The sequence below is a fragment of the Elaeis guineensis genome, chromosome 1, assembly GCF_000442705.2.
Source record: "Elaeis guineensis isolate ETL-2024a chromosome 1, EG11, whole genome shotgun sequence".
Taxonomy (NCBI): domain Eukaryota; kingdom Viridiplantae; phylum Streptophyta; class Magnoliopsida; order Arecales; family Arecaceae; genus Elaeis; species Elaeis guineensis.
The window spans coordinates 111750032-111822120 of NC_025993.2; the positions used below are offsets into that span (position 1 = coordinate 111750032).

The 72089-nt window shown below is 37.8% G+C and overlaps 1 protein-coding gene and 3 pseudogenes across 1 annotated transcript; all 4 read right to left on the reverse strand.

The window, feature by feature from the left end:
• Positions 1–1753: 1753 nt before the first annotated feature.
• LOC105038699 (putative 12-oxophytodienoate reductase 11) lies at positions 1754–24921 on the reverse strand (annotated as a pseudogene).
• An 18169-nt stretch (positions 24922–43090) lies between these two features.
• On the reverse strand, positions 43091–46177 carry LOC140850897 (putative 12-oxophytodienoate reductase 11). Its single transcript, XM_073259915.1, has 5 exons — positions 46002–46177; positions 44649–44789; positions 44355–44485; positions 43937–44110; positions 43091–43789 (listed from the first exon to the last, which is right to left on the reverse strand). The coding sequence occupies exons 1-5, from the start codon at positions 46058–46060 to the stop codon at positions 43197–43199; spliced, it is 1098 nt and encodes a 365-aa protein (XP_073116016.1). The 5' UTR covers positions 46061–46177; the 3' UTR covers positions 43091–43196.
• Positions 46178–51437: 5260 nt separating this feature from the next.
• LOC140858634 (putative 12-oxophytodienoate reductase 11) lies at positions 51438–57324 on the reverse strand (annotated as a pseudogene).
• Positions 57325–67757: 10433 nt separating this feature from the next.
• Positions 67758–72089, reverse strand: part of LOC105038561 (putative 12-oxophytodienoate reductase 5) — a 10224-nt pseudogene continuing 5892 nt past the window's right edge.

Sequence of the window (72089 nt, forward strand, 5' to 3'; positions counted from 1 at the left end):
CTGTGTCCTCGATGGGAAGGAGGAAACCACATTGTTTGGCAAGTCTGGATATATCTCCATCCGTCACAGAGTTGATGAAGAGTGGATCATTGACCGAAAGAGAAGAGTCTTTAATACCCAAGGATTTTAGCTTCTTCGAATGGATGCGGGCGCTACGCTTGTTGCTTGTCGGGTTAGAGGGGTGTAGTTTGACATTGGGGATGCCCTTGAGAATGGATGCAAAAGCTTGGAAAATGGGGATAGTATGCTGGAGAGGCAAATAGGAGGATTTCAGATCTACAGAGGGCAGGGGTCCGTCAGTACTCAGAAATCATCAGTCAGATCGTATGGTGTAGGATGATCGTTGGGAGTCGTAACCTCCTGACTTATAGACTCAATCATAAGTAAATTTGAATTTGAACCTCGAGCTATGTGAGAGGGCACAGTTCTCAGGAGGGACAAAGCAGGCTTGAGCAGAAACAAAGAAGGCACAACAATCGGGACAGGGAACTTTAAACTAAGAATAGGTTTCAACATGTAAAGTTATTGTAATGATTCCATGCATCATATATTTAATATGTTTAGTTATAGTTTTCGAATATACATTTCTCTTATTTTTCTTTTCAAGAAGAAACAATTACGGGCCTATTTGGTATTATTGTTGTTTTTGTGATTTTATCTACAAATTGTGATATCCTAGATGGACATCATTTCGAACATAGCATTTGCATAAAATTTCTACAACCCTTTACTTTTTTTTTTATTTTTTTTGAAAGCAATAAATTTTTGATACCAAAAGCTCTAGAGATTTTATATGTAATTTAAAAAACAAAAAAAATTCTTCATACATTGTACAATCTAGTCCTTTTTCTTTTTCCTTGGGTTTTTAAAATTAAAGCAGTCGGGACCTAAATTATGTGGATTTTTTTTTTTAAAAAAAAATTTCCTAATTCTTGATGTTATGCACAAAATGAGAATACTTTACAGTTAAGTCCTAGCAAGAACAAGCAGTGGACAAGGAAAATTTTATATCCCATTGTTGAACTCTAGAACTAAAGAAAATGAGTGTTTTAAGATCCATTCAGCTCGCTGATTGGATTCTCGAAAAACATTCACATTTTAAAAAAAAATTCTTGAAAAGCATGAAGTATACACAAAATCAAACTCCTTAATGAGCGAAGCAACCTTTGAATCTCCTTCGGTCCAAACCCTCCCTTATTATGGCAAATTCGTAGCAGGTTTGATTTCTTCCCAAACTGCTCTTATTGCAGCATCATTTAATAGCAGAGGAAGTAGCCAATAAAGAAGCATCCACCTTTAAGATCAGTCCTTGTGAATTTCTTAAGATATCTAGCACCACCTCATTGGTTAATGGTAAGAGAAGGCCCCATAATGATTTTAAACCTTCTTGCAACCCCACAATGTTATACTCCTTCTTGGACAAAATTCCAAAATAGTCATAGCAGAATATGAAGGAATGGTAGAGGCATGTAGGGGAATCAGATACGTTTCCATGATCCTTCTAGTCAAGTATTTAATCCAAGATAGAGTCTCTAGTATGGTGGTGAGTTGGGTGAGGAAGCACAGTTGTTCTGTCCGTCTGCTAGTGATGGACATTTGGAGGATCATCGAAAGTAGTGACTCATGTTTTTAGAGAGACAAATGGTGCTGTGGATTTCAGTTTAAATATAATTTCTTTATGGCATAAGTTTCAAGATTCTATGTATGAAAAAAAATACAAAGTGCCCAACATTATTTTTTCTCTATAAGAAGTTTAATTTGAGCATTCCAAGAATGGATGGTCAGTGTATCCAAGAATGGATCTGGTGTGGAGAAAGTAGACCTATTGTACTTGTTGAGAGGGGCATTGAGCTTAAATCTTTTAGGCAAGTCAGGATTAACCAAAAACAAGCGACTATATGCCACTAAATCAGTGTAACTTTCCGCCACAACTTTGTTCCCTTTCTCTCTATCATATCCTCCAGCAGCAATGTAAGTTCTCTTAAAAGCCCTCCTCATTGAAAGTAGCCTGTGAGGTATTTGGCACCTCCCATCCATAAAAACCGTTCTAGGCTCAATCATATGACAATATGCAATGCCATACTTATTCAGTGCCTCCATCATATAAAGCCCAAGTGCTTCTGGATCTGAGTCCCAATATTCATTGTAGTCAGTGAATGGCGAGAGATGCATTCCAACTCTCTTAGCTCCGATATCTTAAACGATCACTTCAACTATTTCTAAAGCAAAGTGGCATCGATTCTTTGGGCTCCCACCATATTCATCTGTCCGATCATTGACTCCGTCTTTCATGAATTGTTCCATAAGGTAGTCATGTGCTTCATGAATTTCAACTCCATAAAAGCCTGTAATCATAAGAAAATGTACATCAAATGTTTGTTACGTTAGTCATGACCATATATGCATGCAACATACTTAAGTTTTTTCTTTTTCTTTTCTCTTTCTTATTATAGAACTACATAAAGAAACACGGGCACCAGAGAGTATGTAAATTACCAGCTTCAATGGCATTCCTTGTAGCAAGTCTGAAATCATCGACAATGCAAGAGATTTCCTCAGTTTTTAATCTCAGAGGAGGAGAGTGCTCTTCGACAGAGCCATCATGATGGGTTACCAGTTCGATCCCCTTGTCTATGCTAGAAATTGGTGCTCGTCCATTAGATTGGTAACCTATGTAAGATACAAATACATTAGAAGCATATCTGATTAGCATTTTTTTCCTTTTCTTTTATGCAGACACTATTATATCATAATGATGTGCGGCGATTTGTGTGCTTGAATCTTAAGGAATCCCATATGTTGCTATAGGCATAAGACTTAACCCATTTGATTGGATTTTTTTTTTTCGCCTCCTTTTTCTAAACAGTGCAAAGAATAGCAGTAGATACATGTCAATGTGATACTACAGTACAGAACAATACCATAACTAGAAGTCCTTCCCACATGCCAAAGTTGGCAGAAGAACACCCCTCCCTTGACTTCCAAGCTTCCACCTGTTCCTTTGTCCATATCCTAGGGGTGTCCGGATATCTAACAAAAAATTGACAAAAAAAAAAAGTATTCAATAAGACTAAGAGAGTTTTGCCTTCAAACCTGGTGGACTAAGTGAAGAATTGACCATTTGAAGGATCTCACAAAGTCACTGCTTTGTAATAGACATGATCGAATGGTTTAGAGCTTCTAGTAGTTATATCCTTGGGCTGTATCCGAGACTCCAGTGGCTTCGGTTATGAGAAGGCCTCCCTTGGTGGTCCTCTGAGAGTAGTACAAGATAGAATGTGATTGCGGAACATTACCATAAAATCTTGATCTTGTCAATGTGTTCAATGAAAACCAAAGTATTGCTTTATGTTGGGGTAAACCGACCAACCCCCAACTTTGATCATCACGACTCCAACTGCTCATCGGCTGAACATGCGGTTCTGACTCTTCATCGATCGACTGAGCGAATCGCATCGACTTATTGTCGGCTGACCGGCTAATGATTCGACTACTACCGATCGACAATAGATGACTTAAGCCATCGATATAACAAAACTACTAGCCAACGGTCGCTCATAGATTCTACCGATATATAATCGATTCTACCGACATATGGCCAGCTAATCCGCTCAACATACCATAACCGTCATAAACGGTTATCAACTACGTGTCACAGCTATTAAGGAGAATTAACGTCCCACTAATTTCATATTTATGATCCGATAATTTAGCACCATAAAAAGTAAGACCGCTGCTCGACGGTTATACCAGATCATCTATAAAAAGGAAGTGAGCAGTACTGATAAGCGATCTTGGAGCCAGAACTCTGCTACTTTCTACATTCAAAAATTACTGTTCACCAACTTCTTTCTCTGACTTAAGCATCAGAGAGTTTCCATTGGACACCAATCCGGTCTGTGTGGATGCTGTCTTGTAGGTGCTCATTACCGACGACAGGCGACGGAGAGTTGGCGGCAACAGATTGGCGCACCAGGTAGGGAGAAGATCATATACACCATGTGAAGATCAGAGCCCAACACTCTACTGCGATCGGATTAGCGAGGCACTCTTCCCACCAGGAAGAAGTTCCTCCCCCTCCTCTAGTAGCATAGCCTAGTTTCTCACATCCCGTGATCACCACGGACGTCTATATCATTATGCTTATGCAGAAAATGAATGTTCTCATGGAGGCAGTCAAAAGCCTCTAACAACAGCAAACCCAGCAGCAGCCACTGGTGGAGCAACTGGTGGCACAGTCGGTGCCGTCCAGGCACAGCCACCGTCATCTGCGGCGATCACCTTCTCCTTCTCTGGAGCGACCATCTCGGCTCTCCTGTCAAGACGAACAGCAGCATTCTCGGCACTCTCGTCGTGCCATCCACCACTCACGGCATTCCTCTCCTTCTCATCTCGATCGCATTAGGAAGGAGAAATGACCGCAGACACCTTCTGCTTCTCCTTCTAGCTCGACAGGAGGTTCTACCTCCGGAGTTTTCTAGCAACGGTGGTTTGACGACTACGAACGTAAGTTTTAGAAAATCAACCATCGACTCGTCAAACTTCAGGTGGAAAATCGGAAGTCCTCTAACGACTACGACTTTCACGCCGTCCAGTCTCTCTCGACACATCTTGGACGAGCCAATCCCATCTTGATTCAAGATACCGCAAGTGGAGCCATATGATGGCTTCACCAACTCGATCGATCACCTTGAGAGCTACAAGGCTCTCATGATGATTCAGGGGGTGACCGATGTCCTCTTGTGCATCGGCTTTTCGATGACTCTTCAAAAAGCTGCTCGAGCCTGGTACTCTGAGCTTCAATCGAAAAGTATATACTCCTTCGGACAGCTCGAATGCTCTTTCGTGGCTCACTTCAGCACCAGTCGAAGACCATCACGAACCTCTGATAGTCTCTTCTCAATCAAGTAGGGAGAGACTGAGACACTTTGAGATTTTGTGATCCATTTTAATGTGGCTACGCTTGAGGTCAAGGACCTCAATGAAGACAGCCATATCGATCATGAAAAGAGATTTGAGGGGATCTCAATTCACATATTCTTTGGACAAGACTCTCTTTCAGACTTATGCTGAACTTCTGAAGCATGCATACAAGTATATGCGTACGAATGAAGGAGCTTCTAACTGACGTCAGACAGAAGGCAAAGGTCAGAAGAAAAAGAAACAGAAGAAGGGAAGAGCTCTGGCCGAATCAAATCGGCCACCTTTCAATAAGTGAGTTTCATCTCGACGATGGAGTCTAAGGCTGAGTTATGGTAGGTATGACTCCTACACTTCTTTTTCTGCTCTCCGTGCGTAGATCCTCATGAAGATCGAAGAAGCAAAATACCTACGATACGCTCCACCGATGAAAGCATCATTGAGGAACCACGATCGAAGAAAGTATTGTTGGTTCTATCATGATCACGGTCACGATACCGAATAATGCATTCAACTCAGGGATGAAATAAAAGTCCTGATTCGATGAGACTACCTCAAAAAATACTGAAGAGATCCACTGACTCAACTTTTTATCGATCGACGATCTCAGCTGACTGAGAAAGCTGTAAATAATCAGCCGACTGTAGGGGTGATCAACATGATCTCCAGATGACTGGACTGGGGGGCAACTTTCAAAGAAGAGTCAGTGAAACGGTGACGACTCGACAATATAATAATTTTTTTGAAAGAGGATGTTCGGAGAATTCAGAGAATTCAGACTTTCCATAATGATGCTGTTATTGTCTCGACAATAATAGTAAATTATGATATAAAAAGAATTCTTATAGATAATGAAAGTTCAACTGATGTCCTATTTTATTCGACTTTCTTTCGAATGTGATTACCGACTGACCGACTCAGGAGAGTCTCGACGCCATTAGTCGACTTCACAGGAGATGCTGTCACAATAGAAAAAAAATCTTCCTTCCCTTAACTGTTGGAACCAAACCATAATAGAGAACCATCTTCATAACGTTCATGATAGTTTGAGTACCTTCGGCTTATAATGCTATACTCAGACAACCTGGACTCAACGCTCTGAAAGCAGTGGTTTCGACATACAATTTATTAGTTCGATTTTTGATGAGAAATGGAGTCAGAGAGATGCGTGAAGATTAGCAACTTACTCGACACTGCTTCTTTGTCTCTACCCAAAATAATAAACCTGAAGACTCTCTGTCTGTCGACAAATTAGATCAAAGAGAGAATCAAGAAAGGGGTGAACCAGCTAAACAACCGATTTCTATCCTGTTGAAAGAAGATCTCGAAAAAATAATCCAAATTGGATCGTAACTGCCCGACTCAGAGCGGCAATAATTAATAAAATTACTCAGAGCCAACATCGATATTTTTGCTTGATCGGCCACCGACATGCCTGAGATTCCTTCAGAAGTAATAACTCATCGACTTAATATCAATCCGAATGTTAAGTCAGTGAGACAAAAGAAGCGACCTTTCGCCTCTGAAAGATAAAAGGTCATTGATGAAGAAGTCGACAAGCTCCTCACAGCAGGCTTCATCAGAGAAGCTACATATTATGATTGGCTCATCAATGTGGTAATTGTGAGAAAAGTCAATGAAAAGTGGAGAATCTGCATCGACTATATAAATTTGAATGAAGCTTGTTCGAAGGATAGCTTTCCATTATCGAAGATCGATCAACTGGTTGATGTGACATCAGATCATCGACTTCTGAGTTTTATGGATACCTTCATCGGGTATAATCAAATCTGAATGGCAACAGAAGATGAGGAGTATACAGCTTTTGTAACCGATAAAGGTATATATTGCTACAAAGTAATACCTTTCGATTTGAAAAACATAGGAATTACTTATAAACGACTCGTCAATAAGATCTTCAAGGCTCAGATTGGATGAAATATAGAAATATATGTGGACGATATGCTGGTGAAGAGTCTTCAAACTTCAGATTATATTCAGGACTTGGAGGAAGCCTTTGGCATGCTTCGACGATATCGGATGAAGTTAAACCCGATCAAGTGTGCATTTGAGGTAACCTCCGAGAAATTCTTCGAATTTTTTATTTCACAATGAGAAATTGATGCTAATCCCGAAAAGATAAAGACCATCATCAACATGAAGTATCCGAGCTCAAAGAAAGAGATACAGCAACTCAATGGAAGGATTGTCGCACTCAGTCAATTCATTTCTAGATCGATCAAGAGATGCTTGCCATTCTTTAAAATTTTATGGCAGACAAAAGACTTCTTATGGTCGGATGAATGCTGACAGTCCTTCGAAGACTTGAAAAAAATACTTGACTTCTTCACTTTTGCTTACAAAACCGAAGGTCGGAGAGACATTGTATCTCTACTTGGTGACTTCAATAGAAGTGGTTAGTTCGGTGCTCGTCCAGGAGGATAAAAATTGAATCCATTGATCGATCTACTACACCAGTAAAGTACTTCATAATGCCAAAGTCTGATACTCAAGAGCAAAAAAAATGATCTACGCTCTAATCATATCGGCACAATGACTTCGTCCGTACTTTCAAGTACATCTAATTATGGTCTTGACAGATTAGCCGTTGAAGATGATCTTACATCGATTTGATACGTTAGGTCGGATGGCAAATTGGGTAGTGAAGCTTGGCGAGTTTGACATACAATATCGCCCACGACCATCCATGAAGGTGCAAGTTCTGGCCGACTTCATCGCAGAATGTACAATATTCGACAATAAGCCAGAAGATACAGATGATAATGCAATAAAGTAGGTTACGACTCTCAAACCCGACCTAAGATCGACCTAGATGCTGCACATCGATGGAGCATCTAATACACAAGGTAGTGGAGCTGGCCTTATACTCACAAATTCTGAAGGGGTAGTCACTGAATACGTCCTTCGGTTCAACTTTAAAGCCTCAAATAATCAAACTGAATATGAAGCACTCTTAGCTGGCTTGAAGATAGCCAAAGTGCTTGAGATTGACAGTTTGAAGATCTTCATCGACTTACAACTGATTGCTGGATAGGTTAAAGATGAAGTTGAAGCCTGAGATTCCACTATGATAAAGTACCTTCAGAAGGTGAAAGATATTACAGCGAGCTTAAAATATTTTGAGATCTTTCATATTTTCAGAATAAAAAATACTCAGACCGACATACTTTCATGATTGGCTACTACCACTTTCAATCGCTGGGTCGGATATTTGTTGAATGCCTCGAATAGTCGAGTATCAACAAAGTCGCGGAAGTATTGCAGTTCACTATCGAACCAAGCTGGATAGATCCGATCGTCCAATATTTGACCGATGAGATTCTTTCTGTAGATCCTTCAGAAGCCAAACGACTCTGATGGATGGCCTCTCAATATGTAATAATGAATGGTCATCTTTACAAAAGGTCATTCTCACTTCCCTTGCTAAAATATTTGAAACTTGCAGATGCCGACTATGCACTTAGAGAAGTACACGAAGAGATTTGTGAAAATCACTTGGAGGGCAAATCTCTAGCTTATAAAGTCCTGCGACAAGGATACCATTGGTCCACCATGAAGAAAGATGTAGCTAAACTTGTCCGGAGGTGTGAACCATGTCAAAGGCATGCAAATATACAATATCAACCGGCTAGTCAGTTGACATCGATTATAGCACCATGATCCTTCGTATAATGGAGAATCGATATACTTAGTCTTTTTCTCTCGACATATGATCAGAGAAAATTCATAGTGATTGCTATCGACTACTTCACCAAATGGGTAGAAGCCGAATCTTTGGCCCAAATCATTGAAAACAAGATGGAAGACTTTATTTAGAAATTCATCATTTACAGATTCGGTTTACTACACACTATCATCATCGACAATGGTCAACAATTCTATAATCAAAATTTTAGAGAGTTTTGTGTGAAGTTTCATATCACATACAAACTCACGTCAGTCGGCCATCCACAGTCAAATAGAGAGGTGGAGGTAACCAACCGAACAATCTTGCACGAGCTCAAGACCCAACTGAATGAAGTCAAAGACCTCTGAGTGAAAGAATTATATCCAATTTTATAGACGTACCAAACAACTCTCTGCATATCGACTGGAGAATTCTCCTTTAATTTGGCTTATGAAACAGAAGCAATAATCCCGCTCAAGATTGCATTGCCATCAATAAGGGTGGAACAATATAGTGAGTCGAGCAATTTCGAATGTTAGAGAGCCGACTTAGATCTCCTTCCAGAACTCCGACAGCAAGCTCAAATTTGGATGGCTGCATATCGGCAAAGAATAGTCCGGTATTATAATGCAAAAGTTAAGCCAAAGATCTTTCGATCAGAAGATTTGGTCTTAAGAAAAGCAAAAATCTCAAAATCTTTAGATAAAAAAAAAACTGTCTCCAAATTGGGAAGGACCTTACAGAATATCCGAAACTCTTAGACTAGACGCATATCGGTTAGAAACCCTTGAAGGATTGGCAATACCCCGAACATGGAATACCAACAGTGTGAAAATATATCACCCATAAAGTTGTTGATATATACATTATTTGAAATACAATACAGAAATTTTAGAATTACAAGCCTTGGTCAAGTTCTATCAACGATTGACTATATGTCAGTTTTCATTGTAAAAGCCGAACTATCGACTATACTTCGACATGGAGTTTATTTCAGCTTTCACTGTAAAAGCCAGAGAATCAACTACTTTGGTGTCGACTGTATTTTGATTCTCTTACAAAAATCGGCATACCGATTGCAATCTCAAACCGACATCAAATATACATGCTTTCACTACAAAAGCCGCAGTGTCGATTATATCTCGATTTTCGATGTCGGCTTTTCACTGTAAAAGCTGACTATAGTCAAAAGACTAATATGCCGACTTAGTCCTAACTAAGTGGAATAAAATACCAATACGATCAAGGTCAGATTGAAATTATACCGATATGGCTACGGCTAGTCGAAGGATATTCGACTTACCATCGATTATCAAATGATCTGATGTATAAATCTGACCAAATATCGGGTACAAGATATTCAACTTACCATTGTTATCCTAACTTTTATTAAGTATGTCAAAGACTATGTGACTAACGGATATTCTACAAGTTCTACCGAATGTTCGGATCATCGATTAATGTTCGATAGCTACTTTATATTGCAGACATTGCAGACTTAATATTTCAGGCAAACAGTTCAAACTTAGAAAAAAAATGCTTTCATTCATTGTCAAAAAGAAGTTACAAAATTGGACTGAAGTTCGATTACAGATATCTGATTACACAAAAAAGAAAGCAAAATACACCGACTAAGCTTAGTCGTCGTTCCTATTCCTTTGCTCTATTGTAGTGTTGGCGACTTGAACAATTTCAGGCACGGTCGGTGCTTCATCTTGAGTTAGCACGATTTCTTCTTCAGCAACCCCATCTTTCGATCTTGGAGGGATGATGCTGCTCAAGTCGAGGTTCGAGTATAATATTTTGACCGTATCTCGACCGTCTTCATATCCGACGTAGTACGAGGCGAAGCCACCTTCGAGGATCTCTTCTTTGAATTTTTTCGAACGTCGAAAATCTTCGATTGCCTGACTCAGTGCCTCCCTTGCCAACTCCGCTTCCACCTTCGCTAAATCAGCATCGGCTCGAGCAGAGGATGACTCTTCTTCGACCAGTGTCAACCTTTCCAGACTGGCCCGATGACGTCCATGTTTGGCTTCAAGTTCTTTGATGCATCCATCTCGCTCCTGTCGAAGCCAGTGGATAAAGTGCTTTTTGCTCTTGACCTGCGACTCAAGAGTTGAAATAGCCTCACGAGCTGACTTAAGTTCGGCCCCCGAGGATGTTAAGTCATCAGTTAGTCAAAAAATCTCCTCCTGAAGCTTGACTTCCTGCTCCGTTGCCGACTTAAGTTGTTCAAGTGTGGCCACTTTCTTAGCATCGACGGTCGCCACCTTATTCATCCATGACCTACGAAAATTATCGACTTTCACATAGCCGATTTTTAGGTCGAATATGTCATGGATCAACTGCAGACAGAAGATAAGTTGGGTTAAAAAAAAAAGAAGAAAAAAAGAAACTTATCCCGATTATCATCAGGTAAAAGGATGAAGACATCTCGACCATCATCCGTTTCTTTCGATGCTCCCGATCAACCGAAAGAAGAGCGGCTTGGCACCGTCGCTTGGCCAATATCGGATTGGCCAAGACTGATTCATCATCAGGCACTTGAAGGTCGAAGTGAACCATCTGGCCCTCTAATGCTGCATCTTCCATCGAAGTCACCGGAGTTTTCCCCCGATCCCTTGTCGATAGCCCCATGTTCGAAAGCGAGGGGAAGCTTGAACTCGATTGCGCCCCAGCTGAAGGAGCAACTGGCACAGTCACAGATTGTTCGGGTTCTCCTGCCTCGACCCGAACCTCCTCAGTTGATAGAACTACCAACGGTTCTTCTTGCTGCCCTTTCTTCGGATGACGCAGTAGGGAGCACTGTCGGGGCTGACCATGCTAGGATCGGCTCAGGAATCGATGCAGATAGAGCATCAGATTCCTTAATCGACGTTGAAGTGATGACTAGAGCTGGTGTCGCTGGAACTTGCATCGAAGTTTGATGCCTCTTCGATGATCAAGAAGGTCCAGCCTCGAATGCTGCCCTCTTCCTGACAGCATGCTGGCGAATATCGATGCTCGATACTCGCACCCTCGGCTGCATGGCTGCAATTACAATAGAAGTCAGTACAACTCAACAAGTAAAAAAAAAGTGAAATCTGAAATAATCGACCGACTATACTATACCTAGACGGGCGATTGAACTAAGGCTGACGTCATAAAGGGCCTGTTTGGTCACAAGCTCCTTCTGCGTCGGAACCGCCATGTCTTTTAGCTGATGGAAGTTCTCCCAATCGCCGACCTCTACTCAGTTGTTGTCATTGGGACCGGTTCATAGATCGCCGCAACGGAAAGAAAAACCCCAAAGAAGAGTAGAGAAAGCGAAGAAGAATTGATTCTTCCATCCATGAATGGACGATGGTAGATCGGTAATAAAGGAAAGATCTTTTCAGGGGTTGAAGAATTACCACCCTCAGACCTTCGGATGAGGTCGGAGGATGAAGAATGCTCGAAAAAGAGAAGGACTGAGGTTCAGTCGGTAGCAACCGACACAACACGACAAAACTAATTATCAGTTGGATCAAATTCGGTGCCAATTGAGCCGAACAAAGTTCGTAGTAATCCAAAATATTACGGATAAATTTTGAAATCAAAAATCGAAGATCCACTCGAAAATCTTCGACATAGAAGGCCACCTGGCCTGAAGGAGGGGTATTCACCCGACCATCGATCCAAGGGGCAAAAAGCTGAAATTGCTCCGGGATATAATACTGTTCTCGAAGCCGCTCGATATTCGATCCCGAAAGTGAAGAAACTTCCACCTCCAAACCCGACTAAGATTTATCAGTCAGATTCTTCGATCGACCGTCTCGAGAAGGAAAAGTCCAAGCCATAAGAGATGGACTCTAAAGAAAGCAGAGATTCTAAAAGAAAAGGGACTCAAGGAAAGACAGGAACTTGATCTGAAAAAGATGAGAATAACAACCTCAGATGCTGGGGTGATTGTCCGGTAGAGTTTCAGCATTAAGAAAGATAAAATGAAAAATAGAAGTTTTGTTGAGAGCGACCCTATGTATATAGGATCCCTCAATGATCGAGATGAAGGTGATCGAATCAAAGATTTATTAGATGATGACATGTGGCAACATCTGGACCAACCATTGATCGGACGGTTCGATGCACCTACTCCAGATCGAGCCACATCACCCTAATCCGCATGAATAGATCTGACCCAATAACATTCGAACATGTGGCACAAATCTACTTGTTAGAATCATATCATCCAACGTTGAATCGACTTTTTGAAATGACGTCTAACACTGATAACTGATATCAAATCTCTAATTAGTGTGATAGTTTAAAGATGATTGTACCCATCAAAAAGACAAAACAGCCGATCACCCATATCTCAGAGAAAGCAGCATCAAAATCGAGGTTCGATGTGACAGAAATAACTCCCTTCATCCAATGTGACGAACCATGTGACAATATACACGTCAGTTCACCTTGAACTTGAGAGTGGGGGGCAACTGTTGGGGTAAACCGATCGACCCTCGACTTTGGTCACCACGGCTCCGACTGCTCATCGACTGAACATATGGTTTTGACTCTTTATTGATTGACTGAGCAAACCGTATCGACCCACTGTCAGCTGACCGACTAATGTCGACTAACGGATTAATGATTCGACTACTCCCAATCGATAGTAGATAACTTAGACCATCGGTATAACAGAACTACTAGCCGATGGTCGCTCATAGATTCTACCGATATATAGTCGATTTTACCGACATATGGCTAGTTAATCCGCTCAACATACCATAATTGTCACAAATAGTTATGAACTATGTGTCATGGCTATTAAAGAGAATTAATGTCCCACTAATTTCATATTTATGGCCCGATAATTTAACGTCATAAAAAGTGAGACCACATGCTCGATGGTTATACCAGAATCATCTATAAAAAGGAGGTAAGTGAGCAGTATCGATAAGCGATCTCGGGACCAGAACTCTGCTACTTTCTACATTCAAAAACTACTGTTCACCAACTTTCTTCTCTGACTTAAGCATCGGAGGGTCTCCCTCGAACACCAATCCGGTCTGTATGGATGCTATCTTGCAGGTGCTCATTACCGGTGACAGGCGATGAGGAGTTGGCCGCAACACTATATTAAAAAGTTCAGATAAGGCTAAAAAAATGATAAGGATTTTGTGGTAGACATAAATATTCAACATAACTTTATTTCTTTAAGTGGGACTAGTTTAAAAAATTTTCGCCCTATGCTGGTTTTGAGTAAGGTCATAAATTCCTTGCTTAGAAAATACTTCCTCTCCAGTCCACCAGAGGGAACAAGTTTTATTCTTTTTCTTCAAATCCATTTTGTCCAACAATGCAGAAATATATACCTTCCAATTATTGGTAGAGGCAAAGTAAAGTTTGATCAAAAATAAAATGGGCAAACATATTCCACTAATTTAACTCAAAAAAATTATTAGTAAAACAGATGGCATGGGTGGTATCATGTTGGGAAAGTGGTGCTATATAAAAGTCTTCTGAGCAAAATGTTGCTATACAAAGTTGCCGACCTTATAAAATAGTGATACATGTATATTAGATCCATGAGTGTAGAAGAGAAATAGCGGCTTTGAGTACATGAATAGCATTTTTTTGGTATTGGTTTTGTTTTTTTTGGTAAGATGGTTAATTTAAATAAATTTTATATAAATAAACTCAAGAGAATCAGAAAATAAAATATTTCGAAGCTGCTTCGGGATAACCCCCATCGCAGTCCAGAGGGTCTCTCCCATGTGCTCTGCTACAAAAGACGTTATCCAATCAGTAGCCGAATTTGCCTCACATAAGATATGCTGGATAATCAGCGAATGCATTCTTGTAGTAGTCTCACAGCATCATGCAAAAAGGGGTAAGAGCCTCCAGTAGGAGTACATCTCTGGATCCAAACAACCACTATGGCTAAATCATCTTTCACCACGAGATGGGTCGCCCTTAGAAATCATCTGGCATAAATGAACCCTACCCAAGCAGCATGGAGCTCCACCTCAGACACTGAGAGCTCCCGAAGATGGTGTCCTCCTGCCTCCACAAAAGCAGAGTCAGGCCCTCAAACGACAAAACCAGCCCCACTATGCCTGCCTCATGGAAGAAAGAATAGAATTGTTAAATTTTCCTTGCTAACTATGGAATATTGGCATATTTTGTTTCTTTTCTCTTTGATTTGGTATCATCAACTTGCAGCCACAAGAATCTGGGGCTCTTAAATAGCCATGCAAATTAAGAATCACTGCCAATTTAAAAATAATTTCAATGTGCTTCAAATCTTCTTGAAACCGTATAGTGAGGTGAAATTTCCTATATTGGGTTCCAAGTACCTTTCTTTTTTATGACAGTTCAGCTCTAATGTTACTACCCTTGCTTAGGATTCCAACAGCAGCAGCTGTAAGAGTGGGAACTAAAATAATAAGCCTCCCAACATGGATTCCTCGCCATTAATTTCTTCAGTGATGAACAGCTAAGGGCAAGTGGATCAAACCAAAGTATTCAGGATGCACAATTAGAAACCACTTGGAAAGCTTTGCCAGATATATATGAAAGTGGAGTTGAGAGGATATTTATTGTTCACCACAAATATGCAGTCAAAACAGAAAGAATGAATTACTTAAAGCCTGGAGTACTGAGATTAGACATACCACATCTAAAGAGAAACCAATTCTCCTTAAGATGATTCAGGACTTGGATAGATCGGAGGAATTGGGATGTCTCTCTCCCATAGACTTTCAACTGTGTTTGATCTGCAAGCAGAAACTGCTTCAAATCTATAAAAATGAGGAGATCTATTGGAAGCAACGAGCTAAAATTATGTGGCTCAAGGAGGGTGACAACAATACCCAATTTTTTCATAGGATTGCTAATCATCATAAAAAGAATAATTGGATTACCCACATCTCCTGGAATGGCCAATCTTTTCATGACCATGATCAAATGATGAAAGATTTTTCAAACTACTTTAAAGATTTGTTTCGCAAATCAACTGAATCTAGTCTTGTGATACCAAAAAAAAAAAAAAAAAAAAAAACTGAATCTAGTTTTGATGTGGATTGGAATGATCTCTACTCTTCTTCCATAAATCTTGAATCTCTTGATTATCCTTTCACTATGGATGACATCAAATATGCTATATTCAGTTTTGATGTTGATAGAAGTTCAGGCCCTGATGGCTTCCCTTTCGGCTTCTTTCAGCAATTTTGGGACATCGTTTGTCAGGATTTCTTTGATTTATTCCAGCAGCCGTATGATTTTTGTAATCTAAATTTATCTCGATTAAACTATGCTTTCCTGGCACTTATACCAAAAAAAGAATCTGCTTCATCTCTTGCCGACTATCACCCAATTAGTTTCATGTATTGTTGCATTGAGGTGATCTCTAAAGTACTGGCCGAAAGATTGAAACCTTTCGTAAATGCTCTTGTTGATATAGCACAGACTGCTTATATAAAAAGAAGATCCATATTAGACAATATTTTCTGTGCCAATGAAATCATTCATCTTTCCAAAAAGAATCCTAAGCCAGGACTCATCTGCAAATTGGATTTCTCAAAAGCTTTTGATAAAATTGATCTAAATTATCTGATAAAGATGATACACTGTAGAGGTTTTCCACCAAAATGGTGTGGATGGGTGGAAAATATCCTCTTCTCTTCTAAAGTAGCAGTCCTTTTCAATGGTGATCATGGTTCATGGATCTTTTGCAGAAGAGGGATCCATCAAGGTGACCCATTATCCCCTTATCTCTTCATATTGGTTGCTGATCTTTTAAGTAAGCTTTTAACCAAGACTGTAATTAACAAGATTTTTGAGGGCCTCGGAGATCCGCACATAATTGGAGGATCCAAAATTCCACAATATGCTGACGACACATTGATCTTTGCTAAAGCTAAAAGAGAAAATATATCTTTTCTGAAAATCATTCTCTACTATTTTGAGCTTATTACCGGTCTTGCCATTAATTTTCAAAAAAGTTCTGTGGTTGCCATTGCTTCCAATGAAAACTCTAATATTGATCTTGCTTCTTGGCTTAATTGTGGCCAATCTCCTTCGCCATTTAAATATTTGGGGTTGCCTTTAAAAGGAGGGCACCTTAATAAATCCGATTGGCTACTGCTCATTCAAAGGTTTAACACTAAACTAGGTTCATGAAAAAATAAATTTCTCTATCGAAGGGAAGGGAGACTCACATTGATTAATGCTATATTATCCTCTCTTCTGGTGTACTTTATGTCTCTTTACAAATTGTCTACATGGGTTATCAAGAAGCTAGATAAAATCTAAAGAGTTTTTCTTTGGAAAGGCTCTGAATCTATCAATGCCATCTCTTGTAAGATCTCTTGGTCCAAGGTCTGTCTCCCTAAAGAAGAAGGTGGACTTGGTATCAAAGATCTTCGCTCTTTCAATCAATCCCTACTGGCAAAATGGGGTTAGAGATTCATTAAAGAAGACTCTGACCAGTAGAGAAAATTTATCTCTGGAGCCTATTTAAGAGAGTTAAGCTCACTGATAAATGGAGGCCTAACATATATTCTTCTAGACTATGGCAAGATGTTGTAAACACCTTGCCACCAGTTTGGAATAGAGTTAAATTTGAAGCTAGAAATGGCTTGAAAATATCTTTTTGGCATGACAGCTAGATTGGTTTTGTCCCTCTAAAAATTCTATTTCCCAATCTCTATGCCTGCTACTATGGAAAAAATGAATCGGTGGCCTCCTTTTTCAATAATAGATGAGGAACTTGGGACATTCAAACTATCACTCTGACTCTAATTGTTAGGTAGGAAAAATCCAACCTACTTTCCATACTTTCTACTGTGCAACTGAATTCAAATCAAGATAAAATTATTTGACAGTTGAACCTTCAAGCAACTTTTCTTCATGTTCCTTGTATAACTTCCTTATCTTTGGAGGTGTAAAGTGGTCTATGGCCAAGTTGATCTGAAAGAGTAAACTACCATTAAAAATCAAATGTTTGATATGGCTAGCACTTTCAAATAAACTGAATATCAGAGAGCTTCTAAGAAAAAAAATTGGGTAAAAATGTTGGTGGTTGTGTTTTGTGTGCTGGTTATGTTGAATCTTTGGATCATCTATTTATTAATTGCATCTTTTCTTCCAAAATTTGGTATTGGGTCTATAATAGGCTGAATGTTCCTCCTGTGCCTTCCTCTTTATCTCAAGTTTGCTCCATCATGGTGTAAACATCATTTCAATTTTTTCAATCCTATCTTCATGCTAGTGGCAGCTATTGTTTTTAGCCATTGGGAGGAAAGAAATTCAAGAATATTTCTAAAAAAGAGCTCGAGTGAAAAGGATGTATTCAGAAAAGTGATGTATCGATTTCAAGAATGGGCCATTCTCTATAAACTATCTGAGCTACCTGCTGCAGCTTTTCTAATCACAAATTTATTAAAAAAGGGATCTCCTGATGCTAACCTTTGTAGTTAATGATTTGCAAGCTCTTTCTTATTTATTTTATATTGCCCTTCTTACTTCTTTCTCAGAATCAGTTAATGCTAGTTAAGAAAGCTTGCTCTTGGTCTGAATTTTCTGCAATTTGGATGGATCTTTTTCTATTGGGTTATATCACTCAATTTTTGGTTACACAGCTAAACCTATTACCTCCTCTAAATGCATCTGTTGGGATGGGAGACAATGATGGAACTCTGCTCTGCGGCCTGGTGTTTTCCAGAGCACCCATTGCTATAATTGTTGGAACAGTTACTACTCTCTGAGTCTCCTCTTTTGGATTTCTTGCTTTTCTTACTTCCCGATAGATTCAACTAAGTCTCTTCCTTTTCTCATTTTGGGTCTTTTATTTCTGAACAGCTTTATTGTTTCTACATTTTGTAATGAGTTAGGATATATTACTTGTAATCTCTCTTTGTAAATTCCTAAATTTTTTTACTTTGAATAAAATTGATGAGTAGTTGGGTTCTCCCACTGTTTTCCACACCTCTCAAAAAAAAAAAAAAATGAATTACTTGGTTTTAAGAACAATTAATTGTTAGGTGGATGTCTGGCCAGGACACCACCTCTCAAGATTTTTTCGGTACTGCGTGATGCAGTAGGAAGAAAGAAAAAAAAATAAAAAATAATCAAATACGTGGATCAGTCAAAAATGGCTCGCCTCCATGGGACATACAAATTTCACTATGAGAAAAAAAATTTTACAAGAGGAGATCTCACCCTCAACCCTCGTACACCCAATTTTTCCCTCACAAAAAGTTCTCCTTTACAAAAGCTCTCTCTCTTGGAAGATCCCCCGAACTCCTGAAGCGACCGCTGTCCGTTGTTTAGGAGCCCTGCTCTTTCTCTCCTCAACGTCGTGTGCCTCTCTCTTTTTCTCCACGGGTTCGGTCTTTGCTGAAGCTCGTGCATGTCCATGAGATCACTAGCCACCACACATCCCCTGTTCCACTGATCAGGCCTTTTAAAGGCCTTAAATAAGACTTAGATTAGGATTAGGAATCTTAATCAAGCCCAAACAAAGCCCAAAAACCTCTCAAACCGTTGGATCGAGATCGGGAACTACCCACACCATTGGATCATGCTCCGACCCACAGAATAGTATCGTGGACCGTGAAAAACGTATGAAAAATGCCCGTGCGGTCCATGGAGCCTGCTGTACACCGCCTGGTCCATGGTGGACCGAGCAATCAGGCCTCAGAGCGGGGTGTTGGGCCTGGGCCGCACCCTGCGTGCACGCCTGGGCCTGAGCCGCACCCCACGCGCCTGGGCCTGGGCCGGCCCACGTGCCCGTGCACCCAGGCATGGGTCGGGCCCACCCACTGGGCCGCACCTTGCATGCGCCCAGCCCACGTGCTGGCCGTGCCTGGGCCGCGCACTGTCGTGCGCGGTAGCACCGCTGCCGTTTCGGCGGCCTGTTGCCAGCCGCCGCCTCGGGTTCCGTTTCGACTTCTCTTGCACGTATCTTGGCCATCCGAACTCCATTTGAGGTGATCTTGATCTTGTTGGACTCCATTTTTCATCACGGACCTCGTTGTGAGCTCAATATAGACCGAATCTTGAGGTATCAAATCCTAACAATCTCCGTTTCAACTCGATATTCGGCCTCTTCCTGACTCTGAGAGCTTCTGGATTTTCTCATCTCTATGCCTTGGGGCAATCGCCTGCTGATCATAGATATACAAACATAGGAGTCGAGCTAGGCCACTCGATCTCATCTCTGTCGTATGCTGTGCTACTCCTGACCTGAGACCTGCTCAGGATATCATTCTGCGGGAACAGGAATCTCACCTTGCGACGTCACCTCTCATCCTCCCAAGTCTCCTGTCTCGTGCTCGATCCACCTCCACCTGGAGCTCCATCTCACTCTGGGCTCCTCCTAGCTCCTGAAGCTCCACCTCCCACGGGGCTCCTTGTCAGGTAATAATTTTCTCTCCTCTCCTTCTTCCTCTCCAGTACAATCCTATCGTCGCGTAGCACCTTCAGGATTCTTCCACCAGCTACCGTTCTGTAGCTTCTCGAATCAAATTTACTCAGTGAGATAAGATTTTGTCTGAAATTGGATGTCTCGGACCTCCCCCAATCTCCTCATTGCACCATCATATGTCCTCCAGTTGATCGTCCTGATGTCTCTGATCGCACAACTCGATTTATCTGACAGATAAACAGTGCCCTCACCATTCTCTCGAGAGTCAAACTGCTCCTCTCTGCAACATACATGATGGGTACGTACAGAATCTAATATCCACTGCTGGAAAGAAGTTGATACCTCGTTAGATATTTTCAAGACATCTCCTTCTGAATCGCTACTGGCCGTCGCCACAGCAGCCATCATCCGATTTTTGAGTTAAAAGCAATTTCTGGCTAGATGCCCCAACTCATCAAATCGGTAACACCTGATCTTGCGCAAGTCCCTCTTAGACTTGGACCATCCTCGTCATGATCTCCTGTTGCTCCATCTACCGCTTCCTGCTCCTCCAAAAGCCACGAAAGCTGAGCTACCGTCACTTGAACTCGAAGCCGGGTTCTTCCTCCTGAAAATCTCATTCTAGAGTATCACTGCGGTGACATCGTCCATCTTGATAGTGCTTTTCTCCACTAGAAGAGCAGTCATCAAGGACTCATACGAAGGAGAAAGCGATGCTAGCAAAACCAGCGTCCTGGTCTTCTCCTCAACATTCTCACCAATGCTGAGGAGGTCGGTGAGGATCTTCTGAAAGTGACTTAAATGCTCTTGCACGCTCTGTCCCTCAGCCATCCGCAACTGGTAAAACTGCCTCCAGAGAAAAAGAGTGTTGGTGAGAGATTTTGTTATGTATAATTTCTTGAGCTTCGATCATGGCATCGTTAGGGAAGTCTCGCTAAGCATATGGATCACCACCTCATCTGCTAGGTACATGCGGATGAAACTTACCACCTGCATCTGTAGCCATTTCCAATCCTGCACCTCTATGGTGGTTGGCTTCTCCTCGCACAAGAAAGTATTAATCAACCCTTGCTGGATGAGCACATCCTTCACCCTTGCCTGCCACAAGGAGAAATTGTCCTTTCCATTGAACTTGTTGATTTCCATCTTGATTGATCCTGACTTCTCCATCTTCAGTCTTGCTCACCACTGTTGCAATCTGCATTCTTGTACGGCCTCGCTCTGATACCACTTGTTGGGTGGATATCTGGCCAGGACACTACCTCTCAAGATCTTTTCGGTACTGCACGATGTAACAGAAAGAAAGAAGAAATAAAACAAAAAATAATCAAATACATGGATCAGTCAAAAATGGCTCGCCTCCACGGGGCATGCAAACTTCACTATGAGAAAAAAAAATTTATAAGAAGAGATCTCACCCTCAACTCTCGTACACCCAATTTCTCCCTTACAAGAAGTTCTTCTTCACAAAAGCTCTCTCTCTTGGAAGACCCCCCGAACCCCTGAAGCGATCGCTGTCCGTTGTTTAGGAGCCCTGCTCTTTCTCTCCTCAATGTCATGTGCCTCTTTATTTTTCTCCATGGGTTTGGTCTTTGCTGAAGCTTGTGCATGTCCACGAGATCACTAGTTACCACACATCCCCTGTTCCACTGATCAGGCCTTTTAAAGGCCTTAAATAAGACTTAGATTAGGATTAGGAATCCTAATCAAGTCCAAACAAAACCCAAAAACTTCTCAAACCGTTGGATCGAGATCGAAAACTACCCACACCATTGGATCATGCTCCGATCTATGGAATAGTATCGTGGACCGTGAGAAATGCATGAAAAATGCCCGTGCGGTCCACGGAGCCTGCTGTACACCGCCTGGTCCATGGTGGACCGAGCAATTGGGCCTCAGAGCGGGGCGTTGGGCCTGGGCCGCACCCCATGTGCCCGGGCCTGGGCCAGCCCACGTGCCCATGCGCCCGGGCATGGGTCGGGCCCACCCACTAGGCCGTGCCCTGCACGCGCTCGGCCCACGCGCCTGGGCCGCGCACTATTGAGCACGGCAGCACCGCTGCCGTTTCGCCGGCCCGCTGCCAGCCACTGCCTCGGATTCCGTTCTGACTTCTCTTGCACGTATCTTGGCCATCCGAACTCCATTTGAGGTAATCTTGATCTCGTTGGACTCCATTTTTTATCGCGGACCTCGTTGTGGGCTCAATATAGATCGAATTTTGAGGTATCAAATCATAACAATCTCCATCTCAACTCGATATTCGGCCTCTTTCTGACTCCGAAAGCTTCTGGATTTCCTCGTCTCCATGCCTTGGGGCAATTGCCTGCTGAACATGAATAGACAAACATGAGACTCGAGCCAGGCCGTTCGATCCCATCTCTGTCGTATGCTGTGCTCCTCCTAACCTGAGACCTGCTCAGGGTATCATCCTGCGGCAATAGGAATCTCACCTTGCGACGTCATCTCTCATCCTCCCGAGTCTCTTGTCTCATGCCCGATCCACCTCCATTTAGAGCTCCACCTCACTTTGAGCTCTTCCTGGCTCCTGAAGCTCTACCTCCCACTGGACTCTCTATCAGGTAATAATGTCCTCTCCTCTCCTTCTTCCTATCTAGTACAATCCTATTGCCGCATAGCACCTTCAGGATTCCTCCATCAGCTACCATTCTGTAGCCTCTCGAATCCAATCTACTCAGTGAGATAAGATTTTATCTGAAATTGGATATCTCAGACCTCCCCCAATCTCCTCATTGCACCATCATATGTCCTCCAGTTGACCGTCCCGATGCCTCTGATCGCATAACTCGATTTATCCGATAGATAAACAGTACCCTCACCATTCTCCAGGGAGTCAAACTGCTCCTCTCTGCAACATACATGATGGGTACGTACAGAATCTAATATCCACTGCTGGAAAGAAATAGATACCTCATTAGATATCTCCAGGATATCTCCTTCTGAATCGCTACTAGCCGTCGTCACAGCAGCCATCATCCGATTTTTGAGTTAAGAGCAATCTCTGGCTAGATGCCCCAACTCATCACACCGGTAACACCTGGTCTTGCTCAAGTCCCTTTTAGACTTGGATCATCCTCGTCGCAATCTCCTGTTGCTCCATCTACCGCTTCCTGCCCCTCCAAAAGCCACCAAAGCTGAGCTACCGCCACTTGAACTCGAAGTCGGGTTCTTCCTCCTGAGAATCTCATTCTGGAGTATCACTGCGGTGACCTCATCCATCTTGATAGTACTTTTTTTTCATTAGAAGAGCAGTCATCAATGACTCATACGAAGGAGAAAGCGATGCTAACAAAACCAGCGCCCTGGTCTTCTCCTCAATATTCTCACCAATGCTGAGGAGGTCGGTGAGAATCTTCTGAAAGTGACTTAGATGCTCCTGCACGCTCTGTCCCTTAGCCATCCGCAGCTGGTAAAACTACCTCCAGAGAAAAAGAGTATTGGTGAGAGATTTTGCCATGTATAATTTCTCGAGCTTCGACCATAGCACCGTTAGGGAAGTCTTGCTAAGTACATGGATCACCACCTCATCTGCTAGGTATATGTGGATGGAACTCACCGCCTGCAACTGTAGCCATTTCTAATCCCGCACCTCTATGGTGGTTGGCTTCTCCTCACAGAAGAGAGCATCAATCAACTCTTGCTGGATGAGCACATCCTTCACCCTTGCCTGCCACAAGAAGAAATTGTCCTTTCCATCGAACTTGTTGATTTTCATCTTGATTGATCCTGTCTTCTCCATCTTTAATCTTGCTCACCACCATTGCAATCTGTGTCCTTGTACTGTCTCGCTCTGATACCACTTGTTGGGTGGATATCTGGCCAGGACACCACCTCATAAGATTTTTTCGGTATTGTGCGATGCAGCAGGAAGAAAGAAGAAATAAAATAGAAAACAATCAAATACATGGATCAATCAAAAAGAGCTCGTCTCCACGGGGCATCCAAACTTCACTATGAGAAAAAAAATTTTATAAGAGGAGATCTCACCCTCAATCCTTGTACACCCAATTTTTTTCTCATAGAAAGTTCTTCCTCACAAAAGTTCTCTCTTTTGAAAGACTTCCCTGAACTCCTAAAACGACCGCTGTCTGTTGTCTAGGAGCCCTTCTTCTTCTCTCCTCAACGCCGCATGTCTCTCTCTTTTTCACCACGGGTTCGATCTCCGCTAAAGCCTGTGCACGTCTACGAGATCACCATCCACCACACATCTCTTGTTCTACTGATCAGGCCTTTTAAAGGCCTTAAATAAAGCCCAGGAACCTCCCAAATCATTGGATCGAGACCAAAAACTACCCTCGCCGTTGGATCATGCTCCGATCTATTGAATAGTGCCGTGGACCGTGAAAAATGCGTGAGAAATACCCGTGTGGTCCACGGAGCCTGCTGTGCATCGTCCGGTCCATGGTGGATCAGGCAATGGGGCCTCAGAGCGGGGCGTTGGGCCTGGGCCACGCTCGCCTGGGCCTGAGCGGCACCCCGTGCGCGCGCCCAGGCTTGTGCCGCGCCCCATGCGCCCGGGCCTGGACCGGGCCCGCCCGTTGGGCCGAGCCTTGCACGCGCCCAGCCCACGCGCTGGCCACGCCTGGGCTGCACACGGTCGCTCCGCTGCTGCTCCGCCGGCCCGCTGCCGGCCGTCGGCAGTTTTCTGTCGCCTTGGATTCTGTGCAGACTTCTCTCATACGTATCTTGATCATCCGAATTTTATTTGAGGTGATCTTGATCTTGTTGGACTCTATTTTTTATCACGAATCTTGCTATGGATTCGATATGGATCGAATCTCGAGATATCAAATCTTAACACTATTTGTGATCGTTGGAAAAACAAATAAAAAGAAGGAACTGACGTATGAGAAAGATCAAATTTGCCCATCTTGTGTGGAGTCAGAAGAGGGATGGCTGCCATCTCAAGGAAAAATAATGTAGATCAGACTGATCAGACTACTCTCTAGAGAGCTGCTTGATAGGTTGGTGGAATCTCCGTTCGTTTGCTTTCCTCGTCCCCTCCCTTTTTTTGTGAGCTTCCTTGGATTGTTATGTGGTATTTACATAGGGGCGGGATAGATGCTCGAGAGAAGAAAAGAGGGTTTCTTTGCCTCTCAAACAACTACAGTCGCATTTACCAAAAAAAAAAAAAAAATCTACAGCCGCATGGCCTTGGTCCGTGTCAATGTGCAGCAGAATGGCTGGTCCCCATGCGGCACAGTACGTCAACCGAGATGGTAACGGTCGAATTATGTCCCCAGGCGGTTAATGAAAATATATTTCCTAAATTGCCCTCCAAGATTTATCCACAAAGGACGGCACCCGGTTAACGTTCGCCGTTGGTCTCTCTTTGGCCGTTGGGCGTGACGTGGTTACGAGTTTAACCTTCCCGTGCAACTGTTCCTTAGCGGTTGTTATTTTATAGGTAAATATTATAAAAAAATTAATCAATTTTTTATTAAATAATTTATTCATATTTTTATATTTTTTAAAATAAATAAATTATTTTATCATGAACAATATTTATCCATAAAATGAGAAAAAAATTTATCCATCTAGAAAGTGGCTAAATAAATTTTTCATCAATTAGTAAAGTAGGTATTTAATGCTGTACCTAAAATATTCATTTTTATTTTTAATGTTTCCATCGTTCAATGCTTAATAACTTAATCAAATCTAAAAAATATAAGGGATATCATAAAAAATATAGATAAATTTTATCAACTTATCCAAAAAAATAGTAATGTAAAAGAATATAGATAACAAATTTTGAAATCACTTTCTTATGTATAAAAAAATATAGATAAATTATTTTTTTATTTAAATATTATCTTAAAAATATTTATTTAGGACAGTATGGATTCTCAAACAAATCTTTTACCTGCAAAAATTGGATCCTAAGGAGAACTCAAAGGTGGGCCGCCATCAATTATTTCGAGCCTTTCTCAGACATCACGTTGACGTCATGGCAAAGAGGTAAAATGCTATGTAACAAAAAAAAAAAAAAACTAAAAATCATCCGTAATATAATCCCTGAATACATCCTAATTTCAAGCCTTGCATTGTTACATATCAAGTTTTTCCTAATGCAAGCTAAGGGGATAGTTAGAATTTACATTTAGAGAGTCATAGTTTTGTCATCTGAAAGAAAGGAACAATCCTGGTTCAGCTTCCTAATAGGTTGAGCTAGTTTCTTTCACAGTTATTCTTACCCGATGGATTTTTAAATCTGCTCGAGCTAAATTTGGAGTTTAGCTCATTTTCTACCCGATAAAATCTCAAATCATCATATTTCTACAATCATCTTTAAAATCTTGCTTCGTTATGGTCCGTATGCCAGATTTATTTTTTATTTACTAAAAAAATTATATTTTTTTTTATAATATAATTTTTTATAATATTCGTCACACCAAACCAACCATTTGAGTTGGGCACATGACTCAATCGCATATCTCCTAGATACCATGAAATATGTGATGATAGCTCACATTCCAAAACACAACAAAATATATTTCCACTAATAACAAAGTTGTTCAATTATAAAGTTTAGATACATCAGGTACCGGATATAGTCTAACAATTCCTTCTCACCCAAGTGAGCCCCAGATATAATCCAGTAGCCTCGTGTGGCTTTAAAAGGAGATATACGAAGGTTGCATGACCCAACAACCCAATAAGAATCTCCATGTGCATATAAACAAACATATATAAATAGTTAATGATAAATATTAGCAAATATTTCATATCATTTGTAGATGTTACATATAATTAAAAGAGTATAGTTATCAAGACTTCATATGCCAGCAAATTAGTGTTTAACTTTTTGCTATTCAACAAATCCAATGTATGGATCACATAACATCAAAATACCAATTCCAACACATATATCACATATTATAAAAACAGTAGTTCCATTCAACAATAGTTTTAAATAAATTATTTGATCCAAGAGGATCACTTGACTCCATGTTCACCACTTTGGCCATTGTAGGTAAGGTTAGATAGGATCCATGAGCAAGATCTATCGTTCGGGAAGCCGAATCATATACCAAAATTTTAAAGACCAAAAATTGATTATATGATATTTGATTGAGATGATCTTTTTTTGATTAAAAAATTAGATAATCTTTCAAGATCAATGTCATGGCGCTACTCTTTTAAAGATATGGTATAGCTGCAAATTAGATCCAAATTCTATTATTTAGATCTCAAAATAGGTTGGTCAGATCGAAAAATTTCTTTTTAATAAAGATTTTGATAGGACATATCTTCCTATCCAAAAAATTAAGCAGAGTGATCGAAGGTAAAGTGGATGTAGAAATCGAAATCTACCTCTTATGAAATTTTATTTTTTTAATATTTATTTTTATTATTTTTGTCTATTTTGAAAAAGCTAGTTCTATCCGAATCTAGAGATGAATCCGACATGAATTATGCAAAAATGGATTTCATTGTTAATAATAGAGACTATGGATATTAATGGTAGAGACTATGTATTTAAATTTTTTTAGAGGATCAATGAAAAAATGGATCATAAACTCTATTTTTGTTGATTTTTTTATTTTTTTAATTTTTTTTGAAAGATTTGAGTTGAATGGACGGAGAAAATTATTTTTTTTCTTCAATTGGATCACATGCCGACATGACCAAAGGGGAGGGGGGGCTTGCATGGATGGCTGCCTTCCTCTGTTTATGCGCTCAAGGAATCCATCCCCAACGACACCTACTCTCTCTCTCCCCCCTCCTTTTGGCCCTCATCTCTCTCTACCAAGACTCCCTTATTGGATTCCATCTCCCAGTTTGCCACGAGGCTAAGCATCCTCACTTATTGGATCTCTTACTTCACCCCATTTTTACCTTACCTTCCACTATAAAAAAATAAAATTTTTATGATAAATTTATTTATGACATAAATAATTTCATCATAAATAATAGTATTAGTAACTGAAAAATATTTTATCGCTAATGATTATTTATTTGCAATGAAATAAATTTTACGTCGCAAATAAGAGAGTATTTGCGATGCAAATTCATTTGCAATGCAAATATTATATTATTTACTATAAAAAATTTTCATCATAAATAATTGATGAGAAATCAAAAATTATTTAAAAAATAATTAGCGGATTATTTACTACGTAAAATTTATGTCGCAAATAATTATTATTTACAATTTAAATAAATTTTTTATCATAAATATTAAATTATTTATGATGTAAAATTTTCATCGTAAATAATCGATGAGAAATCAAAAATTTTGAAAAAAAATACTTAGTAGATTATTTACGATGCAGAACTTGCATCACAAATAATCAGTATTTGTAATGCAACTGAATTTTACATTGTAAATATTGAATTATTTGTAATGCATCATTTTCTTTGCAAATAATCGATGAAAAATTAATTTTTTTAAAAAAATAATTAACAAATTGTTATGATACAAAATTTACAGTGATAATAATTTAATATTGATGACACAAATAAATTTTGAATCACAAATATTAAATTATTTACGACAGAAAATTTTTGTTGCAAATAATCGATAAGAAATCAATTTTTTTTTAAAAAAAATTGATTAGTAGATTATTTAAGACATAAATTTGCATCACAAATAATCAATATTTATGATGCAAAATTAATTTTTGTGTCATAAATATTAAATTATTTATGATATCAAATTTAAATCATAAATATTTGATAAAAAAATAAAATTTTTTTAAAAATAAATAGAAGATTATTTATGACATAAAATTTACATCATAAATAATTAAATATTTGTGACTCAAAATTTATTTTGTATCACAAATACTTATTATTTGTGATGAAAACTTTCTGTTGCAAATAATCGACTAGAAATTAAATTTTTTTAAAAAAATAAATAGTAGATTATTAATAATAAAAAATATTTTATAAATTAAAAAATAATTTAAGTATTTTATGATCAATTTTTTGATCATAAATTTTTTAATATTTGGTAACCAAAAAATCGATCACAAATATATTTTGTAACCAAATATAAATTTTTTATTTTTTTAAATATAATATAATTTTAGAATTTAAAATTTATCTTCATCATTAATTATCTAAATAATTATGATTAGAGTATCGTCACAAAAGATCATCTTGATCCGATAGCTCTAGCCATGTTGATCAATGAAATTTGATTTCGACAGTCACGAACGATCACATGATGATTTGATAAATAGAGACCATTGATGGATCTGAAAACTTACAACGATAATTTTGATGATATTTATAGCACGCTATCAAAATTTTACTTCAATCAGATATCATTATCATGGTCAATTTAGTTTGAGATGATTTGAACCATTAAATAAAAATGAGTGATCAAAAAGTCAAATGGCATCCGATTATAAGATAACTTTTTAGATAAATTATTTTTACTACTACTTTAATCATTTATGTAGTAGTGATCATAAAATCTAAATCACATGTATATGAACCATTCATGTTAAGTAGATCTTACAAAATTATAAGTATAATTACTTAAAGACTTTAAGAATGAGTATCAAGAGACATATAGTTTTGAATGGTTCATATATGCGTGGTTTGGATTTAACGATCACTATCATATAGATGATTAAAGTAGTAGCAAAGATCATTTATCTAAAAAATCACTTTATATTTGGATGCTGTTTGATCTTTTGATCACTCATTTTTTATTTAACGATCTAAATCATTTTGTGCTAAATTGATCATGATCATGATATCCGATGGAAGCAAAATTTTGATAGCATGTTACAAATATTATCAAGATCATCGTTGCAAGTTTTTGAATCCATTGGTCATCTCTATCTATCAGATCATTATGCGATCATTCGTGACCGTCAAAATCAAATTTTATTGATCGACATGGCTCAGACTATCGGATCGAGGTGATCTTTTGCAACGATACTCTAAAGATAATTATTTAGATAATAAATAGTAAAAATAAATTTTAAATTTTAAAATTATATCATATTCAGAGAAAAATAAAAAAAATTATATTTGATTGCAAAATATATTTGCGATCAATTTTTTAGTTACAAAATATTAAAAAACTTAATGACCAAAAAATTGATCATAAAATACTTAAATTATTTTTTTAATTTATAAAATAATTTTATCACAAATAATCTGCTATTTATTTTTTAAATTTTTTTTTGATTTTTTATCGATTATTTGTGATGAAAATTTTTTATCATAAATAATAAGTATTTATGATGTAAAATAAATTTTGCATTATAAATATTTAATTGTTTATGATGCAAATTTTATGTCATAAATAATCTGCTATTTATTTTTTTTCTAAATTTTTTATTTTTTCATTGATTATTTATGATGTAAATTTTATGTCATAAATAATTTAATATTTATGACACAAAATTTATTTTCATCATAAAATAATTTTTTACAGAAATTTTTTTTGGATGAAAAAATTTTTAGAGAAATTTTTTTTTTACGGGAACTATTAATGACATAAATGATATTTTGCATCTTTAATAATGGTTATTAGCGATGAAAATTTGATTTTTGTCACAAAAAATTAGTTTTTTATGGATTTTTTTGGTTAAATTTTTTTGAAGGAAAAAATTTTTAGGGAGAAAAAAATTTGGCAAAAATTATTAGTGATGGAAATTAAATATCCATCGCTAATAATTGCATTGCTAAATATCCTATAAAAATCCTCAGTCACTTCTGTCTACTTCTCATGCTTTCTGCGAAACCCTCTCCTCTCTATCTCTTTCTCCCCCCTCCCATGCTTCCACATGCCGTCGGGCTTCCTCTCTTGGCGTCACCACCACCTTCCTCTCTGGGCGGCGTCACCACCACCTTCCTCTCTGGGCGGCGTCACTACTGCCATCGACTTTAAGGTAACCCCCCCCCACCCCAATTTTTTTTGGCCCCGCAGGGAAGGGAGGAGCAGGGGGGGTCGAGGGTGCGAGTGGAGCAAGCCACGAGGGTGGGGTGAAGGATGTGGGGTGGGGGTGGTGGGGGGTGGGGGGCATGAGTGGAGTGGGCCAGGGGGTGGGGGTTATGCGAGGTGGGGTGGAGGACAGGGGGTGGGGGGTGCGAGAGGATCGGGCCAAGGGGTGGGGGTGACGCAGGGTGGGGCAGAGGATGGGGGTGGGGGCCGCAGGGGGTAGGGGGCGGAGGGGCACCATGGGGGGTGGAGGGCGGTGGTGATGGGTTGGGAAGTGATAGTGGTGGTTAGAGATGGTAAAATCGATCCGATCCGATGGATATGCACCCTATCCAACCTGATCAAATCCGAAAAATAAAGTTTGATCATGTTTGGGTTCGGATTTGGGTAAACCTCAAAAACTGTAGCACAGATATGGATAGGATATGGGTAGTACTGTTTCTATCCAAATCCGAATCTGAACCCGATCCGAACCTATGGGTATGGATAATACTCAACCTATATCTGAATATATATGTTTATAGTTCTATTTTGGTAATTCTGTTTTAGTTGATAATATGCTAAAAATTATTTTGATTATTTATATGTTCTATGTTGAATTGTAATTCTATTTCTATGTTTGATTTTTATAAATTTGGACTCATAAATTATGTTCTATATTGAATTGATAATTTTATTTTGATTGATAATATGTATAAAATTATTTTGGTTGTTTATTTTTTTTGAGTATGAGATAGGCATGGGGCGGGTATGGGTTGTGTATGAAAAAATGAGTTATCCGTAAGTATCTCCGAACCCGTTGGGTATGGGGATGGATATCTTTTTTCTTATCCGATCGGGTATCGGGTAGGATTTGGGTATAGTGTATTAAGTTCGGATTTGAGAATGGATAGTACAATATCCGATCCAAATCCTATCCACTGCCATCCCTAGTGGTGGTAGTGGGGTTGTGGCATGGGGTGAAGAAAGGAAAAAAATAAATGAATTATTTTTTAAAAAATAATAATTTAATAATAATAAAAATAATAATAAGTATTAAAAAATAATAATGATAAATAAAAAAAATATTTAAAAATATTTAAAAATATTTAAAAATAAATTATTTTTTGTAAAGAAAATAGTTATGTTTTTAAAATAATGATAAAATATTATTTTTTAAAAAATAATTTAATGCTTTTGCTTGTTATAATTTAATACTTTTGCTTGTTTATTTCTTGTATTTTATTGTGATTATGATTTAATGTTTTAACTACGATTAGCCGAATCTGGGATCCAGATCGGAATCTAGTTCGGATCTAGTTCGGGATTCGAATCGGGATCCAGGTCAGGATCTGATCTGAAATCCAAATCAGGGTCTGATCTGGATCGACTTGGATCCGATCAGGGATCTAGGTCGGGATCCAATTCGGGATCTGGTCCGAATCTGGGTTGGAATTCGGTCGGGATCTGATCTGAATCTGAGTTGAAATTCGATTCGGATCCAGGTATATCTCTCTATTTTCATAGAGAGATGCATGATAGTGATTTAATGCATGCATTGATGTAACCTTAGACTTTCATTCGAGAGTCGATCCCAAAGTCTCCAAAATGAACTTTGTGAACAGCTCTTAGATGGCTCATTTGAGCAGTTTAGAAATGCATCAATTTTTTATTATTATTATGATATTTTTTGTTCTATTGTGTAAAATTTCATCGTAGTTTTCTTATTTGTTCTTTGGATACATATTAGATGTGGTTAAAATATGATCCATCTATATCGTGTACTTGGAGAACTATATGGAGATGCGGCCGGATTTTTTTCAGATATGAAACAAAGAACAAAGCTGTGGCAACCATAAAAGTGATGCATTTTTTGAAAGGGATAGGACCTATGTTTACCTATTAGTTGGTGCTCGGATGCATTTATTATGTAAGTTATTTTAAATGAAAAAATAATTAGGTAGTAATTGCCTTGTATTTGTATATGCAGAATCTGTAGATAGTGAATCCAAGTCAGGATTTGGTCTGAGATCCAGTTCAAGATTCGGATCGGGATTCAGATCGAGATTCGATTCGAATGAATGCCAAGGATTTTTTTCTTTGTTGTTAACGATTTTCTTTATTGTCAGATAGATATCAACAAAGATTGGATGAATACTAAAGATATTTTTTTGCCTGAATACCAAAAAGATATTCGAAATTTTATTGAGTTTGCACAGCGTAAGACTGACAGTGCCAGTAGGATAAAGTATCCATGCAAGAGATGTGTCAATATAGTATATTATTACATATCACTTGTTGAGAATAATCTGTGACGTTATGGTATGGGCAAGAAGTATACTTGCTGGATATGGCATGGGGAAGGTAATCCAAATGAAGTTATGTGCAACGATGATGATATTGAAGATGATAGTGATACTGCTGAACCTGTCAAACATGATGGTATAGGTTCATATTAGATGATTTACATCGGAGTGTTTGCTCAAATGTACCCATGAGTACTAATGCATTTGAAAGCAGTTTTGATCATGAACACAATATTAATGAGGTAGAAAGGACTTCTGAACAGTTTGCAAAGCTTATAAGAAATGCACGAGAGCCACTTTACCCAAATTGTGTAAAGTTCTTCAGGTTAAAGTTTTTGATCAAATTACTTCATATTAAAATCATGAACCGATAGAATCAAAAGTCATTTGATCGAAATTTGGCATTGATTAAAGTAGCTCTTTCTGATGGAGAGAGACTTCTAAAATCATATTTTGAAGCAAAAACATACATGTGGAAATTGAGACTTGGCTATATTCCTATACATGCCTACAAAAATGACTGTACATTATTTTATAAGGAGAATGAACAAGCAAGTGAATGTCTAAAATGCGGTGAGCCTAGGTATAAAATCAATAATAGAAAAGAAAAAAAATACCTCATAAGATTTTGAGGTATTTTTCATTGATGCCAAAACTTTAAAGGTTGTATATGTCCACAAAGATAACTGAAGAAATGAGATGGCATCTGAGTAGTGGCTTCCAGAGAAGAACATACTTAGCCACCCTACCAACTCTGTAGTGTAAAAAGATTTTGATGCAAAGCATCCACACTTTGCGAGTGACCCACGCAATATCCGGCTTGGTTTAGCGACAGATGGATTTAATTTCTTTGGCAATTTGAGTACTTTCTACGGTATATGGCCTGTGATGCTAATACAATATAATGTGTCACCTTGAAAGTACATGAAAGAACTATTTATTTTTATGTCATTATTGATTTTGGGTCCGAAAGCACCAAGTAATAAAATTGATGTATATTTATGATCCTGAATCGATGATCTAAAGGAGCTATGGGAAGATAGAGTACAGACATATGATTCTGTCAGTCAAAGAAATTTTAAGTTACATGCTTCTATTTTATGAACTATAAATAATTTTTCTGCATATGAAAATTTATCTAGAAAGAGTACCAAAGGATATCTGACATGTCCAATATACAATAAGGATACGTCCTCTTTACATGTAAAGCATAGAAAGAAAATCTGCTTCATAGGTTATCATCAGTTTCTACTTGCTAATCACTCTTAGAGGATCCGTTATAATCAATACTTTGATTGTAAGTCTGACCGACATCCATCACCTAAGGAGTTAAGTAGAGTGGCAGTTTTAGAACTTGAAGCCATTCAAAATGTAAAATTTAAAAAGATATCGGGTGTTCGCAAGTGGAAGCGTACTAAAGTTGCGGTGAATTGGATGAAGCGAAGTATATTTTTTGAACTACTACACTGGAAGCAGCTAGTATTTCATCATAATCTGGATGTAATGCATATTGAGAAGAATATTTATGATAATATCATCAGTACAGCATTGAACATTTCAGAAAAAATAAAAGATAATTTAAAAGCTCATCTCGATTTGTAAGAAATGAGAATCTTATCGGAGTTACATTTAGTTTGTCAAGGTAATAAATTTTTATTGCCACCTGCATGTTATTCGCTATTTAACGAGAAGAAGAAGAGTTTTTGTGGATTGTTCAAAATCATAAAGTTTTTTGATGCTTATGCTTCAAATGTATCACGGTGTGTTGGTAACAACGACGGTAATATCTCTGGCATGAAAAGTTATGACTCCTATGTGATGATCTAGCACTTGCTTCCTGTGGTCATGCATGGCTATCTGAGTGGTGATGTTCAAGCTGCATTGATTGAGTTGGGAGTGTTATTTCAAGAACTATATTATCGAAAATTGAAGATTAACTTATTTGAGAAGTTTGATAAGGATATTGTGCTCATTCTTTATAAGTTAGAAAAAATATTTTCACCATCATTTTTTGATGTTATGGTGCACCTGACTGTTCATCTCCCAAAAGAAGCTCTTTTGGCCAGATCGATATATTATCGGTGGATGTATTCTGTTGAAAGATAAAAAAATTATAATCTCTTTATCATATCAGTTATAATATGTAAATGTATTAGTTAAATTTAAATTTATTTTTATTTGTATATTCTTGTGTACTCTAAAAAGTATGTGTGCAATAAGGCACGATCTGAAGGATCTATAGCGGAAGCATACATAGCTATAGAGTGTGTCACAATCTGATCGATGTATTTTGATGATATCGAAATAAGATTCAATCATGTAGATCATAACATAGACCATGAATGGGTGACAATGAGTCGACACTGTCCATATTCAAACAAACAGTTCGACCTATGGGTGGAAGGAGATATGAGTTTATAGACGTGAATGAGCTATCCAAAGTGTACTTCTATGTTCTAAATAATTGTGAAAAAATTAAAAATTTTATTAAGTACCATCTTAGCATACTTTTTAGTATTCTAACTAATTTTTTCATATTGATATAACATTAAAAATTATGATTTATTGTAGTGAGCACAAGAGGATACTATCCAAGGAGAATAATATAGATGTTGATGATTGATATAAGAAAAAATTTATAAAATGATTTGAAGACTATGTAAGTTCCATTAGTATTACATTATATTTTAATAATTATAAAATTATTTATTTGAACTAACATAATTTTTTATATTATGTTGTAGATGAAATCTAAGTATTTCAATAAAGAAGAGGATGAGACCGATGAGTTGTACAATTTAGCATATGGTCCCGATTGAAGGGTTAACCACTACGCATCCTATATCATTGGAGGAATAAGATTTCATATAAGAAGGTTTGAGATGCAAAGATGGATCCAGAATAGTGGGATTGCTATGATAGGATATGAAGGAGGAGAGGAGATTAAATATCTTGGTGTATTGATAGATATCATAAAACTGAAGTATGGGTCCAATAATTCGGTATTCTTATTTTAGTGTGAAAGATGGGATATTAGCAATAAGAAGATCGGTATTCATATCAATCTATATTTTATCAGCATAAATTTTGTATGAATATGGTACCAGAATAAGTCGTATATATTAGCAACTTAAGCCAAATAAGTAATATATTTGAAAGATCCAAAATATCGAGATGCTTGGCATGTCATACAAAGAATAATATCTAAAGGCATATATGACATACCAACCCAACTAGAGATGGATGAAAATTCAGATCTACATGAAGAGGAAGCTTTTCAAAAGGAAGAACAAACATTGACCCAGCTCTTTATTGATGAAGAACTCATGATAACTCTTTTGAATAGGGCTGATCAGCCGTCCAACGAAGTTGAAGCTGATTTTGTATTTAATCTTGATGATTCAAAGGATGATGATCAGTTCATAAATGATGATGAGATAAAAGACGATACATTAGTCAATTATTGTGATTCGGAGGAGGACCTACAAATCGAAGAGGATACAGATATTGATGAGTAGATCTATATTCTTTATTAAATCTTCTCTTACAATAATGATATGTAATACAATTCTATTCATTATCATTTATGTATTTTTTGCTATTATTGTTAATTATTATGTTTATTTACATATCAAGTTAGTTATATGTATGGTTTAAGCATTGCAGGAATGGCGCCAGGAGGGAGACGACCACGTCTGAGTTCACAGCCTCCCCCTGAGGATGAGCCTTCCCTTATTTCTATTGCCGCACCATCGGAGCTGCTAGAGAATGCTGTAGAGGTAGATCCGAGTGGTATTTTAATATTTTTTATATAATAAAATTTAATTTTAATTGAATCTGTTAGGTTTATAAATAGCTATCATACTAATAATTTCATTATTATTTCAAGCCATTCGATGCAGGTGGTGAGGCGAGGGCGAGGTCCATCGAAGGACCTCACCTTGGAGCATTGAAGATGCGAGCATGAGGGACAGCATCTCCATATCGAGATTCCGTCCGACTTTACCACGCCCATTAGGGAATGATGCGAGCCATGATAAACTGAACTGAGTATCATATGCCGCAGCTATGTCCTTGTGATGCTCTTCGATTAGCGTAATGTTATACCAGCTCAGAGAGAGATCTTCTATAGCCACTTATAGATAAAATAATATTTAATAAAATATTTAATTAGTACTATATTCTTATAATATTTATTATTGGCAGGCTATATTTGATATTGTTGATTTTGAGCACGATTACGTACGGTGAGCTATGGATGATCATCTATGCTCGCATTTCAAGGATTACTACCATCGCATTCATCGCCACTAGTACACTATAGTGCAGGACTGAGGGATGGAGACAGTGCAGCAGCGGCCATATGACAGCATCAATATCGAGGACTGGGTTTTCATATGTCGCAGATATGAAGACTTGGCAAGCAGGTTAAGCATCCAATTTTTTTTTTAGAGTTTAATAATTGAATTATTTATTCTTAAATTCAATTAGTTACTTACTAATTTGACTGTTAACTATACAGGATCGATGAGTTTGAAATACGATCAATCGAGCATCTCGCACTATGGAGGTTCGAGGCTGTTCGCTCGTCATATAGAGCAGATGGTAAGTAATTTTTATTTAACATATTTTAACTCCTTAACTTTATGTAAATTTTTTTAATTATTTTTTCATTAATATTTTGATTTTTAGTGCAAACTTAGAATAACTATAACTTTAATTTTCAAGATTGTATGATAGAGATGAGATCTCAATCTACTCTTGAAGGCTCGATCGCACCCATAGATGAGGAGATCTGTGATTAGGTGTTTGGTATGAGACCCTATTATGTTAGGAAGCTAGGATATGGAATCAGAGCTCCCCTATCCTCACGCTCTTTTAGGATTGACATCCATATTGCCTGCGATGTCCGATTGATGGAGATACAAAGACAGACTGTTGATGATCGATAGTAGGCTGCTGAGGATCGACAGCAAGTTGATAAGTTGGCTACATGCATCGACTCCTACCAGTTATTTCAGATACAGATGATGGAGCGGATGGTGCAGATGAAGCAGATGATGAAACTGATGAGGCAGTAGTAAGTCGGTCCATCGCATTCCATCAATTCTCTTTCTCCAGATACTGATGCTTAATGGCCAGCGGCTTGTTTCTATATTTTTTATTTTTATTTTGGACCTCTTATAATTATTAAATTTATTTTTTTTATAATTATATTTTAATATAATGAAATGATCAAATTTATTTGTAGGTTTATTGTGTAAATAAAAATATATATATTTATAAATTATTTTTAAAAAAAATATTATATTTTAATTAGTGATAGAATTATTTACAATGGAATATCCATCGCAAATAACATCATTTACGATGTATGATTTTTGTTGTAAATAATTTATTTTTTAAATCTAAAAATACTTTTAAAAGTTATTTATGATGAAAAATTTTCATCGTAAATAATATTTATTTGTGATAAAAATATTTATGATGCAAATTTTTTATCATAAAAAATTAATTAATTTTTCTTTAAAATATTAAATTTATTTATTAAATTATTTATGATGAAAATTTTTATCATAAATAATTTTATTTATGATGAAAATAATTTTTATCATAAAATTATTTATTTGTAATAAAAATTTTTTTATCTTAAATAATTTAAAAAATAAAATAAATTTTTTTGATGAAAATTTTACATTGTAAAAAATATATTATTAGCGATAAAAATTTTATTTTCATCATAAAATATTATCTGCGACCTCATTTTTAGCGATGAAATATTAGCGACGAAATTTATATCATAAATTAGTATTTGCGATAGGAATTTAGTATTTGCAATATTTTTTTTGCATCGCAAATATTCTTTTCTGTTGTAGTGTTCCTTGATTTCCCCACCACAGCCTTGATCACACATTTTGTTCGCTTAATGTTGGTTGTTGAGCCTATGCAATTGCGATGGAGTTGCTACTCATCTGAAGTCAAAGTTGAACACTCCTTTGCATATGCTCCCTGCAATGGAGCCCATTATCCTCCACTGCCTCACAAAACTTGGCTGTACTAATAATCAAGCCATTGAGCTCTCATCGCCGCTCTCTCTTTTCCTTTCTACCCCCTCTCTCTTTCTCCCTCATTTGTCAAACCACAAGATGGGTGGCTAGAATCAAACCCCGCTCACTCCCTCTCTTCTCCTCTCTCTTTCACTTCCTCCACCCTCTCTCTTCTCTCTTTACCCCATCCTCCACTAAGCAACCTCCCTTCATCTCTCGATTTCTCATCTCTTTTCCTCCTTCTCCTTGTCCCTTTTCTCTCGATGAGTCATGCTGAACCTAGCTCACTCTCTCTCTTCCACTCTCCATCTCTCTCTCTCTCTCTCTCACGGGAATTGGCCCCAAGCATGGGTCATCCTCACACACACTCTCTCTCACATTTTCTCTCTTCCCGCTCCCTCTGTTACACTTTTGCTCCCTTTCCAACTAACCCCTTAGAAAAAGATTTGCCATGATACTTGATCCACAAATGCTATCCCCTCTCATCATTCTTTGATTCTTTCTAATTTGGGATTGGTCTAATCTTGTGTAGTAGTGGTAAGTAGGCTATAGCATAGACAAGATTAAGAATAGCAAATGCCTATTTCCCTAACTTTTCAATTAAGGTAAAAACATGGCCTTTTTGATACCTAAATTTAAGTTTGAGTAGCTTGAATCATGGTTAAGGAAAAAAAAAACATAGGCTAGGGTTATGATTGAAAACCTTGATTTTTGAATTAAAAAATTTAAAATTAGTGAATGATTAATTTAAGAAAAAATTGCAGAGATATTTTTTAGAATTTGACTGTTTTACACTTAGATCCCTAAAGAAAAAAAATTCAACCATCCACCAAAACTTTAAAAATGTTGCAAAGAGCTTCAGCCACCAGCATTAACAAAAAAGATAAATGACTAAAATACCTTCAGTTCACAGTCTATTTTTTTTATTATTTTCTAAATCATCGGGTGCAATTGGACTGCATGAAATCCCATGATGGATAACACGCCATGTTACCCCTTGTATTTCATCGATTCCTGATTGCGCGCTGATCATCGAGTGCAATTGGATTGTGTGAAATCCCATGGTGGATAACACAACATGTTACCTCTTGTATTTCATCGATTCCTATTTGTGTGCTATCTATTGTGCATATACTCTGAGATTTGCCTTGGTTCACCATTGCCTTCTCCCTCACAGATGCCCACCTCCTCTCGACTCTCCTCACTGTCACCTCCCACTGGCCTTCTTCGCCCTCAGGACACCCTTACCTGTGTTGGCTTTCCCCCTCACGGACCCCATCTCTTGTCGGTCTTTGCCGTCGCCTTTTCTCTCACGGACGCCCTCACCAACGTTGGCCTTGTCCCTCATGGATGTCCACCTCTCATCGATCTCCACCGTCGCCATCCCCCTCGCAGACGCCCACCCCCCACCTATCTCCACCGTCGCCTTCCCCCTCACGGATGCCCTTACCGGCATTGGCTTTCCCCCTTGCAGATGCCCACCTCCCGCCAGTCTTCACCGTCACCTTCCCCCTCATGGATGCCCTCACCAACATCGGCCTTCTCCCTCACGGATGCCGATCTGCCACCGATCTCCACCATTGCCTTCCCCCTCATGGATGCCCTCACCGTTGTTGACCTTCCCCCTTGTGGATGCCCACCTCCTGTTGGTCTCCACCATCACCTTCCCCTTGTGGATGGCCGCCTCCCATCGGTCTTCACCATCGTCTTCCTCCTCACGGATGCCGTCACCAGTATCGGCCTTCCCCTTTTAATATTCCTTTGTGGTTTCCTTCCCACAAATCTCCGATAAAGAGAAAGAAATGAGAAAAAAATAAAAAAAAAATGATCAATCTATGCAGGAAAAAGGAAAAAGTTTTTCCTTTGTCCACCCTTCCTTTAATGTTTTTCCCAATTTTTTTTTTATTTTTCCATTCTTCAGAGTAACTAAAAGAGAAGGACATTTATGGTATTTCATAAAATTTAACCTCTCAGTTACTCTCATCTTATAATGTTGCCTAACAGAGACAGACGATTGGACCTCTGTGCAATATTTTCAAAATTTTGGTGGGTGGTTGAAACTTTTTCCTATGGGGTCTAAGTGTAAAACGGTCAAACTTTAGGGGGTGTCTCTGTAATTTTTTCTTAATTTAATTAGTAAAGTGATTGGGTTGTAAAATTTACAAGATTGTTAATTTCTATAATTATGCTAAATATCAATTTAAAGTTAACCAGATATGTTGGGTGTACTTGTAAACTAGGTTGGCATGCTTAATTAGATTTTGCTACAGTTAGAGATAAGGATCGCCGTGCATATGTTTGCATATATATGGCTTTGATGTTGCATAGCTCATGGTATTATCTATTTTAACTTCATATAAACTATGATATTAATCTATACTTTTATGTGGTGAGCATATCATGTGTAATTAATTTATAAAAGTTGAATCTTGTATAATTGAATGATAAGTGGCAATTGGACTAGTCATATGATGTGGATTGTCAGTCATGTGTTGAAGGATGATATTATAGTTTGTTAGCCATAGACTAAGGCAGAGTATTATTGTTGGTCATGGTTTGAAGCATGAAACTATGGTAATGGAAGGTGGTTGGCGTTAATTACTAGAATCATCAGAAGTAGAAGTAGACATGGGTAATAGCTATCAGAAGTGGGCATTTATTTTGTATTAGTATAAATATTGGATTTTTTTGTACTATATTAAATAACCCTTCAATAATCAATCCAATGTATTTCATTCTATCTTAATCTATCATTGTTTCTATCTTAGGAGTAGGAAGCATCAGCCTTTATGATCAACCCTCACAAATTTCTTAATGGAAAACTAGCACCACCTAGTTGATTGGAGGAAGAGAAAGCCCAATCAAGATCTTAAACTTTTTTGCAATCCCACAGTGTGATTCTCTTAGGACAATATTCGAGTCATTAGACATAGAGATAGTTATATATAGCAGAATGAAGGATTGGCATGTGGTAAGCACATGAAGGGCAATACCTTGAATATGACTGCAGATTGACCAAAAGTTCAGTTTAAATATAATTTTTTTATGGAATAAGCTGCAAGATTCTATATATGAAAATAGACACGAAGTGTCCATCATTATTTTTTCTCCATATATAACAACAAAGTTTAATTTGAGCATTCCATGAATGGGTAGTCTGTGTATCCAATAACAGGATCCGGTGTGTAGAATGTGGACCTATTATACTTGTTAAGAGGGGCATTGAGCTCAAATCTTTTAGGCTAGTCAACATTAGCCAAAACTCAGCGACCATATGCCACCAAATCAGTGTAACCTCTTTCCTATCATATCCATTGGCAGCAATGAAAGTTCCCTTGAAAGCCTTCCTTATTGAAAGCAGCCTGTGAGGTATTTGCTAACTCCCATCCACAATGGCCATCTTAGGCTCAACCATATGGCAATATGCAATGCCATACTTGTTTAGTGCCTCGATCATGTAAAGAATAGCAATGGATAGCTGTATAACAATATCCTTGAAACCAATCGATGACAACCTTTTAATCTTATTCGGTCCATACGTTCTCACATATGATAGATTTCTAGTAGCTTTGATTTCTTTCCAATTATGGCTCTAATTTCGGCCTCAATAAAAGAGGAGGTAGCAAATAAGGAAGCATCAGCAATTATGATTAGTTCTTACGAATTTCATAATAGACGAAAAGCACCACCCTGTTGATTGGTAGAAATGAAATCTCCATTATGATTGTAAACTTTATTGCAATCCCACAATATCATACTCCTTGGACAAAATTCCAGCCATTAGATATAGAGATAGTTACAGTGGGGGCAAAATGCTTGAATATGACAGTATGATTGACCAATAATTCAGTTTAAATATATTTATGGAATAGGTTGTAAGATTCTGTGTATGAAATTAGACACAAAGTATTCATCATCAGTTTTTCTATAACAATGAAATTTAATTTGAGCATTCTAGAAATGGATAGTCAGTGTATCCAATAACAGGATCTTGTGCGTAGAACGTGAACCTATCATACTTGTTAAGAGGAGCATTGAGTTCAAATCTTTTAGGCAAGTCAGGATTAGCCAAAAACCAACGACCATATGCCACCAAATCAGTATAACCTTCCTCCACGACTTTGTTCCCTTCCTCTCTATCATATCCTCCAGCAGCAATAAAAGTTCCTTTGAAAGCCTTCCTCATTGGAAGTAGTCTGTGAGGTATTTGGCGCCGCCCATCCACAATGCTCATCCTAGGCTCAACCATATGGCAATATGCAATACCATACTTGTTCAGTGCCTCGATCATGTAAAGTCCAAGGGCTTCTGGATTTGAGTCCCAGCTCTCCACATAGTCGGCAAAGGGCGAGAGACGCATTCCAACTCTGTCTGCTCCAATCTCCTTGACAATAGCTTCGACTATTTCTATAGCAAAGCGACATCGATTTTCTAAGCTGCCACCATACTCATCGGTTCGATCATTGACGCTGTCTTTCATGAATTGTTCGATAAGGTAGCCATGTGCACCATGAATTTCAACTCCATCAAAGCCTATGAATCACAAGAAAATGTACATGAATTGTTTGTTAGGTTGGCAACATTATGTACATGCAACATGCTTAAATTTTTTCTTCTTTCTTTCCCTTTCTAGATATAGAACTAAATGAAGAAATATTGAGACTAGAGTGTATAAATTACCAGCTTCGATGGCATTCCTTGCAGCAAGTCTGAAATCATTGATGACATGAGGGATTTCCTCTGTTCTTAATCTCCGAGGAGGAGAGTACTCTCCAATGGTGCCATCGTGAAGGGTTACAGGTTTGATCCCTCCATCTGTGCTAGAAATCGGTGCTTGCCCATTAGGTTGGTAACCTGTGTAAGACACAAGTATGTTAGCATTATCTAATTAACATTTTTTTTTCTTTCTTTGTTATGCAGATACTATACTATTTCGAAGATTTGCAGAGATTTGTGTGCATGAATCTCAAGGAATCTCACATGTTGCTATGGGCGTAAGACCTAGCCCCTTTGATCGGAATTTTTTTTTCTTGGACTAAACAGTACAAAGAATAATAGATGATACACAGAGAAGTGGCACTAGAGTAGAGAACAATACCATAATTAGACACCCTCCCCACATGCCAAAGTTGGCAGAAGAACACCCCACCCTTGGCATGGACGGCATCCACAATTGGCTTCCAAGCTTCCACCTGTTCCTTTGTCCATATTCCAGGAGTCTCTGGATATCTAATGAAGAATTGACCCAAAAAAATATAAAGACAATGAGATTAAGAGAGTTCTGCCTCCAAAATGGTAGACTAAGTGAAGAATTGACCATTTGAAGGATCTTATAAAGTGTCTGCTTTAGACTAGACATGATAGAATGGCTTAGAGCTTCTAGTGGTCATACCCTTGGGCCGTATCCGAGACCCCAGTGGCTTCGGCTATGAGTAAGCCTCCCTTAGTGGTCCTCTGAGAGTAGTACAAGATAGCATGTGGTTGTGGAATATTACCATAGGATCTTGATCTTGTCAATGGTGCCAAAACAATCCTGTGTTCAATGAAAACAAAAGTACTACTTTATATTAAAAAAATCAAATAAGGTTAAAAAAAATGAAAAGGATTTTGTGATAGGCATAAATATTCCACATAATTTTATTTCTGTGTGTTTGCCTAGTTTGTAGAAAATACTTCCTCTCCGGTCCACCGGAGGGAACAAGTTTTAGCCTTTTTCCTCAAATCCCTTTTGTCCAGAAATTCAGAAATATATACATTTCAATTATTTGTAGAGGCAAAATTAGATCAAAAACAAAATTAGCAAACATATTCCTCTAACTTCACTCAAAAAAATTATTGGTATAACAGATGCCATGGGTGATATCATGTTGGGAAAGTGGTGCTATATAAAAGTCTTTGCAGCAAAATGTTCGCTGTATGGAGTTGCCGCCCTTATAAAATAGTGATATATATATATATATATATATATATATATATATATATATATATATATATATATATATATATATATATATATATATATATATATATATATATATATATATATATATATATATATATATATATATATATATATATATATATATTAGATCCATGATTGTAGTAAGTGATACTGTTTGGTTTGGAGAGTAGTTGCAAAATGTAATTAATTAGAAGGAAGAAAAGGTGGTTGTCAAATATGCCTTGCTAACTGTGGAATATTGGCATATTTTATTTCTTTTCTCTGTGATTTGATACCATCAACTTGCAGCCACAAGAATCACTGCCAATTTAAAAATAATTTCAATGTGCTTCAAATCTTCTAGAAACCGTATGGTGAGGTAAAATTTCCTACGCTGGGTTCCAACTACCCTTCTTTTTTATTTATGACAGTTCAGCTCTACTACTGTTACTACCCTTGCTTAGGATTCCAACAACAACAACTGTAAGGGTGGGAACTAAAACAATAAGCTACCAACATTGATTCCTTGCCATTAATTTCTCCAGTGATTCACAACTAAGGGAGAATGGATGTCAAACCAAAGTATTCAGGGTGCACAATTAGAAACCACTTGGATAGCTTCACCAGATATATATGTAAATGGACATTGAGGGGAAATGATTCACAATAAATATCCAGCTATGAACAGAAAGAATGAATTGGCAAGATGCAATACTAATTTGTGAAATGATCACTTGATTCTAATTAAGAACAATTGATATATTTGTGACTGTTGGAAAAGCAAGTGAAAAAGAAGGTACTGACCTATGAGAAAGATCAAATTTGCCCATCTTGTGTGGAGTCAGAAGAGGGATGGCTGCCATCTTAAGGGAAAATTATGTAGATCGGACTATTTAGAGGGTTGCTTGATAGGTTGGTGCAATCTCCGTTCTTTTGCTTTCCTGGTACCCTCTCTCTCTCTCTGTTTTTTTTGAGCTTCCCGGGAGTGCTGTGGGGTATTTATAGAGAGGCAGGATGGGTGTTGAGGAAAAGAGAAGGAAGTCTCCATCGCGTTGGTCCGAGTCAAAATATAGCAAAACGGCTGGCCCCCATTTTTTTCAGCGTACGTCAACCGTGACGCGCGGAACGGTCGAGTTGCCTCAAGACGGTAATGAAAAGCTCTTTCCCAAATTGTCCTCCATGATTTATTCACGTGATCAAACCATTTCCGGAAACTCCACCTTCGGGAGCACTCGCACGCTGGCCGCCGTCAACTATTTCGAGTCTTCCGTCATCGCATACGTCATGGCCAAGAGGCTAAGCGAAACCAAGAACCAAACTCAACAAAGCATATCATCCCTCGATGTACCCTAACTTCAAGCCTTGCAGAACTACATATTAAGTTTTGCATGATGCAAACTAAATGTGTAATTAAAATTTACATTTAGGGGGTCATACTTTTGTCATCAAAAAGAAGGAGACAATTCTAGTTCAACTATCTAATAGGTTGAGCTACTTTGTTTCATAGGTTATTGTCACCCAGGATTTTTGTATCTATTTGGGCTAGCTTTGGGGTACAGCTCATTTTCTTTCTTGTAAGATCTCAAATCATTGTATCTTCATAATTTTCTTTGCAATCTTGCTTGGGTCTGTATGCCAGATTTATTTTTTATTTAGAAAAAAATCTTACATTCAAGATGTCGCACTATAGTAAACCTACCATTTGAGTCGAGCATATGACTCAATCACATATCTCCTAGATAAGTCCCTAAAGAGCATGTAAGTTTCATGTATTTGAATCAAGTACTCCATACATGAAATACAAGATGATAGTTCACATTCCAAAACACAACAGATCATTTCTATCAGTAACATAATCTAACAATTCCTTCTTACCCCCGCGATCCCAAAATATAATCGAGCAGCCTTATGTGGCTTGGAAAGGATATATGCAAAGATTACATGAACTAATGGCCTAGTAAGGATCTCCATACGCACATAAACCATCATATATAACTAGTTAATGAGAAATATTAGTAGATATTTCATATCATTTGTAGATACTATATATATATATATAACAAAAAGAGTATGGTTACCAAGAACTCATATGCCACTAATTTAGCATTTAACTTTTTGCTATTCAACAAATCCAATATATGGATCACAAAACATCAAAATACTAATTCCAACATCTATATTACATATTATCAAAATAATAGTTCCATTTAATAGTGGTTTCAAATAAAATATTATTTGATTCAAGAGGATCGCTTGACTCGATGTTTATTATTTTGGCCACTATAGGTAAGATTATATAGAGTCTAGGAGCAAGATCTGTCATATTGGGAAGTCGAATCACATGTCAAATTTTTAAAATCTTAATTATACAATGCTTAATTATTAAGATTATCTTTTCTATTTAAAAAATAGGTAACTTTTCGAGTGGCACTACTCAAAAGATGCGGCATAACTACAAATCAAGCCTAAATTCTATTATTTTGTTCTCAAAATAGCTTGGTTAAATCAAATTTTTTTCAATAAAGATTTTGATCGGATATATCTTTTAATCTAGAAAGAATTAAGTGGAGTGAGTGAAAGTATAATTGATGTAGAAGTCGAGATATGCTTTCTATAAGATTTTTATTTTTTTTATGCTTATTTCTACTTCTTATGTATAGTTTAAAAAAATTAGTTTTGACTGAACTTGGAGATATTTTGAGATGAATTATGTAAAGATGGACTTCATTATTATAAAAGTAGACTATATATTTCATTTTTTTTTGAAGGATCAATGAAAAAAAATAGATTATAAACTCTACTTTTGTCAATTTTTAATCTTTTTTAAAATTTTTTTTGAAAAATTTGAGTTGAGTGGATTGAAAAAATTATTCCTTCTTTCTCATTGGATCACATATCAGCATGGGCAAAAGGGAGGGGGGCATATGTGAATGGTTGTCTTCCCTTTTTTTATCTGCTCGAGGAATCCATCCCGAACCATACCCTCTCTCTTTCTCTCTCTCTCTTCTCTTTGATCGTTATCACTCTCTACCACAACTCTCTTGCTGGACCTCATCTCCTAGTCTATGGTGGAGCTCAGCCTCCATGTATATTGGATCCCTTATTTTAGCCCTATTTTTGCCTCCACCTTCTTTGATTTCTTCACCACAATTCAGGTCGAATTTTGCTAGTTTATTGGCTATCAAGCCTATATAGTTGCACTAGAGCTACTACTTATTCAATGTTGGGGTTGAATCCCTCTTTTCTATCTGCTCTTTGCAATGGAGCCTATCGTTCCCCATTGCCTTATTAGACTTGGCTTCAATAGTAATCAAGCTATGGAGATCTCTTCCTCTCTTTTCCTTTTCCTCTCTCTCCCCCTACCCTCTCTCTTTCTCTCTCATCTACTGAACCATAGGGAGATGGCTAGAATATTGCTCTACTCTCAGTCCCTCTCTTCCCCCCTCTCTCTCTCTTCCTCCCATTCTTTCTCTTCTTTCTCTACCTCCATCCTTTACTAAGCAATCCCCCTTCATCTCTCTCTCTCTCTCTCTCTCATCTCTTTTTCTTCTCCCCCCACTCCCTTTCTCTCTATGGGTTAGGTTGAACCTAGTGCACTCTCTCTCTCTCCCACTTCATGTCTCTTTCTCTCCCTTGGAGAGATTGGCCTCAAGCATGGGTCATCATATATAACACAGTTTCTCTCTTCCCCCTCCCTTGGTCTCACCCTCACTCCCTCTTTAGCCTAACCCATTGGAAAAAGATTTGCCATGAACCTTGACCCACAACATCTATCACTTAGCATCATTTTTTTAATTCGCTCTAATTTGATCTTGATTTAAACTTGGGTAGTAGTGCACGTGGGCCATAGTATGGATAGGAAGAAGGATAGCATAAGGCTTATTTTCCTAACTTTCCAATTAAGATAAGACCATAGCCCTTTTGATTCCTAAATTTAAGTATGGGTAGCCTAAATTACGATAATTAGAAAAAAACCTAGGCTAGAGTTATGGTCAAAAACCTTGATTTTGAATTAGATAATGAAAAATTAGTGAATGATTAATTAGCAAAGTGATTGGTTTCTAGATTTTACAAGGGTGTTAATATATATAATTACTAGCATATTACCCTCGCGATGTGCAAGATACATCTTTTGTTTAAAAGATATACCATATTTTAAATATTATTTCATTAATTATTTAATTTTTAAAACATAATATTAATATTATTTAAAACTAACCATTTTTTAGCAATCAAATTCAAGAAATCTAAATAAAATGCAATCAAAATAACATAAAGAAAAAAGAAAAATAGCAAAAGATCAAGAGGGAATGGTGAGAATTGGACCTATGGAGGTGTGGAAAATGTAGGTGTGGGCCTATAATTGTAATGAGTGATGCCATTGACGTATACCCACACCTTCCCCTCCACCAGTGGTTTGAATACCTCCTACTTCATCATCAAGTTGAACAGCACGATCTCTGATTTCTCCATCACAATCAAAACTCTCATCCTAGAGGAAGAGAATAGAAGACGGTGATTGGATTGACATTCGAGAGAAAGAGGGACTTCTCTCCCTCTGTCCTATGCTCATTCTCACCCAATTGTTTCCCATACTTTCATTAATACTCTTTTATATATAAACTAAAACTTCAAAAAGGGAAAAAAACCTAAAAATGAAAAGATGAACATATTTTAAGGTGGCCATTTGGGCCCGTTGTCTTATAGAAAAAAGCCAGAAAATACTTGTCTTTTCTTAATAATATGCACAGTCAAATTATAACCTACCAATTAAATGCATTTAATTAGCTGCTATCCTCTTAATTAGTTATCCGTTAAGCCTTTTTGTGAATCTTGAAATTTAATAAAATTTATTATAGTCAAATTACTTCCATCCACCCCTTAAGCCTTCCCGCGAATCGTGAAACTTAAGAAAGCCAAATACCAAGACTTGGCGTGGCTATGTATGTATGTATCATATATCAATGGCTTTGATGTTGCATGGATTATGGTATTATCTATTTTAACATTGTATAAACTATGATATTGAACCATACTTTACTGTGGTAATTAAGCATGTCAGGTGTAATTAATTTATAAAAGTTGAATGTTGCGTAATAAAATGATTGGATAAGAGGCAGTTGGTCTAGTCATGTGACATGGATTGCCACTTATGGGTTGAAGCATAATATTATGGTTTATTAGCCATAGACTGAGGCATGGTTCTATTGCCAGTCATGGTCTGAACTATAATAATTATAAAAGATGATTGGCATTAGTCACTAAAATCATCAACACTAAAAGTGGATATAGGTAACGGATATCAAAAGTGGGTAGTTATTTTATCTTAAATATTGAATTTGTATATTATAAAATGATTCCTCGATAATCAATTCAATATATTTTATCTTATTTTAATCTATCATAATATCTATATTTGGAGTAGGAGTAACTTAGATTTTACAATCAATGTTACATCTCTTATCTATCTCCTTCGAATTATAGTATGATAATAGTGAAAGTCCTCAAAAATTCAGACACCAGAGCCATGCCACTCTCTATCCTTCTTTCATTACTTTTTGACTAATTCAATATCAGTGGTATGCTTGCACGCACCAATTCTCAGCATTTGCCAAGTCACCACTTCTCTCTCTACTTTGACAGAACTCCACCAATAGACCCCGATGACATGTACAAATGAAATGGAAAGAATGACAACACGTTGCTGTATAATAATACCCGTGAAACCATTCCATGACAACCTTTTAATCTCAATTGGTCCAAACCCTCCTACATTATAGTAGATATCTGGCAGCTTTGATTTCTTTCCGAGTGCTGCTCTAATTTTAGCCTCAATAGCAGAGGAAGCAGCAAATAAGGAAGCATCAGCTTTTATGATTAGTCCTTGAGAATTTCTTAATAAGACAAACAACACCTTTTTAATTGGCAGAAGGGAAGGCCCTATTATGATTTTAAACTTTATTGTGTTCCGACAATGTGATTCTCTTGGGACAAATTTCTAGTCGTTAGATATAGAGATAGGTATATATAGCAGAATGAAGGACTGGCAAATGCTAAGCACATGAAGGGCAATACCTTGAATATGACGGCATACCAATAATTCAATTTAAATATATATTTTTTACGAAATAAGTCATAAGATTCTATATATGAAAATAGACATAAAGGCATCATCAAAAGAAAATAGACACAAAGTGCTTACCATCATTTTTTTCTCCATATATATATAACAAACAAAGTTTAATTTGAGCATTCCAAGAATGGATAGTCTGTGTATTCAATAACAGAATCTGGTGTATAGAATGTGAACCTATTATACTTGTTAAGAGGAGCATTGAGCTCAAATCTTTTAGGCAAGTCAGGATTAGCCAAAAACCAGCGACTATATGCCATCAAATCAGTATAACCTTCCACCACAACCTCGTTCCCTTCCTCTCTATCATATCCTCCGGTAGCAATGAAAGTTCCCTTGAAAGCCTTTTTCATTAGTAGCAAGTTGCAAGATATTTGACGCCTCCCATCCACAATGCTCATCCTAGGCTCAACCATATATATGGCAATACGCAATGCCATATTTGTTCAGTGCCTCCACCATGTCAAGTCCAAGGGTTTTTGGATTTGAGTCCCAGCTATCCGAGTAGTTGGTAAAGAGCGAGAGACGTATTCCAACTCTGTCTATTCCGATCTCTTGGACGATCACTTCAACTATTTCTAAAGCAAAATGACATCGATTCTCTAAGCTCCCATCATATTCATCGGTCCAATTATTGACACTATCTTTCATGAATTGTTTGATAAGGTAGCCATGTACGCCATGAATTTCAACTCCATCAAAGCCTAAGAATCACAAGAAAATGTACATCAATTGTTTGTTAGGTTGGTTTCATTACATATATGCAGCATGCTTAAGGTTTTTTTTCTTCCTTTTCCTTTGTAGTTGTAGAACTAAATGAAGAAATACTCAGATTAGAACGTATAAATTACCAGCTTCAATGGCATTCTTTGCAGCAAGCTTGAAATCATTGATGATATGAGGGATTTCCTCGGTTCTTAGACTCCGAGGAGGAGAGCACTCTTGAACAGTGTCATCAAGAAGGATTGCAGGTTTGATCCCTCTATTTGTGCTAGAAATCGGTGCTTGTCAATCTGGTTAGTAACCTGTGTAGGATACAAGCATGTTAGTTGTATATCTAGTTAGCATTTTTAATCTTCTTTTTTATGCAGACGGTATACTATCATGATGATGCGCGGAGAATTGGGTGAATGAATCTCAAGGAATGTCATATGTTGGTATAGGCACAAGACCTAACCTCTTTGATCTGATTTTTTTTTTTTTTAAGGACTAAACAATACAAAGAATAGCAGTAGATACAGACAGAAGTGACACTACAGTGGAGAACAATATCATAATTAGACACCCTCCCCACATGCCAAAGTTGGTAGAAGAACACCCCACCCTTGGCATGGACGGCATCCACAATTGGCTTCCAAGCTTCCACCTGTTCCTTTATCCATATTCCAGGAGTGTCCCGATACCTAACAAAAAATTGACCCAACAAAATAAAGTCAATGAGATGAAGAGAGTTTTGCCTTCGAAAATAGTAGATCAAGCGAAGAATTGACCATTTGAAGAATCTTATATAGCCACTACTTAATAGTCATGATAGAATGGATTAGAGCTTCTAGTGGTTATACCCTTGGGCCGTATCTGAGGCCCCAGTGGCTTTGGCTATGAGTAAGCCTCCATTGGTAGTCCTCTGAGAGTAGTACAAGATAGCATGTGGTTGTGGAACATTACCGTAGGATCTTGATCTTGTCAATGGTGCCAAAACAATCCTGTGTACAATGAAAATGAAAATACTTCTTTATCTTAAAGATTCAAATAAAGTTTTTTAAAAAAAAGATAAGGATTTTGACTCGTGTATAAAGTTTTCACACTATGCTGTTTTTTGAGTAAGGCCACAGCTCCTTGCTTAGAAAATACTCTCTCTAATGCACTGGGGGAACAAGTTTTAGCCTTATCCTCAGATCCCTTTTGTCCAGAAATTCAAAAGTATATACATATCGATTATTTGTAGAGGCAAAGTTAGGTTTGATAAAAAACAAACCTACCAAACATATTACTCTCTTTTACTCAAAAAATTATTAGTATAACATATGCCATGGGTGGTATCATGTTGGGAAAGTGGTGCTACCGCAACTCTCAAAGATGTAATTTCTTGGAGTAGTGATGACCACCTATGCATTATAAGTTGGATTACAACAAAATGGATGCACCCTTCCTCCATTTGGGTGGTGCATTTGTATTCCAATCTTATTAGTGTTCGTTAAGTATTCTACACCAGGAAATTATAGTTAGTGATCATGCTTCCTCTAGAGTCTCTTCCCAATGAAGTAGCCTTGTTGTCTTGGTTTAGGTGTTTTAAGAGTTTTGCTACGGTGCTCCAAAAGATAGTTTAGTTTTTTTATGATTGATTTATTTCTGATCGTCAGATTAAAGATAGATGGTTGAATTTCTCCATCATCAATCAATTGTAGCACCATGTATGCATCGCTGGTGCAGTAAATACCCCAAAGATTAAGGTTAAATTGAATGTCTTTTTTTTTCTCTTTAAAACCTTTCTCATTAGGCAGCACAAGCACAATGGGTGGCGGCCTGGAAAGGGGGGGCGAGGTTGGGGGGGGGGGGTGTGGGGGCGGCCTACAGCGAAGAAGAAGTGGAGGGGAGACGGCCTACGGTGGAGCAGAAGAAGGGGTGGGGGGAGGCAGCATGGTCACCAAAGGTGGGGAGGGGGATGGTCTGCGGCGGAGAAGAAGAAAGAAGAGGCGGCCTGCAGTGGAGAAGAAGAGAGGGGGCAGCTTGCGACGAAGAAGAAGAGGGGGAGGGAGGTGGCATGGTGGAGAAGAGGGGGGGAGGCGGCATGGTGGAGAAGGGGGGGCTATCTACAGTGGAGAAGAAAAATGGGGGTTCTGCAGCAGAGAAAAAAAAGACGGGGGGGCACTACTACAAAATAGATTATGGTAGTGGTTGAAAATCGCTACCGTAGCCTAAACAACCACTGTCATAACCTACGGCAACAGTTATGCCAACCGCTATCACTGTGACCGTCGCCGTAGGCTATGGTAGCAATTTTTTGAGATATGATAACGGTTTTGAAACTGCTGCTACAGCAACCATTACCATAAAGATATGATAGCGGTTTATAAATCGTTCCCTAGTTAAATCTATGGCAGTGGTTATGCCAACCACTGCCGTAGTCTTTGACCTGTCAAAATGGCCGATCAATAAAGGATGGTGGTCGGTCGATCGGAGGGGCGGCAGCAGCGGCTGGCAGCCCACTGCGACGGGTGGGCGGGTGGTGGGCCCATGGCGGTGGTGCGCGGTGCAGGTCAGCAGCGCCACGTAGTGGCGGCAGATGGGTGGGCAGCGATGACGGAGCCTGAGTAGAGAGAGATCGCGAAATGCTTAAGCCCTTAAGTCATTATATAAAAGTCACTCATTTCTTCCACAACTGATGTAGGACTATCACAAACCATATTTTAGATCTATCGCAGCGGTTATAGATAACCGCTGCTATAGATCGTCTATGGCAATGATTATCGGTAATCGCTGCCGTAGGTCAATCTATGGCAGCGGTTCGTGATAACTGCTGTCATAGACTTATAGCAATCGTTATTGCACAACCACTGCTATAGAGGCATAATATAATTTTTTTTTATTTTTCTCTGAATATGGTATAATTTTAAAATTTAAAATTTATCTTCACCATTCATTATCTAAATAATTATCGTTAGAGTATCTTCACAAAAGACTGTCTTGATCCGGCAGCCCTAGGTATGTTGATCATTAAAATTTGATTTCGACGGCTATGAACGAACACATGAGGATCTGATAGATAGAGATCACTGATGGGTCTGAAAATTTACGATAATGATCTTGATTATATTTGTAGCATACTATCAAAATTTTATTTTAATCAGATATCATATTATGATCAATTGAGCACAGAATGATTTCGATTGTTAAATGAAAAATGATTGATCAAAAGGTGAAATGACATCCAATTAAGGTAATTTTTTAGATAAATGATCTTTGCTACTACTTTAATTATTTATATGGTGATGATCATCAAATTCAAACCATGCGTATATGAACAATCTAAAACTATATGTCACTTGCTACTCATTCTTAAATTCCTTAAATAATTATACTTGTGCCTTTATAAGATGTGCTCAAGTAGATTTCAACATATATGTATGATTTGAATTTTATGATAACCACCATATAAATGATTAAAGTACTAACAAGAATCATTTATCTAAAAGATCACCTCAATCGGATGTTGATTGGCCATGTGATCACTCATTTTTCATTTAACGATGAAAATCATCCTGTGCTAAATTGATCATGCTAATGATGTCTGATTGAAATGAAGTTTTGATAGTGTGCTATAAATATCATCGAAATCATCATTGTAAATTTTTGTATCCATCGGTAGTCTCTATCTATCAGATCTTCGTGCAGTCGTTCGTGACCGTCAAAATCAAATTTTAATGATCGATAAAGCTAGGGCTATCAGATCGAGGTATTCTTTTGTGAGGATACTCTAACAATAATTATTTAGATAATGAATGGTGAAGATGTGCTTGAAATTTTATTTCACTATTACAGGTTCACATAATCATCCAAAATTATTTGTAAGTATCGATTAAATTTTTTAAAACTCCAATTTGAGAAGATAAAATGATGTCTTTTTTGCAAAATCATCATTGCAGTCACGTAAATCTTGAAAAATTATATGAAATAAAAAAAAATTCATTGAAATCTGATTTCTGGATCAAAAGTTATGAAACGATAAAATTTTTACCTACCGCAGTGGTTACAAATAACCGCTGCGGTAGGTCCAACCTACCGCAGCGGTTACATACGCAGCGGTTATATGTAATCACTGCGGTAGGTTGGACCTACTGCAGTGATTCGTAATAACCACTGCGGTAGGTTAGACCTACGGCAGCGGTTATTTGTAACCGCTGCGGTAGGTAAAACTTATGATAGCGGTTACGATAACTGCTGCGGTACATCACTTGCGGTAGCGGTTATTACGAACCGCTGTAGTAGATTTGACCTATCACAGTGCTTATAAATAACAGCTGCTGGAGGTTCTATGGCAGCGATTTTCGAAGCTACTGCCATAGCCCCCTTTCTGTGGGGGCGGCATGAGGATCCGGAGTAGTGGGCACGAGCATCGGTGGGGGAGGGGTGGTGTCGAAGAGATGGGAGGGAAGAGCGGGGTGGGGCAGCATGAGCGCCGGGGGGAGGGAAGAACGCTGGTACGCAGGCGGCGGCAAGAAAAAATGAAGAAGATGGAGGATAAAAATAATAAAATATTATTTTTTAAAAAAATAATAAAATATAAAAATAGTAGTATAATATCTTAAATATTTTTTATAATAAAAAATATTAAAAAAATATCATAGCAAAACCCGTGTTTTAACGTGACAAGTTAAATTTGGTGACTAGTTGAGGAGATTCAAAGCTGTCATTTTTTTTGGGAAAAAGAAGGCATGCCAATGCTTGCATTCAAAACTGGCATCAGCAATCTTCCGGCACATCTATGGTAAATCTCCAACTTTGGTTGCATACAACAGCCTTTTTTTTTTTCCTTTTTTTTTCTTTTTCTTTCATTTTGATAACAATTCACCTCTACCATTACCACCCTTGCCTAGGATTCCTACAACAACAACTATATAAAAGAGTGGGAATTGAAAGAATAAGCCACCGAACATTGCTTCCTCGCCCTTAATTTCTTCAGTACTTAACAACCAAGGGTGAATAGATCAAACCAAAGTATTCAGGGTGCACGACTAGCTAGCGATCACTTGGAGAGCTCTACCATCTACATGTAAATTGACTTGAGAGCATATAATTCACAATAAAATATCCAGCTATGAACAGAACTAATGAATGAAATCCAGCTTTGAACAGAATGAATGAAATGATTACTTGGTTCCAAGAACCATTAATGTATTTGTGACTGTTAGAAAAGCCATTGAAAAAAGGTATTGACCTATGAGAAAGATAAAATTTGCCCATCTTGTGTGGAGTCAGAAGAGGGATGGCAGCCATCTTAAGGAAAAACTAAAATATGTAGGTCATGGAGTCTCTTTTCTTTTGCTTTCCTAGTTCTCTCTTTGTTTGGCCGCCTGGGAGCATTGGTATGGTATTTATAGAGGTGGAGAATTTTTTTGTATATCATCTGCAGTGTAAAAAATTCGATGTTGAGCGCACTATTTTATCTTATTGGGCCATGTAGCTATCACTTTTCAATGCACATTTAATGTCCATAGTTCTATCTTTTCATTTGAAATTTTAAATGACAAAAATGTCTATTCTCTTCTGAAAAAAATTATGATATTCTGTGCAGATATTGTGACATATGATTTTCTGCAAAGAGTGTCATAATTTTTCATAGGATGTCATAAAGAGGGAAGGGCATTTTCGTCGTTGAAAAAATTATGAAAATTTTTCAATGACGAAAATGCCCTTTCCTCTCTATGATATTCTGTGAAAAAATTATGATATTCGATGCAAAAAGTTATAATTTCAATGCAGGATGGCCTAATATCAGCACAGGATGTCATATTTTTTTAAAAAGGAAGAGATATTTTCGTCATCTAAAATTTTAAATGAAAAAATAAAACTACAGACATTAAATACACGTTGGGAAGTGATGGCTATGTGATCCAATTGGATGAGGCAATATGCTCTACGTCGGATTTTCTACACCGCAGGTGGTGTACAAAAAATTTCTCTATGAAGAGGTGGATGGTTGTTGAGGGGTATTTGACGAACAAAAAAAAAAAAAAAAAAATCTTTACCTCTCAAACATCTACCACAGTCCTCATTGGAGAAATTATTGCATGGTGCAGGTCCAAGTAGACCAGAGGGAATCTCGAAGCACATGCACGGTATATAACGTGCAATTGGGAATTGATGCAATACAAAGGGTTAATGTGGCGTGTTATCCACCATGGGATTTGGCGTGGTCCTTCGGACCCGGTCCAAATAATAATTTGACTCGTCCACTGCGCTTGTCCAAGTTAAACGAATCTGATATATGATACATCGAATGTGGCCGCGTTCTGATCCGGACAGCAGAGAAAAGCAATTTCCCAAACTGCCCTCCATGACGTTTTCACGTGATGGTCAACGCTGAATTAGGCGCCGTTCATCGCCAGGCTTCGAGTCGTGGGTCATCGCATGCGTCATGGCAAAAGGCAAAGCTAAGAGAAAGGAAACTAACTCAACGAGGAACATGCTAAAAACCAAAACCATCCGCCCATCGCTTAGCATACCCTAATTTCAAGCGTTGTAGATTGAATATTAATATTTTCCCTAATGAAAACAAAATGTGTAATTAGAATTTACATCTAGAGAGCCATAATTCTGTCATAAAAAAGGAGGACAACCCCGGTTCAACTACCTAATTGGCTAAACTACTTTGTTTCATGGGTTAATGGAGTTTATGTCTGTTTAAGCTAAATTTGGATCGTTGCACCTTTCATAAAATCTCAAACTGTCTTATTATAAAAATAATGGTTCCATTCAATAGTGGTTTTAGGAAAATTATTTGATCTAAGATGATCACCTAACTTCATATCTACATCTTTGGTCATAATAGGAAGCGCCAAATAGCCAAATCACATGCTCAATTTTCGTAGGCTATAATTTATTTCTGTGATGCTCCATTGAGATGGACACTTCTTTCAAATCAAATAATCTTTTGAGATCTATCATATGGCCATACCTCTTAAAAGATGGGGTGTAGTCAGCTATCGGGCCCAAATTTTATTATTTAGATCTCAAAAGTAATTGATCAAGCTAAAAATTTTTATTTTAAAAAATTTTTGACTCACTTAATTTCACAATCCAAAAAATATTAAGTACAGTGACTGAAGACAAAGTTGATACCCAAGTTAAGATTTACTTTCTATAAAATTTTGATTTTTTATATTTTTTTTTATTAGTTATATCTTTTTGGAAAAGCTAGTTTTGTTTGAACTTAAAGAGAAATTGATATGAATTGGATAAAAATAAATTTTATTATTATAAATAGAGATTATATAATTTTTTTTTTTGAAGGATCAATAAAAAAAAATAATATAAACTTTATTTTTGCCGATTTTTACATCATTTTTAAATTTTTTCAACAGACTCGAGTTGAGCTTGTATAGAATTTTTTTTTTGTCAGACCGGATCATATAATAATATAATAATATGAGCAAATGGGAGGTGGTGTGTATAAATGGCTACCGTCTATTTATCCGCCGAAGGAACCATCCCAAACCATCCCTACTCACTTTTTCCGCTCTTCGGCCCGTATCTTTCTCTCTGCCACTATTCGATCTAACAGTCTGTAGAAGAGCTAAGCCAGCCACCTCTTGGATCCCCTAATTCCTCCTCATTTCTGTCTCCCCCATTTTCCAGACGTTAGGGCGTCGATGGCTAGAATTAACACCCTCTCACTGCCTCTCTGTTCCTCCCCTTTCTTCCTCTCTAGGATCTCTCTTCCTCCTTCCTCTCCTAAGCAACCCCACTTTGCATACATCTCTCCCTCTGCCCCCTTTCTCTCTATGAGTCGGGTTGAACCTAGTTTATTCCCTCTCTGCCCCACTTCTAATGTCTTTTTCTCTCTCTCAAAGGGACTGACCCCGAGCATGAGTCATCCTCACGCATTTTCTCTCTTCCCTTTCTCTTGGTTTCACCCTTACTCCCTCTCAAGCCTAGCACACTAGAAAAAGATTCACCACGATACTTAACCCACAAACACTATTGCCTCTCATCAGTTTTCTGATTCCGTCTAATTTGGGATTGGTTTAGTCTGGTGTAGTGGTGTACGTGGGCCACAGCATGGACCAAGAAGCATAGCATAAGGTCTATTTCCCTAAATTTTCCATTAAGGTAAAATCATAACCTTTTTTTTATTCCTAAAGTTAAGTATGGGTAGCTCAAATTATGGTTGAGGAAAAAAAAAAAAAGAAATTTAGGATAGAGTTATTGCCGAAAATCTTGATTTTGAATTAGAAAATTAAAAATTAGTGAATAAATAATTTAATTAGCAAAGTGATTGGTTTCTATATTTTATAAGTGTGTTAATTCTATAATTCTGCTAAATATTGATTCTAAGTTAACTCGATATATTAGGTATTCCTGTAGAATGGGTTGGCATGTCCGGTTAGATTTTGCTATAGAGTAAACATGTCAATGGGCTGGGCCGGCACATGAGCCGGCATAGCCCATAACCTTTTCGGCACGATACGGTTATTATGCACATTGGGCCCGGCATGGCCCAATAATACTGTGCATGACGTACTGGGCTAAAATTTTCAGACCCACGATACAGCATGGCACAGCATGATGGCTCGTGGGCCAAAATGGTATGGCACGGTATGAAAATTCAAATTTTTTTTTGACCAGCCTAAAAAAATTCTCCAACTTAGAGCCTATAAAAAATTCTCCAACTTGTAATATATATTTCTTTCTAAGTATTTATCAATAAAATTTTATGTTATATTCTTAATTCATTTATATAATTAAATTTTTTAATTATAATAACTTCAAACTTGAAATATAATGTCAACTAATTTAATATAATGAATTTCTAACTTACTAAATATTATAAATTTTTTAACTTACAATTATAAATTTTATAGCTTACTAAATATTCGAAGCAACTACTTAAAAAAAAAATTATAAAAATTTAAGTCTTAACTTAAAAAAAAAAACAGACTACTGCACCAGGCATGTGGGCCAGCACGACATGACAGTATAGCATGGGAAGGCATGCGGCCCATCGTGCCATGGGCCGTGCTGGGCCAAGATATTTGAAAAATGGCACAGCATGGCACACATAGTAAAATTTGGCATGGCATGGTGTGGGCTTGAAATTTTTTCTATGCCGAGCCGTAGGCCAACCCGGCATGGCCCATTGATAACTCTACTTTAGAAAGAGTAAGAGGGAGGTAAGGATCTCCGTGCGCGCGCGCACACATATATATCAATGACTCTGACGTTTCATGGATTATAGTGTTATCTATTTTAACTTCATATAGATTATGATATTAAACTATACTTTAATGTGGTAAGCATGTCAGGTGTAATTAATTTATAATAGTTGAATGTTGCATAATTGAATGATTAGATAAGAGGCAGTTGGTCCAGTCATGTGATGTGAATTGCCCGTCATGGCTTAAGTGTAATAGCCACAAATGAAGGCATGGTACTACCGTTAGTCATGGTATGAGGTGTTGAACTATAATAATTATAGAAGATAATTGGTGATAGTTGTTAGATTCGCAAGGATTGGAAGTAGACAGAGATAACAAATATAAAAAATGCACAATTATTTTACCTTAATACAAGTATTGAATTTGTACTCTATAAAATGATTTCTCGATAATCGATCTAATATATTTTATCTTATTTTAATCTATTACAGTTTCTATCTTAGGAGCAATAGAATTTAGATTTTACTATCATAGCCTAATATTTTTTTTGAGGAAATGGAGGAAGTAAGATACTTCCACCGGTTATGATTTATTTATAGAATACATAATGTTACACATGGGAGTAGGATTATGCAGGGATATAGGATTACATGCTACTAGAATGAATAAAAGTAGGCCCTTACACCAGAAGAAAAACACAAACCCCCATCTAGAGATGGTGATGTTACTGGATGAGCAGGTTAGAACTGCAAACCGATGTTGGATTAACTAAGATGCTGGACATCCAAAGAGAGGCTATGAAGAGGACAAACGGTAAGCTGTTTGTTGAAGAGTGATCAGGTCTATCCACAGAAACTGAACTAGTATGGATGCTGAACCTCACTGAATCATTGACCACGATCCACAGCGATCAAGAACCAGCTTGGGAGAGTAGTGAAAGTACGTGAGTAATGTTGGAGGTGGAGCATTGGGTAATCAATCGCGATAGATTGAGATTGCTTTTTGAGTAGCTACAGGAGGCATGTTGGTGATAAAATGAAAAACTCTGGCATTACGCTCATTCCATAGGCTCCAAACCGAGGTGATAAGTAAGCATTCAAGAGCAGGGTACAGTGAATGGATTTGAGAAGAATGTCTCTAGGATACCCACGCATCCTTGAAGAATTGAGGGAGGTCGGGTAAGCTGAACGGAGAGAAGATGATGCGCCAGTAGGTTCTGGAGTAGGAACACTGCAACATTAGGTGGTTCAACATTTTGCCAGTTTCATCGCACAGTGGGCAATTGCCGAATGTTGTAATGCCTCACTTCATGAGATTCTCCTTAATTAAGATTTTATCCTGAAAGACAAGCCAGAAGAAAAGTTTTATTTTTTTCGAGATTGGGAGGCTCCAAAATCATTGTCCTAACGACGAGAGTACTCCTCCGTTCAAGAGAAAATTGTAGCAGGACCGGATGCTGTAGATGCCATTTGAGCTCCACTTCTACTGCCACATATCAGGCTAGGGGTGAGGGAGATATTAAGTAGGATGCTTGAGAGGGAATGAAGTTCACCACGAGCCTGAGAGCTAATGGGATGTCGGAAGGATACCGTCAGAACTAGTTATTGCATGAAAGCAGAAACAGAGCAGTTTAGGTCCATTGCAAAGAAATATAGGTGAGAGAGCAGAAAATGCAATTTGTTGTCTGCAATCCAATGATCCTTCCAAAATTGGATTGACTGGCCATTCTTTATTGTGGGGACGAATCAGCTTTGGTAGATACAGGATAGTTTAAGCACCTCTCGCCAAACGGAAGAGACGATTTGAAGCAGGCACTGGGATGCTCGACTTAAAGGTCTTCGAGAGTAGTAGGCTTGCTTAATGAGTATGCACCATAGCTTCTGGGGGTACCGGATGAATTGCCACCACCATTTCAAGAGGAGTGCTTGGTTGAGCATGGGAAGGTCTATAATGCCAAGGCCACCATACTGTCTAGGACGATAGATTTGCTTCCAGTGAACTAAATGCTTGATAGTACTTTGAGTATGTTGGGTATTCCATAAAAATTTTCTGCATTTTTGATTTATTGCCTGGAGTATTGCAGCTGGAAGTTTCATGACAGATATCCAAAATACTGGGATGTCTATCAAAATAGAATGGATCAAGGTTAATCGGCCCGCCAGAGTTAGCATTTATTGTTTTCACCCACTAAGATTTTTTGAAGTTTTATCTAAGAGGAATGTCCAATCTCCTTTGTGGAGCTTAAAAATATGAAGAGGGATACCCAAGTAGCGAGTGGATACCTTGCATCCGAGCATAGAAGCCAAGATATTAGTCAGTTCTTCGCTTATATTGATATCAAAAAACTGTATTTTGCAAAAATTGATACTCAAGCCTAAAGGCAATTCGAAGCAATACAGTATCAGCTTGAGATTATTGATATCTGACGTAGAAGCTTCAAAGAATAGTAGGGTATTATCTGCGAATTAAAAACATTGAGAGAAGCCATCAATGCCGTGTGGACCTTGTTTGAGCCCTCTTCGGATGCAAAACCAACTACCGACAGAATTGTTAATAACTAATGCTGAGGTGGTAGAAGAGAGCAGTAAGTGCATCCATCCTATCCATCTGGTCCCAAATCCTCTGTGCTGCATGGGATCAAAAAGAAAATCCTATGATATATTGTTGAAGGCTTTCTCAAAATTTATTTTGCAAAGGATGGCAGGAAATTTTGAGTGTTTGAGAAGGGCAATTTGTTCGACCGTTGATATATAGCTCTCAAATATAAGGCAGCCTTTGATGAATGCCGACTGACAGTCTGAAACTAACTCAACCATTTTACTCTAAAGTCGAGTAGATAGTACTTTGGAGATAATCTTGATCATTCCATGCTCAGTGCTGATTAGTTTGTAGTCGCGAACTGAGGGGTAATCAGATTACTTGGGGATTAAAGAGATGTAGGAGTCATTTAGCTGAGAAATATCGCAGTCACCTGTATAAAATGCTGAGAACAACTTGTTGATGTCAGAGCGAAGACATACCCAATATCTCTGGTAGAAGGATAGTTGAAACCCATATGGACCGAGCGATTTATTTTTGACTAAACTAAATATAGCAGACCTGATTTCTTCAGTAGAGAAGGGTGATTCAAGAGATGCCAAATCTGGAGGGAGGCCAGGATACAGCTTCGTCCAATCTATATCCGCTCGCTTAATTCTTGGAGAGCCAAAGAGTGACTAGTAGTATGAGAGGAAGGCTTGCTCAATGTCTAGTTGAGCTCTGAGAATTTGATCGTTGTGGAAAATTTTTGATATTAAATTCTTTCTCATTCTGTTCGATGCAGAGATGTGAAAAAACTTAATATTTCTATCTCCCTCGAGTATCCACTTTGAGAGAGATTGTTGCTTCCACATTATTTCTTCTTGTTTTAACAGAGCGTCGAGCTTGGTTTTGAGTTCCACCCTTGAGGCTCATTCATCTAAGTCAGTAATTTGGCTGGAGATAAGGTTTTTAGTTGCTAAGACATTTCTGTCTGTGGATTTGCTCCAGCATCGAAGTTTAGTGTGGAGATGCCAAAGCTTTATTACCATGTTTGCAATGCTATCCACTGCAGAGGGGCATTCGTACCATCGTTTGGGAATCAAATTGTCGAACCTATCATAGAGAAGCCAAAGATTTTTAAAACGAAATGGCCTAGCTCGAGGACTCTACCGAGAAAACATGTCATTAGTTGAAGGAGGAGAGAAACGTGGTCGGATGTTATACGAGGGAGTGGGCTGAGAGTGGATGTGGGGAAGCGACTGTGCCATGGAAGTGAGACTAAACATCAATCCAGCTTTGCCAAACATGGGTGGTCATAAAAATTCGACCAGGTAAAATGGCGAGAAGGTAGGTTAAGATCTACTAGGCTCAGAGAGAAAATGAAGTCATTGAAGATTGTGGATGATTTATTGCTTTCGGAGATGCCTTCTCGCTCAACCAAAAAATGGGTAACATTGAAATCTCCTACGAGCGCCCATGGCAGATTATTGGTTGGGACAAGGTTGCGAAGCTCATAGAAGAATTCCACCCGAGAAGAATGGTTGTGAGGTCTGTAGATGTTAGTGATAATGAACTCGGTATTTGTTCATTTGCTGTTGAATTGAATGGTTAGAGAGAATCTTTCTTGATGGATTAGATTTCCTACCATTTCATTTAGGTCCCATACTATCAAAAGGCCTCCGACAGATCCAGTCACCTCTAGAAAAAGGTACCTTCATATTTCTTACCACAGATGGAATGAAGGGTGGAAGAAGGAAGGTAACTCAACTTGGTTTCTTGTAGACAAATGATCGTACTTTGGCCTTTGCTAATGAGTGCCTTAGCCAGTCATTTTTTGTGAGGAGGGCCAAGACCGCGCACATTCTAGAATAGTATTGTCATTTGGCTAACAGCAAACCAACAGAAATGGAGAAACCACCAAGGACCGCAGATGAGAAATGCCAGAGTGTAATAAGTAATTACATACATTTTAGGTAGTGATAACATAACATGTGCAGGGACCAGGATATTGACCATTGACAAAATGATATTAAGAGGACTGGGATAGTGTAAGCCGCAAGTAGTTGAGAAGAACAGGGAGCATCCATAAACACAAAAAGGTGTCAAAAACTTTCCATTATCATTGAGAGGTCAAAACACTGCGGAGTTGCCTGTGGCGAAACTGTCTCATGCTGGTGTGATATTACATCCGAGCGGGTGAGGGAGGGAGCAGCACCCCCTTTCAAGGATCTTGATGCACTTGATGGGGAAGGCTGTGTCCTTGGTGGGAAGGAGGAAACCATATTGTTTGGTAAGTCTGGATATATCTCCATCCATCAGAGAGTTGATGAAGAGTGGATCATTGACCGAAAGAGAAGAGTCTTCAATACCCAAGGATTTTAGCTTCTTCGAATGGATGCGGGCGCTACGCTTGTTGCTTGTCGGGCTAGTGGGGTATGGTTTGACATCGGGGATGTCCTTGAGAATGGATGCAAAAGCTTGGGAAATGGGGATAGTATGCTGGAGAGGCAAATAGGAGGATTTCAGATCTATAGAGGGGTAGGGGTCCGTCAGTACTCAGAAATCATCAGTCAGATCGTATGGTGTAGGGTGACCGTTGGGAGTCGTAACCTCCAGACCTATAGATTCAATCATAAGTAAATTTGAATTTGAACCTCGAGCCACGTGAGAGGGCACAGTTCTCAGGAGGGACAAAGCAAGCTTGAGCAGAAACAAAGAAGGCACAACAATCAGGACAGAGAACTTTAAACTAAGAATAGGTTTCATCATGTAAAGTTATTGTAATGATTCCATGCATCATATATTTAATATGTTTAGTTATAGTTTTCGAATATACATTTCTCTTATTTTTCTTTTCAAGAAGAAACAATTACGGGCCTATTTGGTATTATTGTTGTTTTTGTGATTTTATCTACAAATTATGATATCCTAGATGGACATCATTTCGAACATAGCATTTGCATAAAATTTCTACAACCCTTTACTTTTTTTTTTTTTTTTTTTATTTTTTTTGAAAGCAATAAATTTTTGATACCAAAAGCTCTAGAGATTTTATATGTAATTTAAAAAACAAAAAAATTTCTTCATACATTGTACAATCTAGTCCTTTTTCTTTTTCCTTGGGTTTTTAAAATTAAAGCAGTCGGCAAAAGCAATATGGAATGGGACCTAAATTATGTGGATTTTTTTTTAAAAAAAAATTTCCTAATGCTTGATGTTATGCACAAAATGAGAATACTTTACAGTTAAGTCTTAGCAAGAACAAGCAGTGGACAAGGAAAATTTTATATCCCATTGTTGAACTCTAGAACTAAAGAAAATGAGTGTTTCAAGATCCATTCAGCACGCTGATTGGATTCTCGAAAAACATTCACATTTTAAAAAAAAATTCTTGACAAGCATGAAGTATACACAAAATCAAACTCCTTAATGAGTGAAGCAACCTTTGAATCTCCTTCGGTCCAAACCCTCCCTTATTATGGCAAATTCGTAGCAGGTTTGATTTCTTCCCAAACTGCTCTTATTGCAGCATCAATTAATAGCAGAGGAAGTAGCCAATAAAGAAGCATCCACCTTTAAGATCAGTCCTTGTGAATTTCTTAAGATATCTAGCACCACCTCATTGGTTAATGGTAAGAGAAGGCCCCATAATGATTTTAAACCTTCTTGCAACCCCACAATGTTATACTCCTTCTTGGACAAAATTCCAAAATAGTCATAGCAGAATATGAAGGAATGGTAGAGGCATGTAGGGGAATCAGATACGTTACCATGATCCTTCTAGTCAAGTATTTAATCCAAGATAGAGTCTCTAGTATGGTGGTGAGTTGGGTGAGGAAGCACAGTTGTTCTGTCCGTCTGTTAGTGATGGACATTTGGAGGATCATCGAGAGAAGTGACTCATGTTTTTAGAGAGACAAATGGTGCTGTGGAATTCAGTTTAAATATAATTTCTTTATGGCATAAGTTTCCAGATTCTATGTATGAAAATAAATACAAAGTGCCCAAGATTATTTTTTCTCTGTAAGAAGTTTAATTTGAGCATTCCAAGAATGGATGGTCCGTGTATCCAAAAATAGGATCTGGTGTGTAGAAAGTAGACCTATTGTACTTGTTGAGAGGAGCATTGAGATCAAATCTTTTAGGCAAGTTAGGATTAGCCAAAAACAAGTGACTATATGCCACCAAATCAGTATAATTTTCCACCACAACTTTGTTCCCTTCCTCTCTATCATATCTTCCAGCAGCAATATAAGTTCCCTTGAAAGCCCTCCTCATTAAAAATAGCCGGTGAGGTATTTGGCACCTCCCATGCATCCATAATAGCCATTCTAGGCTCAGTCATATGACAATATGTAATGCCATACTTGTTCAGTGCCTCCATCATGTAAAGCCCAAATGCTTCTGGATCTGAGTCCCAACATTCATTGTAGTCAGCGAATGGTGAGAGATGTATTCCAACTCTCTTAGCTCCGATATCTTAAACGATCACTTCAACTATTCTAAAGCAAAGTGGCATCGATTCTCTGGGCTCCCACCATATTCATCTGTCCGATCATTGACCCCGTCTTTCATGAATTGTTCAATAAAGTAGCCATGTGCTCCATGAATTTCAACTCCATCAAAGCTTGTAATCATAAGAAAATGTACATTAAATGTTTGTTACGTTAGTCATGACCATATATGCATGCAACATACTTAAGTTTTTTCTTTTTCTTTTCTCTTTCTTGTTATAGAACTACATAAAGAAACACGGGCACCAGAGAGTATGTAAATTACCAGCTTCAATGGCATTCCTTGCAGCAAGTCTGAAATCATCGACAATGCGAGATATTTCCTCAGTTTTTAATCTCAGAGGAGGAGAGTGCTCTTCGACAGAGCCATCATGATGGGTTACCGGTTCGATCCCCTTGTCTATGCTAGATATCGGTGCTCGTCCATTAGATTGGTAACCTATGTAAGATACAAATACATTAGAAGCATATCTGATTAGCATTTTTTTTTCCTTCTCTTTTATGCAGACACTATTATATCATAATGATGTGCGGCGATTTGTGTGCTTGAATCTTAAGGAATCCCATATGTTGCTATAGGCATAAGACTTAACCCCTTTGATTGGATTTTTTTATTTTTTTGCTTCCTTTTTCTGACTAAACAGTGCAAAGAATAGCAGTAGATATATGTCAATGCGATACTACAGTACAGAACGATACCATAACTAGAAGTCCTTCCCACATGCCAAAGTTGGCAGAAGAACACCTCTCCCTTGGCTTCCAAGCTTCCACCTGTTCCTTTGTCCATATCCCAGGAGTGTCCGGATATCTAACAAAAAATTGACAAAAAAAAAAAATGCGTTCAATGAGACTAAGAGAGTTTCGCCTTCAAACCTGGTGGACTAAGTGAAGAATTGACCATTTGAAGGATCTCACAAAGTCACTGCTTTGTAATAGATATGATCGAATGGTTTAGAGCTTCTAATAGTTATATCCTTTGGCTGTATCCGAGACTCCAGTGACTTCGGTTATGAGAAGGCCTCCCTTGGTGGTCCTCTTAGAGTAGTACAAGATAGCATGTGATTGTGGAACATTACCATAAGATCTTGATCTTGTCAAAACAATCCTGTGTTCAATGAAAACCAAAGTATTGCTTTATATTAAAAAAATCAGATAAGGCTAAAAAAATGATAAGGATTTTGTGGTAGACATAAATATTCAACATAACTTTATTTCTTCAAGTTGGACAAGTTTATAAAATTTTCACCCCATGCTGGTTTTGAGTAAGGTCATAAATTCCTTGCTTAGAAAATACTTCCTCTCCAGTCCACTGGAGGGAACAAGTTTTATTCCTTTTCCTCAAATCCATTTTGTCCAGCAATGCAGAAATATATATATACCTTCCAATTATTGGTGGAGGCAAAGTAAAGTTTGATCAAAAACAAAATGGGCAAACATATTCCACTAATTTAACTCAAAAAAATTATTAGTAAAACAGATGGCATGGCTGGTATCATGTTGGGAAAGTGGTGCTATATAAAAGTCTTTTGAGCAAAATGTTGCTATATGAAGTTGCCGACCTTATAAAATAGTGATACATGTATATTAGATCCATGAGTGTAGAAGAGAAATAGCGGCTTTGAGTACATGAATAGCATTTTTTGATACTGATTTTGCTTGGAGAGTAGTTTTTTTTTTTGGTAAGACGGTTAATTCAAATAAATTTTGTATGAATACATTCAAAAGAATCAGAAAATAAAATATCCCGAAGCTGCTTCGGGATAACCCCCATCGCAGTCCAGAGGATCTCTCTCATGTGCTCCACTACAAAAGATGCTACCCAATCGGTAGACGAATTCGCCTCGCAGAAGACATGCTGGATAATCAGCGAATGCATCCTCGTAGTAGTCTCACAGCATCATGCAAAAGGGGATGAGAGCCTCCAGTAGGAATATATTTTTGGAGCCAAACAACCATTGTGGCTGAGTCACCTTCCACCACGAGATGGGTCTCCCTTAGAAATCATCTGGAATAAATGAACCCTGCCCAAGCAGTATGGAGCTTCATCTCAGAGACTGAGAGCTCCCAGAGATGGTGTCCCTCTGCCACCACAAAAGTAGAGTCAGGCCCTCGAACGACAAAACCAGCCCCGCCGTGCCTGCCTCATGGAAGAAAGAACAGAATTGTTAAATTTTCCTTGCTAGCTATGGAATATTGGCATATTTTATTTCTTTTCTCTTTGATTTGGTATCATCAACTTGCAGCCACAAGAACCAGGGGCTCTTAAATAGCCATGCAAATTAAGAATCACTGCCAATTTAAAAATAATTTCAATGTGCTTCAAATCTTCTAGAAACCGTATAGTGAGGTGAAATTTCCTAGATTGGGTTCAAGTACCTTTCTTTTTTATGACAGTTCAGCTCTAATGTTACTACCCTTGCTTAGGATTCCAACAGCAGCAGCTGTAAGAGTGGGAACTAAAATAATAAGCCTCCCAACATTGATTCCTCGCCATTAATTTCTTCAGTGATGAACAGCTAAGGGCAAGTGGATCAAACCAAAGTATTCAGGATGCACAATTAGAAACCACTTGGAAAGCTTTGCCAGATATATATGAAAGTGGACTTGAGAGGATATTTATTGTTCACCACAAATATGCAGTCAAAATAGAAAGAATGAATTACTTAAAAGCCTGGAGTGCTGAGATTAGACATACCACCTCTAAAGAGAAACCAATTCTCCTTAAGATGATTCAGGACTTGGATAGATCGGAGGAATTGGGATGTCTCTCTCCCATAGACTTTCAACTGTGTTTGATCTGCAAGCAGAAACTGCTTCAAATCTATAAAAATGAGGAGATCTATTGGAAGCAACGAGCTAAAATTATGTGGCTCAAGGAGGGTGACAACAATACCCAATTTTTTCATAGGATTGCTAATCATCATAAAAAAAATAATTGGATTACCCACATCTCCTGGAATGGCCAATCTTTTCATGATCATGATCAAATGATGAAAGATTTTTCAAACTACTTTAAAGATTTGTTTCGCAAATCAACTGAATCTAGTCTTGTGATACCAAAAAAAAAAAAAAAAACTGAATCTAGTTTTGATGTGGATTGGAATGATCTCTACTCTTCTTCCATAAATCTTGAATCTCTTAATTATCCTTTCACTATGGATGAGATCAAATATGCTATATTCAGTTTTGATGTTGATAGAAGTTCAGGCCCTGATGGCTTCCCTTTCGGCTTCTTTCAGCAATTTTGGGACATCGTTTGTCAGGATTTCTTTGATTTATTCCAGCAGCTGTATGATTTTTCTACTCTAAATTTATCTCGGTTAAACTATGCTTTCCTGGCACTTATACCAAAAAAAGAATCTGCTTCATCTCTTGCCGACTATCACCCAATTAGTTTCATTTATTGTTGCATTGAGGTGATCTCTAAGGTACTGGCCGAAAGATTGAAACCTTTCGTAAATGCTTTTGTTGATATAGCACAGACTGCTTATATAAAAAGAAGATCCATATAATTAGACAATATTTTCTGTGCCAATGAAATCATTCATCTTTCCAACAAGAATCCTAAGGCAGGACTCATCTGCAAATTGGATTTCTCAAAAGCTTTTGATAAAATAGATCTAAATTATCTGATAAAGATGCTACACTATAGAGGTTTTCCACCGAAATAGTGTGGATGGGTGGAAAATATCCTCTTCTCTTCCAAAGTAGCAGTCCTTTTCAATGGTGATCATGGTTCATGGATCTTTTGTAGAAGAGGGATCCGTCAAGGCGACCCATTATCCTCTTATCTCTTCATATTGGTTGCTGACCTTTTAAGTAAGCTTTTAAACAAGATTGTAATTAACAA

Coding starts and splice junctions, on each gene's coding strand:
- LOC140850897 (XM_073259915.1), bottom strand. CDS start 46,060: ATGGCAGCCATCCCTCTTCTGACTCCACACAAGATGGGCAAATTTGAT. Junction 44,790..46,001: donor AAATTTGATCTTTCTCATAG/GTCAGTACCTTC, acceptor CATTGAACACAG/GATTGTTTTGGCACCATTGA. Junction 44,111..44,354: donor GGGGAGGGTGTCTAATTATG/GTATTGTTCTCT, acceptor TGTCTTACACAG/GTTACCAACCTAATGGGCAA.